The 71,708-nt window shown below is 51.5% G+C and overlaps 1 protein-coding gene across 1 annotated transcript; it reads right to left on the bottom strand.

The window, feature by feature from the left end:
- Positions 1-28,031: 28,031 nt before the first annotated feature.
- On the bottom strand, positions 28,032-47,818 carry LOC140406569 (leukocyte receptor cluster member 1 homolog). Its single transcript, XM_072494569.1, has 3 exons — positions 47,595-47,818; positions 45,647-45,829; positions 28,032-28,516 (listed from the first exon to the last, which is right to left on the bottom strand). The coding sequence occupies exons 1-3, from the start codon at positions 47,724-47,726 to the stop codon at positions 28,097-28,099; spliced, it is 735 nt and encodes a 244-aa protein (XP_072350670.1). The 5' UTR covers positions 47,727-47,818; the 3' UTR covers positions 28,032-28,096.
- Between the last annotated feature and the right edge of the window lie 23,890 nt (positions 47,819-71,708).

The raw sequence follows: 71,708 nt of genomic DNA, 5'->3' as shown, positions 1-71,708 counted from the left end.
GCAGGGTGAGGGTCACTCACTGTGTAACTGTACAGAGTCACTGTTTATTCAGGGTGAGGATCACTCACTGTGTAACTGTACAGAGTCACTGTTTATTCAGGGTGAGGATCACTCACTGTGTAACTGTACAGAGTCACTGTTTATTCAGCAGGGTGAGGATCACTCACTGTGTAACTGTACAGAGTCACTGTTTATTCAGCAGGGTGAGGATCACACACTGTGTAACTGTACAGAGTCACTGTTTATTCAGCAGGCTGAGGATCACTCACTGTGTAACTGTACAGAGTCACTGTTTATTCAGCAGGGTGAGGATCACTCACCGTGTAACTGTACAGAGTCACTGTTTATTCAGCAGGGCGAGGATCACTCACCGTGTAACTGTACAGAGTCACTGTTTATTCAGGGTGAGGGTCACTCACTGTGTAACTGTACAGAGTCACTGTCTATTCAGGGTGAGGGTCACTCACTGTGTAACTGTACAGAGTCACTGTTTATTCAGGGTGAGGATCACTCACTGTGTAACTGTACAGAGTCACTGTTTATTCAGCAGGGCGAGGATCACTCACTGTGTAACTGTACAGAGTCACTGTTTATTCAGGGTGAGGATCACTCACTGTGTAACTGTACAGAGTCACTGTTTATTCAGCAGGGCGAGGATCACTCACTGTGTAACTGTACAGAGTCACTGTTTATTCAGCAGGGCGAGGATCACTCACTGTGTAACTGTGCAGAGTCACTGTTTATTCAGCAGGGTGAGGATCACTCACTGTGTAACTGTACAGAGTCACTGTTTATTCATGGTGAGGATCACTCACTGTGTAACTGTACAGAGTCACTGTTTATTCATGGTGAGGATCACTCACTGTGTAACTGTACAGAGTCACTGTTTATTCAGCAGGGTGAGGATCACTCACTGTGTAACTGTACAGAGTCACTGTTTATTCAGCAGGGTGAGGATCACTCACTGTGTAACTGTACAGAGTCACTGTTTATGCAGCAGGGTGAGGATCACTCACTGTGTAACTGTACAGAGTCACTGTTTATTCAGGGTGAGGGTCATTCACTGTGTAACTGTACAGAGTCACTGTTTATTCAGGGTGAGGATCACTCACTGTGTAACTGTACAGAGTCACTGTTTATTCAGCAGGGTGAGGATCACTCACTGTGTAACTGTACAGAGTCACTGTTTATTCAGGGTGAGGATCACTCACTGTGTAACTGTACAGAGTCACTGTTTATTTAGGGTGAGGATCACTCACTGTGTAACTGTACAGAGTCACTGTTTATTCAGCAGGGTGAGGATCACTCACTGTGTAACTGTACAGAGTCACTGTGTATTCAGGGTGAGGATCACTCACTGTGTAACTGTACAGAGTCACTGTTTATTCAGCAGGGTGAGGGTCACTCACTGTGTAACTGTACAGAGTCACTGTTTATTCAGGGTGAGGATCACTCACTGTGTAACTGTACAGAGTCACTGTTTATTCAGGGTGAGGATCACTCACTGTGTAACTGTACAGAGTCACTGTTTATTCAGCAGGGTGAGGATCACTCACTGTGTAACTGTACAGAGTCACTGTTTATTCAGCAGGGTGAGGATCACACACTGTGTAACTGTACAGAGTCACTGTTTATTCAGCAGGCTGAGGATCACTCACTGTGTAACTGTACAGAGTCACTGTTTATTCAGCAGGGTGAGGATCACTCACCGTGTAACTGTACAGAGTCACTGTTTATTCAGCAGGGCGAGGATCACTCACCGTGTAACTGTACAGAGTCACTGTTTATTCAGGGTGAGGGTCACTCACTGTGTAACTGTACAGAGTCACTGTCTATTCAGGGTGAGGGTCACTCACTGTGTAACTGTACAGAGTCACTGTTTATTCAGGGTGAGGATCACTCACTGTGTAACTGTACAGAGTCACTGTTTATTCAGCAGGCTGAGGATCACTCACTGTGTAACTGTACAGAGTCACTGTTTATTCAGGGTGAGGATCACTCACTGTGTAACTGTACAGTCACTGTTTATTCAGCAGGGTGAGGATCACTCACTGTGTAACTGTACAGAGTCACTGTTTATTCAGGGTGAGGATCACTCACTGTGTAACTGTACAGAGTCACGGTTTATTCAGCAGGGTGAGGATCACACACTGTGTAACTGTACAGAGTCACTGTTTATTCAGCAGGCTGAGGAGCACTCACTGTGTAACTGTACAGAGTCACTGTTTATTCAGGGTGAGGATCACTCACTGTGTAACTGTACAGAGTCACTGTTTATTCAGCAGGGCGAGGATCACTCACCGTGTAACTGTACAGAGTCACTGTTTATTCAGCAGGGTGAGGGTCACTCACTGTGTAACTGTACAGAGTCACTGTGTATTCAGCAGGGTGAGGATCACTCACTGTGTAACTGTACAGAATCACTGTTTATTCAGCAGGGTGAGGATCACTCACTGTGTAACTGTACAGAGTCACTGTTTATTCAGGGTGAGGATCACTCACTGTGTAACTGTACAGAGTCACTGTTTATTCAGCAGGGCGAGGATCACTCACCGTGTAACTGTACAGAGTCACTGTTTATTCAGGGTGAGGATCACTCACTGTGTAACTGTACAGAGTCACTGTTTATTCAGGGTGAGGACCACTCACCGTGTAACTGTACAGAGTCACTGTTTATTCAGCAGGGCGAGGATCACTCACCGTGTAACTGTACAGAGCCACTGTTTATTCAGGGCGAGGATCACTCACTGTGTAACTGTACAGAGTCACTGTTTATTCAGCAGGGCGAGGATCACTCACTGTGTAACTGTACAGAGTCACTGTTTATTCAGGGTGAGGATCACTCACTGTGTAACTGTACAGAGTCACTGTTTATTCAGGGTGAGTATCACTCACTGTGTAACTGTACAGATTCACTGTTTATTCAGCAGGGTGAGGATCACTCACTGTGTAACTGTACAGAGTCACTGTTTATTCAGGGTGAGGATCACTCACTGTGTAACTGTACAGAGTCACTGTTTATTCAGGGTGAGGATCACTCACTGTGTAACTGTACAGAGTCACTGTTTATTCAGCAGGGTGAGGATCACTCACTGTGTAACTGTACAGAGTCACTGTTTATTCAGCAGGGTGAGGATCACACACTGTGTAACTGTACAGAGTCACTGTTTATTCAGCAGGCTGAGGATCACTCACTGTGTAACTGTACAGAGTCACTGTTTATTCAGCAGGGTGAGGATCACTCACCGTGTAACTGTACAGAGTCACTGTTTATTCAGGGTGAGGATCACTCACTGTGTAACTGTACAGAGTCACTGTTTATTCAGCAGGGCGAGGATCACTCACCGTGTAACTGTACAGAGTCACTGTTTATTCAGGGTGAGGATCACTCACTGTGTAACTGTACAGAGTCACTGTTTATTCAGCAGGGCGAGGATCACTCACTGTGTAACTGTACAGAGCCACTGTTTATTCAGCAGGGTGAGGATCACTCACTGTGTAACTGTACAGAGTCACTGTTTATTCAGCAGGGCGAGGATCACTCACCGTGTAACTGTACAGAGTCACTGTTTATTCAGCAGGGCGAGGATCACTCACCGTGTAACTGTACAGAGTCACTGTTTATTCAGGGTGAGGATCACTCACTGTGTAACTGTACAGAGTCACTGTTTATTCAGCAGGGCGAGGATCACTCACCGTGTAACTGTACAGAGTCACTGTTTATTCAGGGTGAGGATCACTCACTGTGTAACTGTACAGAGTCACTGTTTATTCAGGGTGAGGATCACTCACTGTGTAACTGTACAGAGACACTGTTTATTCAGGGTGAGGATCACTCACTGTGTAACTGTACAGAGTCACTGTTTATTCAGCAGGGTGAGGATCACTCACTGTGTAACTGTACAGAGTCACTGTTTATACAGCAGGGTGAGGATCACTCACTGTGTAACTGTACAGAGTCACTGTTTATTCAGGGTGAGGATCACTCACTGTGTAACTGTACAGAGTCACTGTTTATTCAGGGTGAGGATCACTCACTGTGTAACTGTACAGAGTCACTGTTTATTCAGCAGGGTGAGGATCACTCACTGTGTAACTGTACAGAGTCACTGTTTATTCAGGGTGAGGATCACTCACTGTGTAACTGTACAGAGTCACTGTTTATTCAGCAGGGCGAGGATCACTCACCGTGTAACTGTACAGAGTCACTGTTTATTCAGCAGGGCGAGGATCACTCACCGTGTAACTGTACAGAGTCACTGTTTATTCAGCAGGGCGAGGATCACTCACCGTGTAACTGTACAGAGTCACTGTTTATTCAGGGTGAGGATCACTCACTGTGTAACTGTACAGAGTCACTGTTTATTCAGGGTGAGGATCACTCACTGTGTAACTGTACAGAGTCACTGTTTATTCAGCAGGGTGAGGATCACTCACTGTGTAACTGTACAGAGCCACTGTTTATTCAGCAGGGTGAGGATCACTCACTGTGTAACTGTACAGAGTCACTGTTTATTCAGCAGGGTGAGGATCACTCACTGTGTAACTGTACAGAGTCACTGTTTATTCAGGGTGAGGATCACTCACTGTGTAACTGTACAGAGTCACTGTTTATTCAGGGTGAGTATCACTCACTGTGTAACTGTACAGATTCACTGTTTATTCAGCAGGGTGAGGATCACTCACTGTGTAACTGTACAGAGTCACTGTTTATTCAGGGTGAGGATCACTCACTGTGTAACTGTACAGAGTCACTGTTTATTCAGGGTGAGGATCACTCACTGTGTAACTGTACAGAGTCACTGTTTATTCAGCAGGCTGAGGATCACTCACTGTGTAACTGTACAGAGTCACTGTTTATTCAGCAGGGTGAGGATCACTCACCGTGTAACTGTACAGAGTCACTGTTTATTCAGGGTGAGGATCACTCACTGTGTAACTGTACAGAGTCACTGTTTATTCAGCAGGGCGAGGATCACTCACCGTGTAACTGTACAGAGTCACTGTTTATTCAGGGTGAGGATCACTCACTGTGTAACTGTACAGAGTCACTGTTTATTCAGCAGGGCGAGGATCACTCACTGTGTAACTGTACAGAGCCACTGTTTATTCAGCAGGGTGAGGATCACTCACTGTGTAACTGTACAGAGTCACTGTTTATTCAGCAGGGCGAGGATCACTCACCGTGTAACTGTACAGAGTCACTGTTTATTCAGGGTGAGGATCACTCACTGTGTAACTGTACAGAGTCACTGTTTATTCAGCAGGGCGAGGATCACTCACCGTGTAACTGTACAGAGTCACTGTTTATTCAGGGTGAGGATCACTCACTGTGTAACTGTACAGAGTCACTGTTTATTCAGGGTGAGGATCACTCAGTGTGTAACTGTACAGAGACACTGTTTATTCAGGGTGAGGATCACTCACTGTGTAACTGTACAGAGTCACTGTTTATTCAGCAGGGTGAGGATCACTCACTGTGTAACTGTACAGAGTCACTGTTTATTCAGCAGGGTGAGGATCACTCACTGTGTAACTGTACAGAGTCACTGTTTATTCAGGGTGAGGATCACTCACTGTGTAACTGTACAGAGTCACTGTTTATTCAGGGTGAGGATCACTCACTGTGTAACTGTACAGAGTCACTGTTTATTCAGCAGGGTGAGGATCACTCACTGTGTAACTGTACAGTCACTGTTTATTCAGGGTGAGGATCACTCACTGTGTAACTGTACAGAGTCACTGTTTATCAGGGTGAGGATCACTCACTGTAACTGTACAGAGTCACTGTTTATTCAGGGTGAGGATCACTCACTGTGTAACTGTACAGAGTCACTGTTTATTCAGCAGGGCGAGGATCACTCACCGTGTAACTGTACAGAGTCACTGTTTATTCAGCAGGGCGAGGATCACTCACCGTGTAACTGTACAGAGTCACTGTTTATTCAGCAGGGCGAGGATCACTCACCGTGTAACTGTACAGAGTCACTGTTTATTCAGGGTGAGGATCACTCACTGTGTAACTGTACAGAGTCACTGTTTATTCAGGGTGAGGATCACTCACTGTGTAACTGTACAGAGTCACTGTTTATTCAGCAGGGTGAGGATCACTCACTGTGTAACTGTACAGAGTCACTGTTTATTCAGCAGGGTGAGGATCACTCACTGTGTAACTGTACAGAGTCACTGTTTATTCAGCAGGGTGAGGATCACTCACTGTGTAACTGTACAGAGTCACTGTTTATTCAGGGTGAGGATCACTCACTGTGTAACTGTACAGAGTCACTGTTTATTCAGCAGGGTGAGGATCACTCACTGTGTAACTGTACAGTCACTGTTTATTCAGCAGGGTGAGGGTCACTCACTGTGTAACTGTACAGAGTCACTGTTTATTCAGCAGTGTGAGGATCACTCACTGTGTAACTGTACAGAGTCACTGTTTATTCAGGGTGAGGGTCACTCTCTGTGTAACTGTACAGAGTCACTGTTTATTCAGCAGGGTGAGGATCACTCACTGTGTAACTGTACAGAGTCACTGTTTATTCAGGGTGAGGATCACTCACTGTGTAACTGGACAGAGTCACTGTTTATTCAGGGTGAGGATCACTCACTGTGTAACTGTGCAGAGTCACTGTTTATTCAGCAGGGTGAGGATCACTCACTGTGTAACTGTACAGAGTCACTGTTTATTCAGGGTGAGGATTACTCACTGTGTAACTGTACAGAGTCACTGTTTATTCAGGGTGGGAATCACTCACTGTGTAACTGTACAGAGTCACTGTTTATTCAGCAGGGTGAGGGTCACTCACTGTGTAACTGTACAGAGTCACTGTTTATTCAGGGTGAGGGTCACTCACTGTGTACCTGTACAGAGTCACTGTTTATTCAGCAGGGTGAGGATCACTCACTGTGTAACTGTACAGAGTCACTGTTTATTCAGCAGGGTGAGGGTCACTCACTGTGTAACTGTACAGAGTCACTGTTTATTCAGGGTGAGGATCACTCACTGTGTAACTGTACAGAGTCACTGTTTATTCAGGGTGAGGATCACTCACTGTGTAACTGTACAGAGTCACTGTTTATTCAGCAGGGTGAGGATCACTCACTGTGTAACTGTACAGAGTCACTGTTTATTCAGCAGGGTGAGGATCACACACTGTGTAACTGTACAGAGTCACTGTTTATTCAGCAGGCTGAGGATCACTCACTGTGTAACTGTACAGAGTCACTGTTTATTCAGCAGGGTGAGGATCACTCACCGTGTAACTGTACAGAGTCACTGTTTATTCAGCAGGGCGAGGATCACTCACCGTGTAACTGTACAGAGTCACTGTTTATTCAGGGTGAGGGTCACTCACTGTGTAACTGTACAGAGTCACTGTCTATTCAGGGTGAGGGTCACTCACTGTGTAACTGTACAGAGTCACTGTTTATTCAGGGTGAGGATCACTCACTGTGTAACTGTACAGAGTCACTGTTTATTCAGCAGGGCGAGGATCACTCACTGTGTAACTGTACAGAGTCACTGTTTATTCAGGGTGAGGATCACTCACTGTGTAACTGTACAGAGTCACTGTTTATTCAGCAGGGCGAGGATCACTCACTGTGTAACTGTACAGAGTCACTGTTTATTCAGCAGGGCGAGGATCACTCACTGTGTAACTGTGCAGAGTCACTGTTTATTCAGCAGGGTGAGGATCACTCACTGTGTAACTGTACAGAGTCACTGTTTATTCATGGTGAGGATCACTCACTGTGTAACTGTACAGAGTCACTGTTTATTCATGGTGAGGATCACTCACTGTGTAACTGTACAGAGTCACTGTTTATTCAGCAGGGTGAGGATCACTCACTGTGTAACTGTACAGAGTCACTGTTTATTCAGCAGGGTGAGGATCACTCACTGTGTAACTGTACAGAGTCACTGTTTATGCAGCAGGGTGAGGATCACTCACTGTGTAACTGTACAGAGTCACTGTTTATTCAGGGTGAGGGTCATTCACTGTGTAACTGTACAGAGTCACTGTTTATTCAGGGTGAGGATCACTCACTGTGTAACTGTACAGAGTCACTGTTTATTCAGCAGGGTGAGGATCACTCACTGTGTAACTGTACAGAGTCACTGTTTATTCAGGGTGAGGATCACTCACTGTGTAACTGTACAGAGTCACTGTTTATTTAGGGTGAGGATCACTCACTGTGTAACTGTACAGAGTCACTGTTTATTCAGCAGGGTGAGGATCACTCACTGTGTAACTGTACAGAGTCACTGTGTATTCAGGGTGAGGGTCACTCACTGTGTAACTGTACAGAGTCACTGTTTATTCAGGGTGAGGATCACTCACTGTGTAACTGTACAGAGTCACTGTTTATTCAGGGTGAGGTTCACTCACTGTGTAACTGTACAGAGTCACTGTTTATTCAGGGTGAGGATCACTCACTGTGTAACTGTACAGAGTCACTGTTTATTCAGCAGGGTGAGGGTCACTCACTGTGTAACTGTACAGAGTCACTGTTTATTCAGGGTGAGGATCACTCACTGTGTAACTGTACAGAGTCACTGTTTATTCAGGGTGAGGATCACTCACTGTGTAACTGTACAGAGTCACTGTTTATTCAGCAGGGTGAGGATCACTCACTGTGTAACTGTACAGAGTCACTGTTTATTCAGCAGGGTGAGGATCACACACTGTGTAACTGTACAGAGTCACTGTTTATTCAGCAGGCTGAGGATCACTCACTGTGTAACTGTACAGAGTCACTGTTTATTCAGCAGGGTGAGGATCACTCACCGTGTAACTGTACAGAGTCACTGTTTATTCAGCAGGGCGAGGATCACTCACCGTGTAACTGTACAGAGTCACTGTTTATTCAGGGTGAGGGTCACTCACTGTGTAACTGTACAGAGTCACTGTCTATTCAGGGTGAGGGTCACTCACTGTGTAACTGTACAGAGTCACTGTTTATTCAGGGTGAGGATCACTCACTGTGTAACTGTACAGAGTCACTGTTTATTCAGCAGGCTGAGGATCACTCACTGTGTAACTGTACAGAGTCACTGTTTATTCAGGGTGAGGATCACTCACTGTGTAACTGTACAGTCACTGTTTATTCAGCAGGGTGAGGATCACTCACTGTGTAACTGTACAGAGTCACTGTTTATTCAGGGTGAGGATCACTCACTGTGTAACTGTACAGAGTCACGGTTTATTCAGCAGGGTGAGGATCACACACTGTGTAACTGTACAGAGTCACTGTTTATTCAGCAGGCTGAGGAGCACTCACTGTGTAACTGTACAGAGTCACTGTTTATTCAGGGTGAGGATCACTCACTGTGTAACTGTACAGAGTCACTGTTTATTCAGGGTGAGGATCACTCACTGTGTAACTGTACAGAGTCACTGTTTATTCAGCAGGGTGAGGATCACTCACTGTGTAACTGTACAGAGTCACTGTTTATTCAGCAGGGTGAGGGTCACTCACCGTGTAACTGTACAGAGTCACTGTTTATTCAGGGTGAGGATCACTCACTGTGTAACTGTACAGAGTCACTGTTTATTCAGGGTGAGGATCACTCACTGTGTAACTGTACAGAGTCACTGTTTATTCAGGGTGAGGATCACTCACTGTGTAACTGTACAGAGTCACTGTTTATTCAGGGTGAGGATCACTCACTGTGTAACTGTACTGAGTCACTGTTTATTCAGCAGGGTGAGGATCACTCACTGTGTAACTGTACAGAGTCACTGTTTATTCAGGGTGAGGGTCACTCACTGTGTAACTGTACAGAGTCACTGTTTATTCAGGGTGAGGATCACTCACTGTGTAACTGTACAGAGTCACTGTTTATTCAGGGTGAGGGTCACTCACTGTGTAACTGTACAGAGTCACTGTTTATTCAGCAGGGTGAGGATCACTCACTGTGTAACTGTACAGAGTCACTGTTTATTCAGCAGGGTGAGGATCACTCACTGTGTAACTGTACAGAGTCACTGTTTATTCAGGGTGTGGGTCACTCACTGTGTAACTGTACAGAGTCACTGTTTATTCAGGGTGAGGGTCACTCACTGTGTAACTGTACAGAGTCACTGTTTATTCAGGGTGAGGATCACTCACTGTGTAACTGTACAGAGTCACTGTTTATTCAGGGTGAGGGTCACTCACTGTGTAACTGTACAGAGTCACTGTTTATTCAGCAGGGTGAGGATCACTCACTGTGTAACTGTACAGAGTCACTGTTTATTCAGCAGGGTGAGGATCACTCACTGTGTAACTGTACAGAGTCACTGTTTATTCAGGATGAGGATCACTCACTGTGTAACTGTACAGAGTCACTGTTTATTCAGGGTGAGGATCACTCACTGTGTAACTGTACAGAGTCACTGTTTATTCAGGGTGAGGATCACTCACTGTGTAACTGTACAGAGTCACTGTTTATTCAGGGTGAGGATCACTCACTGTGTAACTGTACAGAGTCACTGTTTATTCAGGGTGAGGATCACTCACTGTGTAACTGTACAGAGTCACTGTTTATTCAGGGTGAGGATCACTCACTGTGTAACTGTACAGAGTCACTGTTTATTCAGGGTGAGGGTCACTCACTGTGTAACTGTACAGAGTCACTGTTTATTCAGCAGGCTGAGGATCACTCACTGTGTAACTGTACAGAGTCACTGTTTATTCAGGGTGAGGATCACTCACTGTGTAACTGTACAGTCACTGTTTATTCAGCAGGGTGAGGATCACTCACTGTGTAACTGTACAGAGTCACTGTTTATTCAGGGTGAGGATCACTCACTGTGTAACTGTACAGAGTCACTGTTTATTCAGCAGGCTGAGGATCACTCACTGTGTAACTGTACAGAGTCACTGTTTATTCAGGGTGAGGATCACTCACTGTGTAACTGTACAGTCACTGTTTATTCAGCAGGGTGAGGATCACTCACTGTGTAACTGTACAGAGTCACTGTTTATTCAGGGTGAGGATCACTCACTGTGTAACTGTACAGAGTCACTGTTTATTCAGGGTGAGGGTCACTCACTGTGTAACTGTACAGAGTCACTGTTTATTCAGGGTGAGGATCACTCACTGTGTAACTGTACAGAGTCACGGTTTATTCAGCAGGGTGAGGATCACACACTGTGTAACTGTACAGAGTCACTGTTTATTCAGCAGGCTGAGGATCACTCACTGTGTAACTGTACAGAGTCACTGTTTATTCAGCAGGGCGAGGATCACTCACTGTGTAACTGTACAGAGTCACTGTTTATTCAGGGTGAGGATCACTCACTGTGTACCTGTACAGAGTCACTGTTTATTCAGGGTGAGGATCACTCACTGTGTAACTGTACAGAGTCACTGTTTATTCAGCAGGGTGAGGATCACTCACTGTGTAACTGTACAGAGTCACTGTTTATTCAGGGTGAGGATCACTCACTGTGTAACTGTACAGAGTCACTGTTTATTCAGCAGGGTGAGGATCACTCACTGTGTAACTGTACAGAGTCACTGTTTATTCAGCAGGGTGAGGGTCACTCACTGTGTAACTGTACAGAGTGACTGTTTATTCAGGGTGAGGGTCACTCACTGTGTAACTGTACAGAGTCACTGTTTATTCAGGGTGAGGATCACTCACTGTGTAACTGTAAAGAGTCACTGTTTATTCAGGGTGAGGATCACTCACTGTGTAACTGTACAGAGTCACTGTTTATTCAGGGTGAGGATCGCTCACTGTGTAACTGTACAGAGTCACTGTTTATTCAGGGTGAGCGTCACTCACTGTGTAACTGTACAGAGTCACTGTTTATTCAGGGTGAGGATCACTCACTGTGTAACTGTACAGAGTCACTGTTTATTCAGGGTGAGGATCACTCACTGTGTAACTGTACAGAGTCACTGTTTATTCAGCAGGGTGAGGATCACTCACTGTGTAACTGTACAGAGTCACTGTTTATTCAGCAGGGTGAGGGTCACTCACTGTGTAATTGTACAGAGTCACTGTTTATTCAGGGTGAGGATGACTCACTGTGTAACTGTACAGAGTCACTGTTTATTCAGCAGGGTGAGGGTCACTCACTGTGTAACTGTACAGAGTCACTGTTTATTCAGGGTGAGGATCACTCACTGTGTAACTGTACAGAGTCACTGTTTATTCAGCAGGATAAGGATCACTCACTGTGTAACTGTACAGAGTCACTGTTTATTCAGGGTGAGGGTCACTCACTGTGTAATTGTACAGAGTCACTGTTTATTCAGGGTAAGGATCACTCACTGTGTAACTGTACAGAGTCACTGTTTATTCAGGGTGAGGTTCACTCACTGTGTAACTGTACAGAGTCACTGTTTATTCAGGGTGAGGATCACTCACTGTGTAACTGTACAGAGTCACTGTTTATTCAGGGTGAGGTTCACTCACTGTGTAACTGTAAAGTCACTGTTTATTCAGGGTGAGGATCACTCACTGTGTAACTGTACAGAGTCACTGTTTATTCAGGGTGAGGATCACTCACTGTGTAACTGTACAGAGTCACTGTTTATTCAGGGTGAGGATCACTCACTGTGTAACTGTACAGAGTCACTGTTTATTCAGGGTGAGGATCACTCACTGTGTAACTGTACAGAGTCACTGTTTATTCAGGGTGAGGATCACTCACTGTGTAACTGTACAGAGTCACTGTTTATTCAGGGTGAGGATCACTCACTGTGTAACTGTACAGAGTCACTGTTTATTCAGCAGGGTGAGGATCACACACTGTGTAACTGTACAGAGTCACTGTTTATTCAGGGTGAGGGTCACTCACTGTGTAACTGTACAGAGACACTGTTTATTCAGGGTGAGGATCACTCACTGTGTAACTGTACAGAGTCACTGTTTATTCAGCAGGGTGAGGATCACTCACTGTGTAACTGTACAGAGTCACTGTTTATTCAGCAGGGTGAGGATCACTCACTGTGTAACTGTACAGAGTCACTGTTTATTCAGCAGGGTGAGGATCTCTCACTGTGTAACTGTACAGAGTCACTGTTTATTCAGTGTGAGGATCACTCACTGTGTAACTGTACAGAGTCACTGTTTATTCAGGGTAAGGATCACTCACTGTGTAACTGTACAGAGTCACTGTTTATTCAGGGTGAGGATCACTCACTGTGTAACTGTACAGAGTCACTGTTTATTCAGGGTGAGGATCACTCACTGTGTAACTGTACAGAGTCACTGTTTATTCAGGGTGAGGATCACTCACTGTGTAACTGTACAGAATCACTGTTTATTCAGGGTGAGGATCACTCTCTGTGTAACTGTACAGAGTCACTGTTTATTCAGCAGGGTGAGGATCACTCACTGTGTAACTGTACAGAGTCACTGTTTATTCAGGGTGAGGATCACTCACTGTGTAACTGTACAGAGTAACTGTTTATTCAGGGTGAGGATCACTCACTGTGTAACTGTACAGAGTCACTGTTTATTCAGGGTGAGGATCACTCACTGTGTAACTGTACAGAGTCACTGTTTATTCAGGGTGAGGGTCACTCACTGTAACTGTACAGAGTCACTGTTTATTCAGCAGGGTGAGGATCACTCACTGTGTAACTGTACAGAGTCACTGTTTATTCAGCAGGGTGAGGATCACTCACTGTGTAACTGTACAGAATCACTGTTTATTCTGGCTGAGGATCACTCACTGTGTAACTGTACAGAGTCACTGTTTATTCAGGCTGAGGATCACTCACTGTGTAACTGTACAGAGTCACTGTTTATTCAGGCTGAGGATCACTCACTGTGTAACTGTACAGAGTCACTGTTTATTCAGGGTGAGGATCACTCACTGTGTAACTGTACAGAGTCACTGTGTATTCAGCAGGGTGAGGATCACTCACTGTGTAACTGTACAGAGTCACTGTTTATTCAGCAGGGTGAGGATCACACACTGTGTAAATGTACAGAGTCACTGTTTATTCAGTGTGAGGATCACTCACTGTGTAACTGTACAGAGTCACTGTTTATTCAGTGTGAGGATCACTCACTGTGTAACTGTACAGAGTCACTGTTTATTCAGCAGGGTGAGGGACACTCACTGTGTAACTGTACAGAGTCACTGTTTATTCAGGGTGAGGATCACTCACTGTGTTACTGTACAGAGTCACTGTTTATTCAGGGTGAGGGTCACTCACTGTGTAACTGTACAGAGTCACTGTTTATTCAGGGTGAGGATCACTCACTGTGTAACTGTACAGAGTCACTGTTTATTCAGGGTGAGGATCACTCACTGTGTAACTGTACAGAGTCACTGTTTATTCAGCAGGGTGAGGATCACTCACTGTGTAACTGTACAGAGTCACTGTTTATTCAGCAGGGTGAGGATCACTCACTGTGTAAGTGTACAGAGTCACTGTTTATTCAGCAGGGTGAGGATCACTCACTGTGTAACTGTACAGAGTCACTGTTTATTCAGGGTGAGGATCACTCACTGTGTAACTGTACAGAGTCACTGTTTATTCAGCAGGGTGAGGATCACTCACTGTGTAACTGTACAGAGTCACTGTTTATTCAGGGTGAGGATCACTCACTGTGTAACTGTACAGAGTCACTGTTTATTCAGGGTGAGGATCACTCACTGTGTAACTGTACAGAGTCACTGATTATTCAGGATGAGGATCACTCACTGTGTAACTGTACAGAGTCACTGTTTATTCATGGTGAGGATCACTCACTGTGTAACTGTACAGAGTCACTGTTTATTCAGCAGGGTGAGGATCACTCACTGTGTAACTGTACAGAGTCACTGTTTATTCAGGGTGAGGATCACTCACTGTGTAACTGTACAGAGTCACTGTTTATTCAGGGTGAGGATCACTCACTGTGTAACTGTACAGAGTCACTGTTTATTCAGGGTGAGGATCACTCACTGTGTAACTGTACAGAGTCACTGTTTATTCAGCAGGGTGAGGATCACTCACTGTAACTGTACAGAGTCACTGTTTATTCAGGGTGAGGATCACTCGCTGTGTAACTGTACAGAGTCACTGTTTATTCAGGATGAGGATCACTCACTGTGTAACTGTACAGAGTCACTGTTTATTCAGCAGGGTGAGGATCACTCACTGTAACTGTACAGAGTCACTGTTTATTCAGGGTGAGGATCACTCACTGTGTAACTGTACAGAGTCACTGTTTATTCAGGATGAGGATCACTCACTGTGTAACTGTACAGTCACTGTTTATTCAGCAGGGTGAGGATCACTCACTGTGTAACTGTACAGAGTCACTGTTTATTCAGGGTGAGGATCACTCACTGTGTAACTGTACAGAGTCACTGTTTATTCAGCAGGGCGAGGATCACTCACTGTGTAACTGTACAGAGTCACTGTTTATTCAGGATGAGGATCACTCACTGTGTAACTGTACAGAGTCACTGTTTATTCAGCAGGGTGAGGATCACTCACTGTAACTGTACAGAGTCACTGTTTATTCAGGGTGAGGATCACTCACTGTGTAACTGTACAGAGTCGCTGTTTATTCAGCAGGGTGAGGATCACTCACTGTGTAACTGTACAGAGTCACTGTTTATTCAGGGTGAGGATCACTCTCTGTGTAACTGTACAGAGTCACTGTTTATTCAGCAGGGTGAGGATCACTCACTGTGTAACTGTGCAGTCACTGTTTATTCGGGGTGAGGATCACTCACTGTGTAACTGTACAGTCACTGTTTATTCAGCAGGGTGAGGATCACTCACTGTGTAACTGTACAGAGTCACTGTTTATTCAGCAGCGTGAGGATCACTCACTGTGTAACTGTACAGAGTCACTGTTTATTCAGCAGGGTGAGGATCACTCACTGTGTAACTGTACAGAGTCACTGTTTATTCAGGGTGAGGATCACTCACTGTGTAACTGTACAGAGTCACTGTTTATTCAGGGTGAGGATCACTCACTGTGTAACTGTACAGAGTCACTGTTTATTCAGGGTGAGGATCACTCACTGTGTAACTGTACAGAGTCACTGTTTATTCAGCAGGGTGAGGATCACTCACTGTGTAACTGTACAGAGTCACTGTTTATTCAGAGTGAGGGTCACTCACTGTGTAACTGTACAGTGTCACTGTTTATTCAGGGTGAGGATCACTCACTGTGTAACTGTACAGAGTCACTGTTTATTCAGCAGGGTGAGGGTCATTCACTGTGTAACTGTACAGAGTCACTGTTTATTCAGCAGCGTGAGGATCACTCACTGTGTAACTGTACAGTGTCACTGTTTATTCAGGGTGAGGATCACTCACTGTGTAACTCTGCAGAGTTTTACTCTGTATCTAACCCCTTGCTGTACCTGTCCTGCGAGTGTTTGATGGGGACAGTGTCGAGGGAGCTTTACTCTGTATCTAACCCCGTGCTGTACCTGTCCTGCGAGTGTTTGATGGGGACAGTGTAGAGGGAGCTTTACTCTGTATCTAACCCCGTGCTGTACCTGTCCTGGGAGTGTTTGATGGGGACAGTGTCGAGGGAGCTTTACTCTGTATCTAACCCCGTGCTGTACCTGTCCTGGGAGTGTTTGATGGGGACAGTGTAGTGGGAGCTTTACTCTGTCTCTAACCCCGTGCTGTACCTGTCCTGGGAGTGATTGATGGGGACAGTGTAGAGGGAGCTTTACTCTGTCTTTAACTCCGTGCTGTACCTGTCCTGGGAGTGTTTGATGGGGACAGTGTAGAGGGCGCTTTACTCTGTATCTTACCCCGTGCTGTACCTGTCCTGGGAGTGTTTGATGGGGACTGTGTCGAGGGAGCTTTACTCTGTATCTAACCCCATGCTGTACCTGTCCTGGGAGTGTTTGATGGGGACAGTGTGGAGGGAGCTTTACTCTGTATCTAACCCCGTGCTGTACCTGTCCTGGGAGTGTTTGATGGAGGCAGTGTAGTGGGAGCTTTACTCTGTATCTAACCCCATGCTGTACCTGTCCTGGGAGTGTTTGATGGGGACAGTGTAGAGGGAGCTTTACTCTGTATCTAAACCCGTGCTGTACCTGTCCTGGGAGTGTTTGATGGGGACAGTGTAGAGGGAGCTTTACTCTGTATCTAACCCCGTGCTGTACCTGTCCTGGGAGTGTTTGATGGGGACAGTGTAGAGGGAGCTTTACTCTGTATCTAACCCCGTGCTGTAACTGTCCTGGGTGTGTTGGATGGGGACAGTGTAGAGGGAGCTTTACTCTGTATCTTACCCCGTGCTGTACCTGTCCTGGGAGTGTTTGATGGGGACAGTGTAGAGGGAGCTTTACTCTGTATCTAACCCCGTGCTGTACCTGTCCTGGGAGTGTTTGATGGGGACAGTGTAGAGGGTGCTTTACTCTGTATCTAACCCCGTGCTGTACCTGTCCTGGGAGTGTTTGATGGGGACAGTGTAGAGGGAGCTTTACTCTGTATCTATCCCCGTGCTGTACCTGTCCTGGGAGTGTTTGATGGGGACAGTGTCGAGGGAGCTTTACTCTGTATCTAACCCCGTGCTGTACCTGTCCTGGGAGTGTTTGATGGGGACAGTGTAGAGGGAGCTTTACTCTGTATCTAACCCCGTGCAGTACCTGTCCTGGGAGTGTTTGATGGGGACAGTGTAGAGGGAGCTTTACTCTGTATCTAACCCCGTGCTGTACCTGTCCTGGGAGTGTTTGATGGGGACAGTGTAGAGGGAGTTTTACACTGTATCTAACCCTGTGCTGTCCCTGTCCTGGGAGTGTTTGATGGGGACAGTGTAGAGGGAGCTTTACTGTGTATCTAACCCCGTGCTGTACCTGTCCTGTGAGTGTTTGATGGGGACAGTGTAGAGGGAGCTTTACTCTGTATCTAACCCTGTGCTGTCACTGTCCTGGGAGTGTTTGATGGGGACAGTGTAGAGGGAGCTTTACTGTGTATCTAACCCCGTGCTGTACCTGTGCTGGGAGTGTTTGATGGGGACAGTGTCGAGGGAGCTTTACTCTCTATCTCACCCCGTGCTGTACCTGTCCTGGGAGTGTTTGATGGGGACAGTGTAGAGCGAGCTTTACTGTGTATCTAACACCGTGCTGTACCTGTCCTGGGAGTGTTTGATGGGGACAGTGTAGAGGGAGCTTTACTCTGTATCTAACCCTGTGCTGTCCCTGTCCTGGGAGTGTGTGATGGGGACAGTGTAGAGGGAGCTTTACTCTGTCGCTAACCCCGTGCTGTACCTGTCCTGGGAGTGTTTGATGAGGACAGTGTAGAGGGAGCTTTACTCTGTATCTAACCCCGTGCTGTACCTGTCCTGGGAGTGTTTGATGGGGACAGTGTAGAGGGAGCTTTACTCTGTATCTAACCCCGTGCTGTACCTGTCCTGGGAGTGTTTGATGGGGACAGTGTAGAGCGAGCTTTACTGTGTATCTAACCCCGTGCTGTACCTGTCCTGGGAGTGTTTGATGGGGACAGTGTAGAGGGAGCTTTACTCTGTATCTAACCCTGTGCTGTCCCTGTCCTGGGAGTGTTTGATGGGGACAGTGTAGAGGGAGCTTTACTCTGTCGCTAACCCCGTGCTGTACCTGTCCTGGGAGTGTTTGATGGGGACAGTGTAGAGGGAGCTTTACTCTGTATCTAACCCCGTGCTGTACCTGTCCTGGGAGTGTTTGATGGGGACAGTATAGAGGGAGCTTTACTCTGTATCTAACCCCGTGCTGTACCTGTCCTGGGAGTGTTTGATGGGGACAGTGTGGAGGGAGCTTTACTCTGTATCTAACCCCGTGCTGTACCAGTCCTGGGAGTGTTTGATGGGGACAGTGTGGAGGGAGCTTTACTCTGTATCTAACCCCGTGCTGTACCTGTGCTGGTAGTGTTTGATGGGGACAGTGTAGAGGGAGCTTTACTCTGTATCTAACCCCGTGCTGTACCTGTGCTGGTAGTGTTTGATGGGGACAGTGTAGAGGGAGCTTTATTCTGTATCTGACCCCGTGCTGTACCTGTCCTGGGAGTGTCTGATGGGGACAGTGTAGAGGGAGCTTTACTCTGTATCTAACCCCGTGCTGTACTTGTCCTGGGAGTGTGTGATGGGGACAGTGTAGAGGGAGCTTTACTCTGTATCTAACCCCGTGCTGTACCTGTCATGGGAGTGTTTGATGGGGACAGTGTAGAGGGAGCTTTACTCTGTATCTAACCCCGTGCTGTACCTGTCCTGGGAGTGTTTGATGGGGACCGTGTAGAGAGAGCTTTACTCTGTATCTAACCCCGTGCTGTACCTGTCCTGGGAGTGTTTGATGGGGACAGTGTAGAGAGAGCTTTACTCTGTATCTAACCCCGTGCTGTACCTGTCCTGGGAGTGTTTGATGGGGACAGTGTAGAGGGAGCTTTACTCTGTATCTAACCCCGTGCTGTACCTGTCCTGGGAGTGTTTGATGGGGATAGTGTAGAGGGAGCTTTACTCTGTATCTAACCCCGTGCTGTACCTGTCCAGGGAGTGTTTGATGGGGACAGTGTAGAGGGAGCTTTACTCTGTATCTAACCCCGTGCTGTACCTGTCCAGGGAGTGTTTGATGGGGACAGTGTAGAGGGAGCTTTACTCTGTATCTAACCCCGTGCTGTACCTGTCCTGGGAGTGTTTGATGGGGACAGCGTGGAGGGAGCTTTACTCTGTATCTAACCCCGTGCTGTACCTGTCCTGGGAGTGTTTGATGGGGACAGTGTAGAGGGAGCTTTACTCTGTATCTAACCCAGTGCTGTACCTGTCCTGGGAGTGTTTGATGGGGACAGTGTAGAGGGAGCTTTACTCTGTATCTAACCCCGTGCTGTACCTGTCCTGGGAGTGTTTGATGGGGACAGTGTAGAGGGAGCTTTACTCTGTATCTAACCCCGTGCTGTACCTGTCCTGGGAGTGTTTGATGGGGTCAGTGTAGAGGGAGCTTTACTCTGTATCTAACCCCGTGCTGTACCTGTCCTGGGAGTGTTTGATGGGGACAGTGTAGAGGGAGCTTTACTCTGTAACTAACCCCGGGCTGTACCTGTCCTGGGAGAGTTTGATGGGGACAGTGTAGAGGGAGCTTTACTCTGTATCTAACCCCATGCTGTACCTGTCCTGGGAGTGTTTGATGGGGACAGTGTAGAGGGAGCTTTACTCTGTATCTAACCCCGTGCTGTACCTGTCCTGGGAGTGTTTGATGGGGGACAGTGTAGAGGGAGCTTTACTCTGTATCTAACCCCGTGCTGTACCTGTCCTGGGAGTGTTTGATGGGGACAGTGTAGAGGGAGCTTTACTCTGTATCTAACCCCGTGCTGTACCTGTCCTGGGAGTGTTTGATGGGGACAGTGTCGAGGGAGCTTTACTCTGTATCTAACCCCGTGCTGTACCTGTCCTGGGAGTGTTTGATGGGGACAGTGTAGTGGGAGCTTTACTCTGTCTCTAACCCCGTGCTGTACCTGTCCTGGGAGTGATTGATGGGGACAGTGTAGAGGGAGCTTTACTCTGTCTTTAACTCCGTGCTGTACCTGTCCTGGGAGTGTTTGATGGGGACAGTGTAGAGGGCGCTTTACTCTGTATCTTACCCCGTGCTGTACCTGTCCTGGGAGTGTTTGATGGGGACTGTGTCGAGGCAGCTTTACTCTGTATCTAACCCCATGCTGTACCTGTCCTGGGAGTGTTTGATGGGGACAGTGTGGAGGGAGCTTTACTCTGTATCTAACCCCGTGCTGTACCTGTCCTGGGAGTGTTTGATGGAGGCAGTGTAGTGGGAGCTTTACTCTGTATCTAACCCCGTGCTGTACCTGTCCTGGGAGTGTTTGATGGAGGCAGTGTAGTGGGAGCTTTACTCTGTATCTAACCCCATGCTGTACCTGTCCTGGGAGTGTTTGATAGGGACAGTGTAGAGAGAGCTTTACTCTGTATCTAACCCCGTGCTGTACCTGTCCTGGGAGTGTTTGATGGGGACAGTGTAGAGGGAGCTTTACTCTGTATCTAACCCCGTGCTGTACCTGTCCTGGGAGTGTTTGATGGGGACAGTGTAGAGGGAGCTTTACTCTGTATCTAACCCCGTGCTGTAACTGTCCTGGGTGTGTTGGATGGGGACAGTGTAGAGGGAGCTTTACTCTGTATCTCACCCCGTGCTGTACCTGTCCTGGGAGTGTTTGATGGGGACAGTGTAGAGGGTGCTTTACTCTGTATCTAACCCCGTGCTGTACCTGTCCTGGGAGTGTTTGATGGGGACAGTGTAGAGGGAGCTTTACTCTGTATCTATCCCCGTGCTGTACCTGTCCTGGGAGTGTTTGATGGGGACAGTGTAGAGGGAGCTTTACTCTGTCGCTAACCCCGTGCTGTACCTGTCCTGGGAGTGTTTGATGGGGACAGTGTAGAGGGAGCTTTACTCTGTATCTAACCCCGTGCTGTACCTGTCCTGGGAGTGTTTGATGGGGACAGTGTAGAGGGAGCTTTACTCTGTATCTAACCCCGTGCTGTACCTGTCCTGGGAGTGTTTGATGGGGACAGTGTAGAGGGTGCTTTACTCTGTATCTAACCCCGTGCTGTACCTGTCCTGGGAGTGTTTGATGGGGACAGTGTAGAGGGAGCTTTACTCTGTATCTATCCCCGTGCTGTACCTGTCCTGGGAGTGTTTGATGGGGACAGTGTAGAGGGAGCTTTACTCTGTCGCTAACCCCGTGCTGTACCTGTCCTGGGAGTGTTTGATGGGGACAGTGTAGAGGGAGCTTTACTCTGTATCTAACCCCGTGCTGTACCTGTCCTGGGAGTGTTTGATGGGGACAGTATAGAGGGAGCTTTACTCTGTATCTAACCCCGTGCTGTACCTGTGCTGGTAGTGTTTGATGGGGACAGTGTAGAGGGAGCTTTACTCTGTATCTAACCCCGTGCTGTACCTGTGCTGGTAGTGTTTGATGGGGACAGTGTAGAGGGAGCTTTATTCTGTATCTGACCCCGTGCTGTACCTGTCCTGGGAGTGTCTGATGGGGACAGTGTAGAGGGAGCTTTACTCTGTATCTAACCCCGTGCTGTACTTGTCCTGGGAGTGTGTGATGGGGACAGTGTAGAGGGAGCTTTACTCTGTATCTAACCCCGTGCTGTACCTGTCATGGGAGTGTTTGATGGGGACAGTGTAGAGGGAGCTTTACTCTGTATCTAACCCCGTGCTGTACCTGTCCTGGGAGTGTTTGATGGGGACCGTGTAGAGAGAGCTTTACTCTGTATCTAACCCCGTGCTGTACCTGTCCTGGGAGTGTTTGATGGGGACAGTGTAGAGAGAGCTTTACTCTGTATCTAACCCCGTGCTGTACCTGTCCTGGGAGTGTTTGATGGGGACAGTGTAGAGGGAGCTTTACTCTGTATCTAACCCCGTGCTGTACCTGTCCTGGGAGTGTTTGATGGGGATAGTGTAGAGGGAGCTTTACTCTGTATCTAACCCCGTGCTGTACCTGTCCAGGGAGTGTTTGATGGGGACAGTGTAGAGGGAGCTTTACTCTGTATCTAACCCCGTGCTGTACCTGTCCAGGGAGTGTTTGATGGGGACAGTGTAGAGGGAGCTTTACTCTGTATCTAACCCCGTGCTGTACCTGTCCTGGGAGTGTTTGATGGGGACAGCGTGGAGGGAGCTTTACTCTGTATCTAACCCCGTGCTGTACCTGTCCTGGGAGTGTTTGATGGGGACAGTGTAGAGGGAGCTTTACTCTGTATCTAACCCAGTGCTGTACCTGTCCTGGGAGTGTTTGATGGGGACAGTGTAGAGGGAGCTTTACTCTGTATCTAACCCCGTGCTGTACCTGTCCTGGGAGTGTTTGATGGGGACAGTGTAGAGGGAGCTTTACTCTGTATCTAACCCCGTGCTGTACCTGTCCTGGGAGTGTTTGATGGGGTCAGTGTAGAGGGAGCTTTACTCTGTATCTAACCCCGTGCTGTACCTGTCCTGGGAGTGTTTGATGGGGACAGTGTAGAGGGAGCTTTACTCTGTAACTAACCCCGGGCTGTACCTGTCCTGGGAGAGTTTGATGGGGACAGTGTAGAGGGAGCTTTACTCTGTATCTAACCCCATGCTGTACCTGTCCTGGGAGTGTTTGATGGGGACAGTGTAGAGGGAGCTTTACTCTGTATCTAACCCCGTGCTGTACCTGTCCTGGGAGTGTTTGATGGGGGACAGTGTAGAGGGAGCTTTACTCTGTATCTAACCCCGTGCTGTACCTGTCCTGGGAGTGTTTGATGGGGACAGTGTAGAGGGAGCTTTACTCTGTATCTAACCCCGTGCTGTACCTGTCCTGGGAGTGTTTGATGGGGACAGTGTCGAGGGAGCTTTACTCTGTATCTAACCCCGTGCTGTACCTGTCCTGGGAGTGTTTGATGGGGACAGTGTAGTGGGAGCTTTACTCTGTCTCTAACCCCGTGCTGTACCTGTCCTGGGAGTGATTGATGGGGACAGTGTAGAGGGAGCTTTACTCTGTCTTTAACTCCGTGCTGTACCTGTCCTGGGAGTGTTTGATGGGGACAGTGTAGAGGGCGCTTTACTCTGTATCTTACCCCGTGCTGTACCTGTCCTGGGAGTGTTTGATGGGGACTGTGTCGAGGCAGCTTTACTCTGTATCTAACCCCATGCTGTACCTGTCCTGGGAGTGTTTGATGGGGACAGTGTGGAGGGAGCTTTACTCTGTATCTAACCCCGTGCTGTACCTGTCCTGGGAGTGTTTGATGGAGGCAGTGTAGTGGGAGCTTTACTCTGTATCTAACCCCGTGCTGTACCTGTCCTGGGAGTGTTTGATGGAGGCAGTGTAGTGGGAGCTTTACTCTGTATCTAACCCCATGCTGTACCTGTCCTGGGAGTGTTTGATAGGGACAGTGTAGAGAGAGCTTTACTCTGTATCTAACCCCGTGCTGTACCTGTCCTGGGAGTGTTTGATGGGGACAGTGTAGAGGGAGCTTTACTCTGTATCTAACCCCGTGCTGTACCTGTCCTGGGAGTGTTTGATGGGGACAGTGTAGAGGGAGCTTTACTCTGTATCTAACCCCGTGCTGTAACTGTCCTGGGTGTGTTGGATGGGGACAGTGTAGAGGGAGCTTTACTCTGTATCTCACCCCGTGCTGTACCTGTCCTGGGAGTGTTTGATGGGGACAGTGTAGAGGGAGCTTTACTCTGTATCTAACCCCGTGCTGTACCTGTCCTGGGAGTGTTTGATGGGGACAGTGTAGAGGGTGCTTTACTCTGTATCTAACCCCGTGCTGTACCTGTCCTGGGAGTGTTTGATGGGGACAGTGTAGAGGGAGCTTTACTCTGTATCTATCCCCGTGCTGTACCTGTCCTGGGAGTGTTTGATGGGGACAGTGTAGAGGGAGCTTTACTCTGTATCTAACCCCGTGCTGTACCTGTCCTGGGAGTGTTTGATGGGGACAGTGTAGAGGGAGCTTTACTCTGTATCTAACCCCGTGCTGTACCTGTCCTGGGAGTGTATGATGGGGACAGTGTAGAGGGAGCTTTACTCTGTATCTAACCCTGTGCTGTCCCTGTCCTGGGAGTGTTTGATGGGGACAGTGTAGAGGGAGCTTTACTGTGTATCTAACCCCGTGCTGTACCTGTCCTGGGAGTGTTTGATGGGGACAGTGTCGAGGAAGCTTTACTCTGTATCTAACCCTGTGCTGTCCCTGTCCTGGGAGTGTTTGATGGGGACAGTGTAGAGGGAGCTTTACTCTGTATCTAACCCCGTGCTGTACCTGTCCTGGGAGTGTTTGATGGGGACAGTGTAGTGGGAGCTTTACTCTGTCTCTAACCCCGTGCTGTACCTGTCCTGGGAGTGATTGATGGGGACAGTGTAGAGGGAGCTTTACTCTGTCTTTAACTCCGTGCTGTACCTGTCCTGGGAGTGTTTGATGGGGACAGTGTAGAGGGCGCTTTACTCTGTATCTTACCCCGTGCTGTACCTGTCCTGGGAGTGTTTGATGGGGACAGTGTAGAGGGAGCTTTACTCTGTATCTAACCCCGTTCTGTACCTGTCCTGGGAGTGTTTGATGGGGACAGTGTAGAGGGAGCTTTACTCTGTATCTAACCCCATGCTGTACCTGTCCTGGGAGTGTTTGATGGGGACAGTGTGGAGGGAGCTTTACTCTGTATCTAACCCCGTGCTGTACCTGTCCTGGGAGTGTTTGATGGAGGCAGTGTAGTGGGAGCTTTACTCTGTATCTAACCCCGTGCTGTACCTGTCCTGGGAGTGTTTGATGGAGGCAGTGTAGTGGGAGCTTTACTCTGTATCTAACCCCATGCTGTACCTGTCCTGGGAGTGTTTGATGGGGACAGGGTGGAGGGAGCTTTACTCTGTATCTAACCCCGTGCTGTACCTGTCCTGGGAGTGTTTGATGGGGACAGTGTAGAGGGAGCTTTACTCTGTATCTAACCCTGTGCTGTCCCTGTCCTGGGAGTGTTTGATGGGGACAGTGTAGAGGGAGCTTTACTCTGTCGCTAACCCCGTGCTGTACCTGTCCTGGGAGTGTTTGATGAGGACAGTGTAGAGGGAGCTTTACTCTGTATCTAACCCCGTGCTGTACCTGTCCTGGGAGTGTTTGATGGGGACAGTGTAGAGGGAGCTTTACTCTGTATCTAACCCCGTGCTGTACCTGTCCTGGGAGTGTTTGATGTGGACAGTGTAGAGCGAGCTTTACTGTGTATCTAACCCCGTGCTGTACCTGTCCTGGGAGTGTTTGATGGGGACAGTGTAGAGGGAGCTTTACTCTGTATCTAACCCTGTGCTGTCCCTGTCCTGGGAGTGTTTGATGGGGACAGTGTAGAGGGAGCTTTACTCTGTCGCTAACCCCGTGCTGTACCTGTCCTGGGAGTGTTTGATGGGGACAGTGTAGAGGGAGCTTTACTCTGTATCTAACCCCGTGCTGTACCTGTCCTGGGAGTGTTTGATGGGGACAGTGTAGAGGGAGCTTTACTCTGTATCTAACCCCGTGCTGTACCTGTGCTGGTAGTGTTTGATGGGGACAGTGTAGAGGGAGCTTTACTCTGTATCTAACCCCGTGCTGTACCTGTGCTGGTAGTGTTTGATGGGGACAGTGTAGAGGGAGCTTTATTCTGTATCTGACCCCGTGCTGTACCTGTCCTGGGAGTGTCTGATGGGGACAGTGTAGAGGGAGCTTTACTCTGTATCTAACCCCGTGCTGTACTTGTCCTGGGAGTGTGTGATGGGGACAGTGTAGAGGGAGCTTTACTCTGTATCTAACCCCGTGCTGTACCTGTCCTGGGAGTGTTTGATGGGGACAGTGTAGAGGGAGCTTTACTCTGTATCTAACCCCGTGCTGTACCTGTCCTGGGAGTGTTTGATGGGGACCGTGTAGAGAGAGCTTTACTCTGTATCTAACCCCGTGCTGTACCTGTCCTGGGAGTGTTTGATGGGGACAGTGTAGAGAGAGCTTTACTCTGTATCTAACCCCGTGCTGTACCTGTCCTGGGAGTGTTTGATGGGGACAGTGTAGAGGGAGCTTTACTCTGTATCTAACCCCGTGCTGTACCTGTCCTGGGAGTGTTTGATGGGGATAGTGTAGAGGGAGCTTTACTCTGTATCTAACCCCGTGCTGTACCTGTCCAGGGAGTGTTTGATGGGGACAGTGTAGAGGGAGCTTTACTCTGTATCTAACCCCGTGCTGTACCTGTCCTGGGAGTGTTTGATGGGGACAGTGTAGAGGGAGCTTTACTCTGTATCTAACCCCGTGCTGTACCTGTCCTGGGAGTGTTTGATGGGGACAGTGTAGAGGGAGCTTTACTCTGTATCTAACCCCGTGCTGTACCTGTCCTGGGAGTGTTTGATGGGGACAGTGTAGAGGGAGCTTTACTCTGTATCTAACCCCGTGCTGTACCTGTCCTGGGAGTGTTTGATGGGGTCAGTGTAGAGGGAGCTTTACTCTGTATCTAACCCCGTGCTGTACCTGTCCTGGGAGTGTTTGATGGGGTCAGTGTAGAGGGAGCTTTACTCTGTATCTAACCCCGTGCTGTACCTGTCCTGGGAGTGTTTGATGGGGACAGTGTAGAGGGAGCTTTACTCTGTAACTAACCCCGGGCTGTACCTGTCCTGGGAGAGTTTGATGGGGACAGTGTAGAGGGAGCTTTACTCTGTATCTAACCCCATGCTGTACCTGTCCTGGGAGTGTTTGATGGGGACAGTGTAGAGGGAGCTTTACTCTGTATCTATCCCCGTGCTGTACCTGTCCTGGGAGTGTTTGATGGGGGACAGTGTAGAGGGAGCTTTACTCTGTATCTAACCCCGTGCTGTACCTGTCCTGGGAGTGTTTGATGGGGACAGTGTAGAGGGAGCTTTACTCTGTATCTAACCCCGTGCTGTACCTGTCCTGGGAGTGTTTGATGGGGACAGTGTAGAGGAAGCTTTACTCTGTATCTAACCCTGTGCTGTACCTGTCCAGGGAGTGTTTGATGGGGACAGTGTAGAGGGAGCTTTACTCTGTATCTAACCCCGTGCTGTACCTGTCCTGGGAGTGTTTGATGGGGACAGTGTAGATGGAGTTTTACTCTGTATCTAACCCCGTGCTGTACCTGTCCTGGGAGTGTTTAATGGGGACAGTGTAGAGGGAGCTTTACTCTGTATCTAACCCTGTGCTGTACCTGTCCAGGGAGTGTTTGATGGGGACAGTGTAGAGGGAGCTTTACTCTGTATCTAACCCCGTGCTGTACCTGTCCTGGGAGTGTTTGATGGGGACAGTGTAGATGGAGTTTTACTCTGTATCTAACCCCGTGCTGTACCTGTCCTGGGAGTGTTTAATGGGGACAGTGTAGAGGGAGCTTTACTCTGTATCTAACCCCGTGCTGTCCCTGTCCTGGGAGTGTTTCATGGGGACAGTGTAGACGGAGCTTTACTCTGTATCTAACCCCGTGCTGTACCTGTCCTGGGAGTGTTTGATGGGGACAGTGTAGAGGGAGCTTTACTCTGTATCTAACCCCGTGCTGTCCCTGTCCTGGGAGTGTTTAATGGGGACAGTGTAGACGGAGCTTTACTCTCTATCTAACCCCGTGCTGTACCTGTCCTGGGAGTGTGGGAGAGAGTGTGGGAGAGAGTCAAATCATTCTGTTAGCACTAGATTTATTGAAGAGGAACATTAATGCATCCCCTCGCGCCTCCTCGCTGTGTTCACCTCCTCCTCTGACGTTTATTGCTGAGGGAGGGGTGAAACTGGGAATTGTAAGCTCGCTTGCGATCGTCCATCTCCGGCTCGGGCAGGACACGGCCGCCGCCTCGCAGCAGGAGCAAGGCCCTCGCCCTCTCGGTCTCCTCTCGGAGCAGCCTCTCGGCCTGCAGCCCCTGGGCCCCCCTGGCCCTGCCCATCGCGGGGGAACTCCTCTCGCTGGACGGCAGCTTCCCAGCTTTGCGAAGGTGCTGCCTCATCAGCAGGAGCGGGTCCATCTGCCTCTTCAGCCGGCTGTCCGTTTCCTCGCTGGCCCTCTCTGCCCGCTGCCCCGGACAGTCTTGGTACCAGGGCTTGTTGGTCTGCGCCTCCGATGAGCTCTGTCCCAGGTAGGTCAGCAATCCCAGCGCTCGCTCCTGTTTCTCCTGGTCGTGTGGGGAGGAGAGAGAGAGTGAAACGGAGGAGAGGGAGACAGAGAGACGGGAGGAGAGAGAGAGACGGAGGAGAGGGCGACAGAGAGAAAGATGGAGGAGAAAGAGAGACGGAGTAGAGGGAGACGGGAGGAGAGAGAGACGGGAGGAGAGAGAGAGAGATGGAGGAGAGGGAGACAGAGAGAAAGATGGAGGAGAGAGACAGGCGGAGGAGAGAGAGAGAGATGGAGGAGGAGGAGGAGAGGGAGACGGAGAGAGAGAGAGAGAGACGGAGGAGAGGGAGACGGAGGAGAGAAGAGAACAAGACAGGGGGACCGAGGCGGGAGGCGAGAGAGAGACAGATACGGAAGGAGAGGGAGAGACAAAGAGAGATGGTTAACAAATTATTCCACAATCACATTATCAAAACGCAATGGGACAGCAATCAGCAGCAGAAACCCTGGCTGATTTCCCCTCTCTCTCTCTAACCCAGGGATCACTGGACAGTGATCAGGAGCAGGAACCCTGGCTGATTTCCTCTCTCTCTCTAACCCAGGGATCACTGGACAGTGATCAGGAGCAGGAACCCTGGCTGATTTCCCCTCTCTCTCTCTAACCCAGGGATCAGTGGACAGTGATCAGGAGCAGGAACCCTGGCTGATTTCCCCTCTCTCTCTGTCTCTAACGCAGGGATCACTGGACAGTGATCAGGAGCAGGAACCCTGGCTGATTTCCCCTCTCTCTAACCCAGGGATCACCGGGCAGTGATCAGGAGCAGGAACCCTGGCTGATTTCCTCTCTCTCTCTCTAACCCAGGGATCACTGGACAGTGATCAGGAGCAGGAACCCTGGCTGATTTCCCCTCTATCTCTAACCCAGGGAGCACTGGACAGTGATCAGGAGCAGAAACCCTGGCTGATTTCCCCTCTCTCTCTCTAACCCAGGGATCACTGGACAGTGATCAGGAGCAGGAACCCTGGCTGATTTCCCCTCCCTCTCTAACCCAGGGATCACTGGACAGTGATCAGGAGCAGGAACCCTGGCTGATTTCCCCTCTCTCTCTAACCCAGGGATCACTGGACAGTGATCAGGAGCAGGAACCCTGGCTGATTTCCCCTCTCTCTCTCTAACCCAGGGATCACTGGACAGTGATCAGGAGCTGGAACCCTGGCTGATTTCCCCTCTCTCTCTCTCTAACCCAGGGATCACTGGACAGTGATCAGGAGCAGGAACCCTGGCTGATTTCCCCCCTCTCTCTAACCCAGGGATCACTGGACAGTGATCAGGAGCAGGAACCCTGGCTGATTTCCCCTCTCTCTCTCTAACCCAGGGATCACTGGACAGTGATCAGGAGCAGGAACCCTGGCTGATTTCCCCTCTCTCTCTCTAACCCAGGGATCACTGGACAGTGATCAGGAGCAGGAACCCTGGCTGATTTCCCCTCTCTCTCTCTAACCCAGGGATCACTGGACAGTGATCAGGAGCAGGAACCCTGGCTGATTTCCCCTCTCTCTCTCTAACCCAGAGATCACTGGACAGTGATCAGGAGCAGGAACCCTGGCTGATTTCCCCTCTCTCTCTCTAACCCAGGGATCACTGGACAGTGATCAGGAGCAGGAACCCTGGCTGATTTCCCCTCTCTCTAACCCAGGGATCACTGGACAGTGATCAGGAGCAGGAACCCTGGCTGATTTTCCCTCTCTCTCTAACCCAGGGATCACTGGACAGTGATCAGGAGCAGGAACCCTGGCTGATTTCCCCCCTCTCTCTAACCCAGTGATCACTGGACAGTGATCAGGAGCAGGAACCCTGGCTGATTTCCCCTCTCTCTCACTAACCCAGGGATCACTGGACAGTGATCAGGAGCAGGAACCCTGGCTGATTTTCCCTCTCTCTCTCTAACCCAGGGATCACTGGACAGTGATCAGGAGCAGGAACCCTGGCTGATTTCCCCTCTCTCTCTAACCCAGGGATCACTGGACAGTGATCAGGAGCAGGAACCCTGGCTGATTTCCCCTCTCTCTCTCTAACCAAGGGATCACTGGACAGTGATCAGGAGCAGGAACCCTGGCTGATTTCCCCTCTCTCTCTAACCCAGGGATCACTGGACAGTGATCAGGAGCAGGAACCCTGGCTGATTTCCCCCCTCTCTCTAATCCAGGGATCACTGGACAGTGATCAGGAGCAGGAACCCTGGCTGATTTCCCCTCTCTCTCTCTAACCAAGGGATCACTGGACAGTGATCAGGAGCAGGAACCCTGGCTGATTTCCCCCCTCTCTCTAATCCAGGGATCACTGGACAGTGATCAGGAGCAGGAACCCTGGCTGATTTCCCCTCTCTCTCTAACCCAGGGATCACTGGACAGTGATCAGGAGCAGGAACCCTGGCTGATTTCTCCTCTATCTCTCTAACCCAGGGATCACTGGACAGTGATCAGGAGCAGGAGCCCTGGCTGATTTCCCCTCTCTCTCTAACCCAGGGATCACTGGACTGTGATCAGGAGCAGGAACCCTGGCTGATTTCCCCTCTCTCTCTAACCCAGGGATCACTGGACAGTGATCAGGAGCAGGAACCCTGGCTGATTTCCCCTCTCTCTCTAACGCAGGGATCACTGGACAGTGATCAGGAGCAGGAACCCTGGCTGATTTACCCTCTCTCTCTCTAACGCAGGGATCACTGGACAGTGATCAGGAGCAGGAACCCTGGCTGATTTCCCCTCTCTCTCACCCAGGGATCACTGGACAGTGATCAGGAGCAGGAACCCTGGCTGATTTCCCCTCTCTCTCTAACCCAGGGATCACTGGACAGTGATCAGGAGCAGGAACCCTGGCTGATTTCCCCTCTCTCTCTCTAACCCAGGGATCACTGGACAGTGATCAGGAGCAGGAACCCTGGCTGATTTCCCCTCTCTCTAACCCAGGGATCACTGGACAGTGATCAGGAGCAGGAACCCTGGCTGATTTCCCCTCTCTCTCTCTAACCCAGGGATCACTGGACAGTGATCAGGAGCAGGAACCCTGGCTGATTTCCCCTCTCTCTCTAACCCAGGGATCACTGGACAGTGATCAGGAGCAGGAACCCTGGCTGATTTCCCCTCTCTCTCTCTAACCCAGGGATCACTGGACAGTGATCAGGAGCAGGAACCCTGGCTGATTTCCCCTCTCTCTCTAACCCAGGGATCACTGGACAGTGACCAGGAGCAGGAACCCTGGCTGATTTCCTCTCTCTCTCTAACCCAGGGATCACTGGACAGTGATCAGGAGCAGGAACCCTGGCTGATTTCCCCCCCCTCTCTCTCTAACCCAGGGATCACTGGACAGTGATCAGGAGCAGGAACCCTGGCTGATTTCCCCTCTCTCTCTAACCCAGGGATCACGGGACAGTGATCAGGAGCAGGAACCCTGGCTGATTTCCTCTCTCTCTCTCTAACCCAGGGATCACTGGACAGTGATCAGGAGCAGGGACCCTGGCTGATTTCCCCTCTCTCTCTCTCACCCAGGGATCACTGGACAGTGATCAGGAGCAGGAACCCTGGCTGATTTCCCCCCTCTCTCTCTAACCCAGGGATCACTGGACAGTGATCAGGAGCAGGAACCCTGGCTGATTTCCCCTCTCTCTCTAACCCAAGGATCACTGGACAGTGATCAGGAGCAGGAACCCTGGCTGATTTCCTCTCTCTCTCTAACCCAGGGATCACTGGACAGTGATCAGGAGCAGGAACCCTGGCTGATTTCCCCCCTCTCGCTCTAACCCAGGGATCACTGGACAGTGATCAGGAGCAGGGACCCTGGCTGATTTCCCCTCTCTCTCTAACCCAGGGATCACTGGACAGTGATCAGGAGCAGGAACCCTGGCTGATTTCCCCTCTCTCTCTAACCCAGGGATCACTGGACAGTGATCAGGAGCAGGAACCCTGGCTGATTTCCCCTCTCTCTCTCTCTAACGCAGGGATCACTGGACAGTGATCAGGAGCAGGAACCCTGGCTGATTTCCTCTCTCTCTAACCCAGGGATCACTGGACAGTGATCAGGAGCAGGAACCCTGGCTGATTTCCCCTCTCTCTCTAACCCAGGGATCACTGGACAGTGATCAGGAGCAGGAACCCTGGCTGATTTCCCCTCTCTCTCTCTGTCTCTAACGCAGGGATCACTGGACAGTGATCAGGAGCAGGAACCCTGGCTGATTTCCCCTCTCTCTCTAACACAGGGATCACTGGACAGTGATCAGGAGCAGGAACCCTGGCTGATTTCCTCTCTCTCTCTAACCCAGGGATCACTGGACAGTGATCAGGAGCAGGAACCCTGGCTGATTTCCTCTCTCTCTCTCTAACCCAGGGATCACTGGACAGTGATCAGGAGCAGGAACCCTGGCTGATTTCCCCTCTCTCTAACCCAGGGATCACTGGACAGTGATCAGGAGCAGGAACCCTAGCTGATTTCCTCTCTCTCTCTCTAACCCAGGGATCACTGGACAGCGATCAGGAGCAGGAACCCTGTCTGATTTCCCCTCTCGCTCTAACCCAGGGATCACTGGACAGTGATCAGGAGCAGGAACCCTGGCTGATTTCCCCTCTCTCTCTAACCCAGGGATCACTGGACAGTGATCAGGAGCAGGAACCCTGGCTGATTTCCCCTCTCTCTCTCTAACCCAGGGATCACTGGACAGTGATCAGGAGCAGGAACCCTGGCTGATTTCCTCTCTCTCTCTCTAACCCAGGGATCACTGGACAGTGATCAGGAGCGGGAACCCTGGCTGATTTCCCCTCTCTCTCTAACCCAGGGATCACTGGACAGTGATCAGGAGCAGGAACCCTGGCTGATTTCCCCTCTCTCTCTAACCCAGGGATCACTGGACAGTGATCAGGAGCAGGAACCCAGGCTGATTTCCCCTCTCTCTCTAACCCAGGGATCACTGGACAGTGATCAGGAGCAGGAACCCTGGCTGATTTCCCCTCTCTCTAACCCAGGGATCACTGGACAGTGATCAGGAGCAGGAACCCAGGCTGATTTCCCCTCTCTCTCTAACCCAGGGATCACTGGACAGTGATCAGGAGCAGGAACCCTGGCTGATTTCCCCTCTCTCTCTAACCCAGGGATCACTGGACAGAGATCAGGAGCAGGAACCCTGGCTGATTTCCCCTCTCTCTCTCTAACCCAGGGCTCTCTGGACAGTGATCAGGAGCAGGAACCCTGGCTGATTTCCCCTCTCTCTAACCCAGGGCTCTCTGGACAGTGATCAGGAGCAGGAACCCTGGCTGATTTCCCCTCTCTCTCTCTAACACAGGGATCACTGGACAGTGATCAGGAGCAGGAACCCTGGCTGATTTCCCCTCTCTCTCTCTCTAACCCAGGGATCACTGGACAGTGATCAGGAGCAGGAACCCTGGCTGATTTCCCCCCTCTCTCTCTCTCTAACCCAGGGATCACTGGACAGTGATCAGGAGCAGGAACCCTGGCTGATTTCCCCTCTCTCTCTAACCCAGGGATCACTGGACAGTGATCAGGAGCAGGAACCCTGGCTGATTTCCTCTCTCCCTCTCTCTAACCCAGGGGTCACTGGACAGTGATCAGGAGCAGGAACCCTGGCTGATTTCCCCTCTCTCTCTAACCCAGGGATCACTGGACAGTGATCAGGAGCAGGAACCCTGGCTGATTTCCCCTCTCTCTCTAACCCAGGAATCACGGGACAGTGATCAGGAGCAGGAACCCTGTCTGATTTCCCCCCTCTCTCTCTAACCCAGGGATCACTGGACAGTGATCAGGAGCAGGAACCCTGTCTGATTTCCCCCCTCTCTCTCTAACCCAGGGATCACGGGACAGTGATCAGGAGCAGGAACCCTGTCTGATTTCCCCCCTCTCTCTCTAACCCAGGGATCACTGGACAGTGATCAGGAGCAGGAACCCTGGCTGATTTCCCCTCTCTCTCTAACCCAGGGATCACTGGACAGTGATCAGGAGCAGGAACCCTGGCTAATTTCCCCTCTCTCTCTCTAACCCAGGGATCACTGGACAGTGATCAGGAGAAGGAACCCTGTCTGATTTCCCCCCTCTCTCTCTAACCCAGGGATCACGGGACAGTGATCAGGAGCAGGAACCCTGTCTGATTTCCCCCCTCTCTCTCTAACCCAGGGATCACTGGACAGTGATCAGGAGCAGGAACCCTGGCTGATTTCCTCTCTCTCTAACCCAGGGATCACTGGACAGTGATCAGGAGCAGTAACCCTGCCTGATTTCCCCTCTCTCTCTCTAACCCAGGGATCACTGGACAGTGATCAGGAGCAGGAACCCTGTCTGATTTCCCCCCTCTCTCTCTAACCCAGGGATCACGGGACAGTGATCAGCAGCAGGAGCCCTGGCTGATTTCCCCTCTCTCTCTCTAACCCAGGGATCACTGGACAGTGATCAGGAGCAGGAACCCTGTCTGATTTCCCTCCTCTCTCTCTAACGCAGGGTTCACTGGACAGTGATCAGGAGCAGGAACCCTGGCTGATTTCCCCTCTCTCTCTCTAACCCAGGGATCACTGGACAGTGATCAGGAGCAGGAACCCTGGCTGCTTTCCCCTCTCTCTCTCTAACCCAGGGATCACTGGACAGTGATCAGGAGCAGGAACCCTGTCTGATTTCCCCCCTCTCTCTCTAACCCAGGGATCACGGGACAGTGATCAGGAGCAGGAACCCTGGCTGATTTCCCCTCTCTCTCTCTAACCCAGGGATCACTGGACAGTGATCACGAGCAGGAACCCTGGCTGATTTCCCCTCTCTCTCTCTAACCCAGGGATCACTGGACAGTGATCAGGAGCAGGAACCCTGGCTGATTTCCCCTCTCTCTCTAATCCAGGGATCACTGGACAGTGATCAGGAGCAGGAACCCTGGCTGATTTCTCCCCTCTCTCTAACCCAGGGATCACGGGACAGTGATCAGGAGCAGGAACCCTGGCTGATTCCCCCTCTCTCTCTCTAACCCAGGGATCACTGGACTGTGATCAGGAGCAGGAACCCTGTCTGATTTCCCCTCTCTCTCTAACCCAGGGATCACAGGACTGTGATCAGGAGCAGGAACCCTGTCTGATTTCCCCTCTCTCTCTCTAACCCAGGGATCACTGGGCAGTGATCAGGAGCAGGAACCCTGGCTGATTTCCCCTCTCTCTCTAACCCAGGGATCACTGGACTGTGATCAGGAGCAGGAACCCTGTCTGATTTCCCCTCTCTCTCTAACCCAGGGATCACTGGACAGTGATCAGGAGCAGGAACCCTGGCTGATTTCCCCTCTCTCTCTAACCCAGGGATCACTGGACAGTGATCAGGAGCAGGAACCCTGGCTGATTTCCCCTCTCTCTCTCTAACCCAGGGATCACTGGACAGTGATCAGGAGCAGGAACCCTGGCTGATTTCCCCTCTCTCTCTAACCCAGGGATCACTGGACAGTGATCAGGAGCAGGAACACTGGCTGATTTCCCCTCTCTCTCTAACCCAGGGATCACTGGACAGTGATCAGGAGCAGGAACCCTGTCTGATTTCCCCTCTCTCTCTAACCCAGGGATCACTGGACAGTGATCAGGAGCAGGAACCCTGTCTGATTTCCCCTCTCTCTCTAACCCAGGTATCACTGGACAGTGATCAGGAGCAGGAACCCTGGCTGATTTCCCCTCTCTCTCTAACCCAGGGATCACTGGACAGTGATCAGGAGCAGGAGCCCTGGCTGATTTCCCCTCTCTCTCTCTAACCCAGGGATCACTGGACAGTGATCAGGAGCAGGAACCCTGGCTGATTTCCCCTCTGTCTCTAACCCAGGGATCACTGGACAGTGATCAGGAGCAGGAACCCTGGCTGATTTCCCCTCTCTCTCTAACCCAGGGATCACTGGACAGTGATCAGGAGCAGGAACCCAGGCTGATTTCCCCTCTCTCTCTAACCCAGGGATCACTGGACAGTGATCAGGAGCAGGAACCCAGGCTGATTTCCCCTCTCTCTCTAACCCAGGGATCACTGGACAGTGATCAGGAGCAGGAACCCTGGCTGATTTCCCCTCTCTCTCTAACCCAGGGATCACTGGACAGAGATCAGGAGCAGGAACCCTGGCTGATTTCCCCTCTCTCTCTCTAACCCAGGGCTCTCTGGACAGTGATCAGGAGCAGGAACCCTGGCTGATTTCCCCTCTCTCTAACCCAGGGCTCTCTGGACAGTGATCAGGAGCAGGAACCCTGGCTGATTTCCCCTCTCTCTCTCTAACACAGGGATCACTGGACAGTGATCAGGAGCAGGAACCCTGGCTGATTTCCCCTCTCTCTCTCTCTAACCCAGGGATCACTGGACAGTGATCAGGAGCAGGAACCCTGGCTGATTTCCCCCCTCTCTCTCTCTCTAACCCAGGGATCACTGGACAGTGATCAGGAGCAGGAACCCTGGCTGATTTCCCCTCTCTCTCTAACCCAGGGATCACTGGACAGTGATCAGGAGCAGGAACCCTGGCTGATTTCCCCTCTCTCTCTCTAACCCAGGGATCACTGGACAGTGATCAGGAGCAGGAACCCTGGCTGATTTCCTCTCTCCCTCTCTCTAACCCAGGGGTCACTGGACAGTGATCAGGAGCAGGAACCCTGGCTGATTTCCCCTCTCTCTCTAACCCAGGGATCACTGGACAGTGATCAGGAGCAGGAACCCTGGCTGATTTCCCCTCTCTCTCTAACCCAGGAATCACGGGACAGTGATCAGGAGCAGGAACCCTGTCTGATTTCCCCCCTCTCTCTCTAACCCAGGGATCACTGGACAGTGATCAGGAGCAGGAACCCTGTCTGATTTCCCCCCTCTCTCTCTAACCCAGGGATCACGGGACAGTGATCAGGAGCAGGAACCCTGTCTGATTTCCCCCCTCTCTCTCTAACCCAGGGATCACTGGACAGTGATCAGGAGCAGGAACCCTGGCTGATTTCCCCTCTCTCTCTAACCCAGGGATCACTGGACAGTGATCAGGAGCAGGAACCCTGGCTAATTTCCCCTCTCTCTCTCTAACCCAGGGATCACTGGACAGTGATCAGGAGCAGGAACCCTGTCTGATTTCCCCCCTCTCTCTCTAACCCAGGGATCACGGGACAGTGATCAGGAGCAGGAACCCTGTCTGATTTCCCCCCTCTCTCTCTAACCCAGGGATCACTGGACAGTGATCAGGAGCAGGAACCCTGGCTGATTTCCTCTCTCTCTAACCCAGGGATCACTGGACAGTGATCAGGAGCAGTAACCCTGCCTGATTTCCCCTCTCTCTCTCTAACCCAGGGATCACTGGACAGTGATCAGGAGCAGGAACCCTGTCTGATTTCCCCCCTCTCTCTCTAACCCAGGGATCACGGGACAGTGATCAGCAGCAGGAGCCCTGGCTGATTTCCCCTCTCTCTCTCTAACCCAGGGATCACTGGACAGTGATCAGGAGCAGGAACCCTGTCTGATTTCCCTCCTCTCTCTCTAACGCAGGGTTCACTGGACAGTGATCAGGAGCAGGAACCCTGGCTGATTTCCCCTCTCTCTCTCTAACCCAGGGATCACTGGACAGTGATCAGGAGCAGGAACCCTGGCTGATTTCCCCTCTCTCTAACCCAGGGATCACTGGACAGTGATCAGGAGCAGGAACCCTGGCTGATTTCCCCTCTCTCTAACCCAGGTATCACTGGACAGTGATCAGGAGCAGGAACCCTGGCTGATTTCCCCCCTCTCTCTAACCCAGGGATCACTGGACAGTGATCATGAGCAGGAACCCTGGCTGATTTCCCCTCTCTCTCTCTGACCCAGGGATCACTGGACAGTGATCAGGAGCAGGAACCCTGGCTGATTTCCCCTCTCTCTCTCTAACCCAGGGATCACTGGACAGTGATCAGGAGCAGGAACCCTGTCTGATTTCCCCCCTCTCTCTCTAACCCAGGGATCACGGGTCAGTGATCAGGAGCAGGAACCCTGGCTGATTTCCCCTCTCTCTCTCTAACCCAGGGATCACTGGACAGTGATCAGGAGCAGGAACCCTGGCTGATTTCCCCTCTCTCTCTCTAATCCAGGGATCACTGGACAGTGATCAGGAGCAGGAACCCTGGCTGATTTCTCCCCTCTCTCTAACCCAGGGATCACGGGACAGTGATCAGGAGCAGGAACCCTGGCTGATTCCCCCTCTCTCTCTCTAACCCAGGGATCACTGGACTGTGATCAGGAGCAGGAACCCTGTCTGATTTCCCCTCTCTCTCTAACCCAGGGATCACAGGACTGTGATCAGGAGCAGGAACCCTGTCTGATTTCCCCTCTCTCTCTCTAACCCAGGGATCACTGGGCAGTGATCAGGAGCAGGAACCCTGGCTGATTTCCCCTCTCTCTCTAACCCAGGGATCACTGGACTGTGATCAGGAGCAGGAACCCTGTCTGATTTCCCCTCTCTCTCTAACCCAGGGATCACTGGACAGTGATCAGGAGCAGGAACCCTGGCTGATTTCCCCTCTCTCTCTAACCCAGGGATCACTGGACAGTGATCAGGAGCAGGAACCCTGGCTGATTTCCCCTCTCTCTCTCTAACCCAGGGATCACTGGACAGTGATCAGGAGCAGGAACCCTGCCTGATTTCCCCTCTCTCTCTAACCCAGGGATCACTGGACAGTGATCAGGAGCAGGAACACTGGCTGATTTCCCCTCTCTCTCTAACCCAGGGATCACTGGACAGTGATCAGGAGCAGGAACACTGGCTGATTTCCCCTCTCTCTCTCTAACCCAGGGATCACTGGACAGGGATCAGGAGCAGGAACCCTGGCTGATTTCCCCTCTCTCTCTCTAACCCAGGGATCACTGGACAGTGATCAGGAGCAGGAACCCTGGCTGATTTCCCCTCTCTCTCTAACCCAGGGATCACTGGACAGTGATCAGGAGCAGGAACCCTGCCTGATTTCCCCTCTCTCTCTAACCCAGGGATCACTGGACAGTGATCAGGAGCAGGAACCCTGTCTGATTTCCCCTCTCTCTCTAACCCAGGGATCACTGGACAGTGATCAGGAGCAGGAACCCTGTCTGATTTCCCCTCTCTCTCTAACCCAGGTATCACTGGACAGTGATCAGGAGCAGGAACCCTGGCTGATTTCCCCTCTCTCTCTAACCCAGGGATCACTGGACAGTGATCAGGAGCAGGAGCCCTGGCTGATTTCCCCTCTCTCTCTCTAACCCAGGGATCACTGGACAGTGATCAGGAGCAGGAGCCCTGGCTGCTTTCCCCCCTCTCTCTCTCTCTAACCCAGGGATCACTGGGCAGTGATCAGGAGCAGGAACCCTGGCTGATTTCCCTCTCTCTCTCTCTAACCCAGGGATCACTGGGCAGTGATCAGGAGCAGGAACCCTGGCTGATTTCCCCTCTCTCTCTCTAACCCAGGGATCACTGGACAGTGATCAGGAGCAGGAACCCTGGCTGATTTCCCCTCTCTCTCTAACCCAGGGATCACTGGACAGTGATCAGGAGCAGGAACCCTGCCTGATTTCCCCTCTCTCTCTAACCCAGGGATCACTGGACAGTGATCAGGAGCAGGAACCCTGTCTGATTTCCCCTCTCTCTCTAACCCAGGGATCACTGGACAGTGATCAGGAGCAGGAACCCTGGCGGATCTCCCCTCTCTCTCTAACCCAGGGATCACTGGACAGTGATCAGGAGCAGGAACCCTGTCTGATTTCCCCTCTCTCTCTAACCCAGGGATCACTGGACAGTGATCAGGAGCAGGAACCCTGGCGGATCTCCCCTCTCTCTCTAACCCAGGGATCACTGGACAGTGATCAGGAGCAGGAACCCTGGCTGATTTCCCCTCTCTCTCTAACCCAGGGATCACTGGACAGTGATCAGGAGCAGGAACCCTGGCTGATTTCCTCTCTCTCTCTCTAACCCAGGGATCACTGGACAGTGATCAGGAGCAGGAACCCTGGCTGCTTTCCCCCCTCTCTCTCTCTCTAACCCAGGGATCACTGGACAGTGATCAGGAGCAGGAACCCTGGCTGATTTCCTCTCTCTCTCTAACCCAGGGATCTCTGGACAGTGATCAGGAGCAGGAACCCTGGCTGATTTCCCCTCTCTCTCTAACCCAGGGATCACTGGACAGTGATCAGGAGCAGGAACCCTGGCTGATTTCCCCCCTCTCTCTCTCTAACCCAGGGATCACTGGACAGTGATCAGGAGCAGTAACCCTGGCTGATTTCCCCTCTCTCTCTCTAACCCTGGGATCACTGGACAGTGATCAGGAGCAGGAACCCTGGCTGATTTCCCCTCTCTCTCTCTAACCCAGGGATCACTGGACAGTGATCAGGAGCAGGAACCCTGCCTGATTTCCCCTCTCTCTCTCTCTAACCCAGGGATCACTGGGCAGTGATCAGGAGCAGGAACCCTGGCTGATTTCCCCTCTCTCTCTCTCTCTAACCCAGGGATCACTGGACAGTGATCAGGAGCAGGAACCCTGGCTGATTTCCCCTCTCTCTCTCTCTAACCCAGGGATCACTGGACAGTGATCAGGAGCAGGAACCCTGGCTGATTTCCCAGCTCTCTCTAACCCAGGGATCACTGGACAGTGATCAGGAGCAGGAACCCTGGCTGATTTCCCCTCTCTCTCTCTAACCCAGGGATAACTGGACAGTGATCAGGAGCAGGAACCCTGGCTGATTTCCCCTCTCTCTCTCTAACCCAGGGATCACTGGACAGTGATCAGGAGCAGGAACCCTGGCTGATTTCCCCTCTCTCTCTCTAACCCAGGGATCACTGGACAGTGATCAGGAGCAGGAACCCTGGCTGATTTCCCCCCTCTCTCTCTCTAACCCAGGGATCACTGGACAGTGATCAGGAGCAGGAACCCTGGCTGATTTCCCCCCTCTCTCTCTCTAACCCAGGGATCACTGGACAGTGATCAGGAGCAGGAACCCTGGCTGATTTCCCCTCTCTCTCTAACCCAGGGATCACTGGACAGTGATCAGGAGCAGGAACCCTGGCTGATTTCCCCTCTCTCTCTCTAACCCAGGGATCACTGGACAGTGATCAGGAGCAGGAACCCTGGCTGATTTCCCCCCTCTCTCTCTAACCCAGGGATCACTGGACAGTGATCAGGAGCAGGAACCCTGGCTGATTTCCCCTCTCTCTCTCTAACCCAGGGATCAGTGGACAGTGATCAGGAGCAGGAACCCTGGCTGATTTCCCCCCTCTCTCTCTAACCCAGGGATCACTGGACAGTGATCAGGAGCAGGAACCCTGGCTGATTTCCCCTCTCTCTCTAACCCGGGGATCACTGGACAGTGATCAGGAGCAGGAACCCTGGCTGATTTCCCCTCTCTCTCTCTAACCCAGGGATCACTGGACAGTGATCAGGAGCAGGAACCCTGGCTGATTTCCCCTCTCTCTCTCTCTAACCCAGGGATCACTGGACAGTGATCAGGAGCAGGAACCCTGGCTGATTTCCCCTCTCTCTCTCTAACCCAGGGATCACTGGACAGTGATCAGGAGCAGGAACCCTGGCTGATTTCCCCTCTCTCTCTCTCTCTAACCCAGGGATCACTGGACAGTGATCAGGAGCAGGAACCCTGGCTGATTTCCTCTCTCTCTCTAACCCAGGGATCACTGGACAGTGATCAGGAGCAGGAACCCTGGCTGATTTCTTCTCTCTCTAACCCAGGGATCACTGGACAGTGATCAGGAGCAGGAACCCTGGCTGATTTCCTCTCTCTCTCTAACCCAGGGATCACTGGACAGTGATCAGGAGCAGGAACCCTGGCTGATTTCCCCTCTCTCTCTAACCCAGGGATCACTGGACAGTGATCAGGAGCAGGGACCCTGGCTGATTTCCCCTCTCTCTCTCTAACCCAGGGATCACTGGACAGTGATCAGGAGCAGGAACCCTGGCTGATTTCCCCTCTCTCTCTAACCCAGGGATCACTGGACAGTGATCAGGAGCAGGAACCCTGGCTGATTTCCCCTCTCTCTCTAACCCAGGGATCACTGGACAGTGATCAGGAGCAGGAGCCCTGGCTGATTTCCCCTCTCTCTCTCTAACCCAGGGATCACTGGACAGTGATCAGGAGCAGGAGCCCTGGCTGCTTTCCCCCCTCTCTCTCTCTCTAACCCAGGGATCACTGGGCAGTGATCAGGAGCAGGAACCCTGGCTGATTTCCCTCTCTCTCTCTCTAACCCAGGGATCACTGGGCAGTGATCAGGAGCAGGAACCCTGGCTGATTTCCCCTCTCTCTCTCTAACCCAGGGATCACTGGACAGTGATCAGGAGCAGGAACCCTGGCTGATTTCCCCTCTCTCTCTAACCCAGGGATCACTGGACAGTGATCAGGAGCAGGAACCCTGCCTGATTTCCCCTCTCTCTCTAACCCAGGGATCACTGGACAGTGATCAGGAGCAGGAACCCTGTCTGATTTCCCCTCTCTCTCTAACCCAGGGATCACTGGACAGTGATCAGGAGCAGGAACCCTGGCGGATCTCCCCTCTCTCTCTAACCCAGGGATCACTGGACAGTGATCAGGAGCAGGAACCCTGTCTGATTTCCCCTCTCTCTCTAACCCAGGGATCACTGGACAGTGATCAGGAGCAGGAACCCTGGCGGATCTCCCCTCTCTCTCTAACCCAGGGATCACTGGACAGTGATCAGGAGCAGGAACCCTGGCTGATTTCCCCTCTCTCTCTAACCCAGGGATCACTGGACAGTGATCAGGAGCAGGAACCCTGGCTGATTTCCTCTCTCTCTCTCTAACCCAGGGATCACTGGACAGTGATCAGGAGCAGGAACCCTGGCTGCTTTCCCCCCTCTCTCTCTCTCTAACCCAGGGATCACTGGACAGTGATCAGGAGCAGGAACCCTGGCTGATTTCCTCTCTCTCTCTAACCCAGGGATCTCTGGACAGTGATCAGGAGCAGGAACCCTGGCTGATTTCCCCTCTCTCTCTAACCCAGGGATCACTGGACAGTGATCAGGAGCAGGAACCCTGGCTGATTTCCCCCCTCTCTCTCTCTAACCCAGGGATCACTGGACAGTGATCAGGAGCAGTAACCCTGGCTGATTTCCCCTCTCTCTCTCTAACCCTGGGATCACTGGACAGTGATCAGGAGCAGGAACCCTGGCTGATTTCCCCTCTCTCTCTCTAACCCAGGGATCACTGGACAGTGATCAGGAGCAGGAACCCTGCCTGATTTCCCCTCTCTCTCTCTCTAACCCAGGGATCACTGGGCAGTGATCAGGAGCAGGAACCCTGGCTGATTTCCCCTCTCTCTCTCTCTCTAACCCAGGGATCACTGGACAGTGATCAGGAGCAGGAACCCTGGCTGATTTCCCCTCTCTCTCTCTCTAACCCAGGGATCACTGGACAGTGATCAGGAGCAGGAACCCTGGCTGATTTCCCAGCTCTCTCTAACCCAGGGATCACTGGACAGTGATCAGGAGCAGGAACCCTGGCTGATTTCCCCTCTCTCTCTCTAACCCAGGGATAACTGGACAGTGATCAGGAGCAGGAACCCTGGCTGATTTCCCCTCTCTCTCTCTAACCCAGGGATCACTGGACAGTGATCAGGAGCAGGAACCCTGGCTGATTTCCCCTCTCTCTCTCTAACCCAGGGATCACTGGACAGTGATCAGGAGCAGGAACCCTGGCTGATTTCCCCCCTCTCTCTCTCTAACCCAGGGATCACTGGACAGTGATCAGGAGCAGGAACCCTGGCTGATTTCCCCCCTCTCTCTCTCTAACCCAGGGATCACTGGACAGTGATCAGGAGCAGGAACCCTGGCTGATTTCCCCTCTCTCTCTAACCCAGGGATCACTGGACAGTGATCAGGAGCAGGAACCCTGGCTGATTTCCCCTCTCTCTCTCTAACCCAGGGATCACTGGACAGTGATCAGGAGCAGGAACCCTGGCTGATTTCCCCCCTCTCTCTCTAACCCAGGGATCACTGGACAGTGATCAGGAGCAGGAACCCTGGCTGATTTCCCCTCTCTCTCTCTAACCCAGGGATCAGTGGACAGTGATCAGGAGCAGGAACCCTGGCTGATTTCCCCCCTCTCTCTCTAACCCAGGGATCACTGGACAGTGATCAGGAGCAGGAACCCTGGCTGATTTCCCCTCTCTCTCTAACCCGGGGATCACTGGACAGTGATCAGGAGCAGGAACCCTGGCTGATTTCCCCTCTCTCTCTCTAACCCAGGGATCACTGGACAGTGATCAGGAGCAGGAACCCTGGCTGATTTCCCCTCTCTCTCTCTAACCCAGGGATCACTGGACAGTGATCAGGAGCAGGAACCCTGCCTGATTTCCCCTCTCTCTCTCTCACCCAGGGATCACTGGACAGTGATCAGGAGCAGGAACCCTGGCTGATTTCCCCTCTCTCTAACCCAGGGATCACTGGACAGTGATCAGGAGCAGGAACCCTGGCTGATTTCCTCTCTCTCTCTAACCCAGGGATCACTGGACAGTGATCAGGAGCAGGAACCCTGGCTGATTTCCCCTCTCTCTCTCTCTAACCCAGGGATCACCGGACAGTGATCAGGAGCAGGAACCCTGGCTGATTTCCCCTCTCTCTCTAACCCAGGGGTCACCGGACAGTGATCAGGAGCAGGAACCCTGGCTGATTTCCCCTCTCTCTCTAACCCAGGGATCACTGGACAGTGCTCAGGAGCAGGAACCCTGGCTGATTTCCCCCCTCTCTCTCTCTAACCCAGGGATCACTGGACAGTGATCAGGAGCAGGAACCCTGGCTGATTTCCCCTCTCTCTCTCTAACCCAGGGATCACTGGACAGTGATCAGGAGCAGGAACCCTGGCTGATTTCCCCTCTCTCTCTCTCTAACCCAGGGATCACTGGACAGTGATCAGGAGCAGGAACCCTGGCTGATTTCCCCCCTCTCTCTAACCCAGGGATCACTGGACAGTGATCAGGAGCAGGAACCCTGGCTGATTTCCCCTCTCTCTCTCTAACCCAGGGATCACTGGACAGTGATCAGGAGCAGGAACCCTGGCTGATTTCCCCTCTCTCTAACACAGGGATCACTGGACAGTGATCAGGAGCAGGAACCCTGGCTGATTTCCCCTCTCTCTCTAACCCAGGGATCACTGGACAGTGATCAGGAGCAGGAACCCTGGCTGATTTCCCCTCTCTCTCCGCGGTCTCACCTTCTCCTGTCGTTTTTCCGCTTCGTGCTCCTTGCTGCCGATCTTTCTCCGACTGTCGCCCTCCAGCTCGTCGAAGAGATTGAGGCTCCTTGGAGCTGCCTCGGACGCCTTGAGGGCGAGGGTCTGGCCCTGGGACGCTGGCAGAGACCTTCGTGCCCTGCTACGGAGAAGGTCGGTCCGTGCCTGCAATTAGAAAGAGGTTTCATCAACGTCTGATCACCGAGTCCTCCCAGTTACTCCTCCTGGCCACTGGAGGCGCTGTGGGTCTGATTCAGTGAGTCCTCCCAGTTTCTCCTCCTGTCCACTGGAGGCGCTGTGGGTCAGATTCAGTGAGTCCTCCCAGTTACTCCTCCGGTCCACTGGAGGTGCTGTGGGTCAGATTCAGTGAGTCCTCCCAGTTACTCCTCTGGGCCACTGGAGGCGCTGTGGGTCGGATTCAGTGAGTCCTCCCAGTTACTCCTCCTGGCCACTGGAGGTGCTGTGGGTCGGATTCAGTGAGTCCTCCCAGTTACTCCTCCTGGCCACTGGAGGCGCTGTGGGTTAGAGTCAGTGAGTCCTCCCAGTTTCTCCTCCTGGCCACTGAAGGCGCTGTGGGTCGGATTCAGTGAGTCCTCCCAGTTACTCCTCCTGGCCACTGGAGGCGCTGTGGGTTAGAGTCAGTGAGTCCTCCCAGTTTCTCCTCCTGGCCACTGGAGGCGCTGTGGGTCAGATTCAGTGAGTCCTCCCAGTTACTCCTCCGGTCCACGGGAGGCGCTGTGGGTCAGATTCAGTGAGTCCTCCCAGTCTCTCCTCCGGGCCAGTGGAGGCGCTGTGGGTCAGTGAGTCCTCCCAGTTACTCCTCCTGGTCACTGGAGGCGCTGTGGGTCAGATACAGTGAGTCCTCCCAGTTACTCCTCCTGGCCAGTGGAGGCGCTGTGGGTCAGATTCAGTGAGTCCTCCCAGTCTCTCCTCCTGGCCAGTGGAGGCGCTGTGGGTGAGATTCAATGAGTCCTCCCAGTTTCTCCTCCTGGCCACTGGAGGCGCTGTGGGTCAGATTCAGTGAGTCCTCCCAGTCTCTCCTCCAGGCCACTGGAGGCGCTGTTGGTCAGTGAGTCCTCCGTCTCTCCTCCTGGCCAGTGGAGGCGCTGTGGGTCGGATACAGTGAGTCCTCCCAGTCTCTCCTCCTGGCCAGTGGAGGCGCTGTGGGTCAGTGAGTCCTCCCAGTCTCTCCTCCTGGCCAGTGGAGGCGCTGTGGGTCAGTGAGTCCTCCCAGTCTCTCCTCCTGGCCAGTGGAGGCGCTGTGGGTCAGTGAGTCCTCCCAGTCTCTCCTCCTGGCCACTGGAGGCGCTGTGGGTCGGATACAGTGAGTCCTCCCAGTCTCTCCTCCTGGCCAGTGGAGGCGCTGTGGGTCAGTGAGTCCTCCCAGTCTCTCCTCCTGGCCACTGGAGGCGCTGTGGGTCGGATACAGTGAGTCCTCCCAGTCTCTCCTCCTGGCCAGTGGAGGCGCTGTGGGTCAGTGAGTCCTCCCAGTCTCTCCTCCTGGCCAGTGGAGGCGCTGTGGGTCAGTGAGTCCTCCCAGTCTCTCCTCCTGGCCACTGGAGGCGCTGTGGGTCGGATACAGTGAGTCCTCCCAGTCTCTCCTCCTGGCCAGTGGAGGCGCTGTGGGTCAGTGAGTCCTCCCAGTCTCTCCTCCTGGCCAGTGGAGGCGCTGTGGGTCAGTGAGTCCTCCCAGTCTCTCCTCCTGGCCACTGGAGGCGCTGTGGGTCGGATTCAGTCATAGCTCCGTGAGTCCTCCAGACCGGCAGTGGCGCTGTGGCTCTCATCGTTTCTCATCAGGCGACTGTGACGAACTGAGCATGCGCCGCGCCGCCGTGTCCCCCCCGGCAGCCGGCGGCCCCCACCCGCGCATGCGCGGCGCTGGTCCTCCCAGCAGGTCCTCCCAGGCCGCCGCCATTTTCCCGGGCCTCACCTCCCGCTCGGCCATCTCCGCCCTCTGCCGGCGCTCCCGCTGGTCGGCCGCCGCCCGCTCCTCGTCTCGCCGCACCCGCTCCACGTTGTCCTTGTTGCGGACGTGCCAGCTCTTCTTGGGGAGGATATTCATGGCGGCTTTTCGTTCCCGCCGCCGCCGCCGCCCGGCCGCCTCCTTCGCTCAGCGGAGACCAAGATGGCGGCCGCGGGGCTGGGCGTCCTCGCTGCTGATTTGCTGAGGGGGCGAGGGCGGCCCCGCCCACTTCCAGCCGAACTCGCTTCCCGAATGGTCCAGCGGCCTGCCACTCAGGGGACCCGGAGACGTCATCGACTGGGAGGGCTCAGCGCAGCGCCACCCCAGCCTTGGAGGACCCACTGGGAGGACTCAGCACAGCGCCACCCCAGCCTTGGAGGACCCACTGGGAGGACTCAGCGCAGCGCCACCCCAGCCTTGGAGGACCGACTGGGAGGGCTCAGCGCAGCGCCACTCCAGCTGTGGAGGACCGACTGGGAGGACTCAGCACAGCGCCACCCCAGCCTTGGAGGACCCACTGGGAGGACTCAGCGCAGCGCCACCCCAGCCTTGGAGGACCCACTGGGAGGACTCAGCGCAGCGCCACCCCAGCCCTGGAGGACCAACCCAGCCCTGGAGAGCCAACTGGGAGGGCTCAGCACAGCGCCACCCCAGCCCTGGAGGACCAACCCAGCCCTGGAGGACCAACTGGGAGGACTCAATCCCAGCCCTGGAGGACCAACTGGGAGGACTCAGCGCAGCGCCACCCCAGCCCTGGAGGACCAACCCAGCCCTGGAGGGCCAACTGGGAGGGCTCAGCACAGCGCCACCCCAGCCCTGGAGGACCAACTGGGGGGACTCAATCCCAGCCCTGGAGGACCAACTGGGAGGACTCAATCCCAGCCCTGGAGGACCAACTGGGAGGACTCAATCCCAGCCCTGGAGGACCAACTGGGAGGACTCAATCCCAGCCCTGGAGGACCAACTGGGAGGACTCAATCCCAGCCCTGGAGGACCAACTGGGAGGACTCAATCCCAGCCCTGGAGGACCAACTTGGAGGACTCAATCCCAGCCCTGGAGGACCAACTGGGAGGACTCAGCCCACAGCGCCCCCCCAGCCCTGGAGGACCAACCCAGCCCTGGAGGACCAACTGGGAGGACTCAATCCCAGCCCTGGAGGACCAACTGGGAGGACTCAGCACAGCGCCACTCCTGCTGTGGAGGGCCAACTGGGAGGACTCAGCCCACAGCGCCCCCCCAGCCCTGGAGGACCAACTGGGAGGACTCAGCACAGCGCCACTCCTGCTGTGGAGGGCCAACTGGGAGGACTCAGCCCACAGCGCCCCCCCAGCCCTGGAGGAACAGCACAGCTGGGGAGGGCCAACTGGGAGGACTCAGCCCACAGCGCCGCCCCAGCCCTGGAGGACCAACCAGGAGGACTCAATCCCACCCCAGCCCTGGGCGACCCCAGTGTCCCACCCAGTGGACATTCCTCACAGGTCCTTGTGGCCAAGGCCGACCCTTTCTCTGATACGAAACCCGGTGATTCTGTGACCAAGGTGAATGAGATGGGGGTCCCGAGTATGAAACCTCAGACCGGGCCAGACCGAGCAAACAGAGGATTCAAAATAAAACAAAATACAATCATGTCATCAAATAAAACATTTATTTAAAATTCAATCTGGACAGAGGAGCTCGGAGTGCGGGGTGTGGGGTATATCAGTGTTACAGTGAGGGGTGTGGGGTATATCAGTGTCACAGTGAGGGGTGTGGGATATATCAGTGTTACAGTGAGGGATGTGGGATATATCAGTGTTACAGTGAGGGGTGTGGGGTATATCAGTGTTACAGTGAGGGGTGTGGGGTATATCAGTGTTACAGTGAGGGGTGTGGAGTATATCAGTGTTACAGTGAGGGGTGTGGGGTATATCAGTGTTACAGTGAGGGGTGTGGGGTATGTCAGTGTTACGGTGAGGGGTGTGGGGTATATCAGTGTTACAGTGAGGGGTGTGGGATATATCAGTGTTACAGTGAGGGGTGTGGGGTATATCAGTGTTACAGTGAGGGGTGTGGGGTATATCAGTGTTACAGTGAGGGGTGTGGGGTATATCAGTGTTACAGTGAGGGGTGTGGGGTATATCAGTGTTACAGTGAGGGGTGTGGGGTATATCAGTGTTACAGTGAGGGGTGTGGGATATATCAGTGTTACAGTGAGGGGTGTGGGGTATATCAGTGTTACAGTGAGGGGTGTGGGGTATATCAGTGTTACAGTGAGGGGTGTGGGGTATATCAGAGTGTTACAGTGAGGGGTGTGGGATATATCAGTGTTACAGTGAGGGGTGTGGGGTATATCAGTGTTACAGTGAGGGGTGTGGGATATATCAGTGTTACAGTGAGGGGTGTGGGGTATATCAGAGTTACAGTGAGGGGTGTGGGGTATATCAGTGTTACAGTGAGGGGTGTGGGGTATATCAGTGTTACAGTGAGGGGTGTGGGGTATTTCAGTGTTACAGTGAGGGGTGTGGGGTTTATCAGTGTTACAGTGAGGGGTGTGTGGTATATCAGTGTTACAGTGAGGGGTGTGGGATATATCAGTGTTACAGTGAGGGGTGTGGAGTATATCAGAGTGTTACAGTGAGGGGTGTGGGGAATATCAGTGTTACAGTGAGGGGTGTGGGGATATATCAGTGTTACAGTGAGGGGTGTGGGATATATCAGTGTTACAGTGAGGGGTGTGGGATATATCAGTGTTACAGTGAGGGGTGTGGGGTATATCAGTGTTACAGAGAGGGGTGTGGGGTATATCAGTGTTACAGTGAGGGGTGTGGGATATATCAGTGTTACAGTGAGGGGTGTGGGTATATCAGTGTTACAGTGAGGGGTGTGGGGTATATCAGTGTTACAGTGAGGGTTGTGGGATATATCAGTGTTACAGTGAGGGGTGTGGGGTATATCAGAGTGTTACAGTGAGGGGTGTGGGATATATCAGTGTTACAGTGAGGGGTGTGGGTATATCAGTGTTACAGTGAGGGGTGTGGGGTATATCAGTGTTACAGTGAGGGTTGTGGGATATATCAGTGTTACAGTGAGGGGTGTGGGGTATATCAGAGTGTTACAGTGAGGGGTGTGGGATATATCAGTGTTACAGTGAGGGGTGTGGGGTATATCAGTGTTACAGTGAGGGGTGTGGGGTATATCAGTGTTACAGTGAGGGGTGTGGGATATATCAGTGTTACAGTGAGGGGTGTGGGGTATATCAGTGTTACAGTGAGGGGTGTGGGATATATCAGTGTTACAGTGAGGGGTGTGGGATATATCAGTGTTACAGTGAGGGGTGTGGGATATATCAGTGTTACAGTGAGGGGTGTGGGTATATCAGTGTTACAGTGAGGGGTGTGGGGTATATCAGTGTTACAGTGAGGGTTGTGGGATATATCAGTGTTACAGTGAGGGGTGTGGGGTATATCAGTGTTACAGTGAGGGGTGTGGGGTATATCAGAGTGTTACAGTGAGGGGTGTGTGGTATATCAGTGTTACAGTGAGTGGTGTGGGGTATATCAGTGTTACAGTGAGGGGTGTGTGGTATATCAGTGTTACAGTGAGTGGTGTGGGGTATATCAGTGTTACAGTGAGGGGTGTGGGGTATATCAGTGTTACAGTGAGGGGTGTGGGGTATATCAGAGTGTTACAGTGAGGGGTGTGGGGTATATCACTGTTACAGTGAGGGGTGTGGGGTATATCAGTGTTACAGTGAGGGGTGTGGGGTATATCAGAGTGTTACAGTGAGGGGTGTGGGATATATCAGTGTTACAGTGAGGGGTGTGGGATATATCAGTGTTACAGTGAGGGGTGTGGGGTATATCACTGTTACAGTGAGGGGTGTGGGGTATATCAGTGTTACAGTGAGGGGTGTGGGGTATATCAGAGTGTTACAGTGAGGGGTGTGGGATATATCAGTGTTACAGTGAGGGGTGTGGGATATATCAGTGTTACAGTGAGGGGTGTGGGGTATATCAGTGTTACAGTGAGGTGTGTGGGATATATCAGTGTTACAGTGAGGGGTGTGGGGTATATCAGTGTTACAGTGAGGGGTGTGGGATATATCAGTGTTACAGTGAGGGGTGTGGGGTATATCAGTGTTACAGTGAGGGGTGTGGGATATATCAGTGTTACAGTGAGGGGTGTGGGGTATATCAGTGTTACAGTGAGGTGTGTGGGATATATCAGTGTTACAGTGAGGGGTGTGGGGTATATCAGTGTTACAGTGAGGGGTGTGGGATATATCAGTGTTACAGTGAGGGGTGTGGGGTATATCAGTGTTACAGTGAGGGGTGTGGGATATATCAGTGTTACAGTGAGGGGTGTGGGGTATATCAGTGTTACAGTGAGGGGTGTGGGATATATCAGTGTTACAGTGAGGGGTGTGGGGTATATCAGTGTTACAGTGAGGGGTGTGGGATATATCAGTGTTACAGTGAGGGGTGTGGGGTATATCAGTGTTACAGTGAGGGGTGTGGGATATATCAGTGTTACAGTGAGGGGTGTGGGGTATATCAGTGTTACAGTGAGGGGTGTGGGGTATATCAGTGTTACAGTGAGGGGTGTGGGGTATATCAGTGTTACAGTGAGGGGTGTGGGGTATATCAGTGTTACAGTGAGGGGTGTGGGGTATATCAGTGTTACAGTGAGGGGTGTGGGGTATATCAGTGTTACAGTGAGGGGTGTGGGGTATATCAGTGTTACAGTGAGGGGTGTGGGGTATATCAGTGTTACAGTGAGGGGTGTGGGGTATATCAGAGTGTTACAGTGAGGGGTGGGGGGTATATCAGAGTGTTACAGTGAGGGGTGTGGGGTATATCAGTGTTACAGTGAGGGGTGTGGGATATATCAGTGTTACAGTGAGGGGTGTGGGGTATATCAGTGTTACAGTGAGGGGTGTGGGGTATATCAGTGTTACAGTGAGGGGTGGGGGGTATATCAGTGTTACAGTGAGGGGTGGGGGGTATATCAGTGTTACAGTGAGGGGTGTGGGGTATATCAGAGTGTTACAGTGAGGGGTGTGGGGTATATCAGTGTTACAGTGAGGGGTGGGGGGTATATCAGTGTTACAGTGAGGGGTGGGGGGTATATCAGTGTTACAGTGAGGGGTGTGGGATATATCAGTGTTACAGTGAGGGGTGTGGGATATATCAGTGTTACAGTGAGGGGTGTGGGGTATATCAGTGTTACAGTGAGGGGTGTGGGGTATATCAGTGTTACAGTGAGGGGTGTGGGGTATATCAGTGTTACAGTGAGGGGTGTGGGGTATATCAGTGTTACAGTGAGGGGTGTGGGATATATCAGTGTTACAGTGAGGTGTGTGGGGTATATCAGTGTTACAGTGAGGGGTGTGGGGTATATCAGTGTTACAGTGAGGGGTGTGGGGTATATCAGTGTTACAGTGAGGGGTGTGGGGTATATCAGTGTTACAGTGAGGGGTGTGGGGTATATCAGTGTTACAGTGAGGGGTGTGGGGTATATCAGTGTTACAGTGAGGGGTGTGGGGTATATCAGTGTTACAGTGAGGGGTGTGGGGTATATCAGAGTGTTACAGTGAGGGGTGGGGGGTATATCAGAGTGTTACAGTGAGGGGTGTGGGGTATATCAGTGTTACAGTGAGGGGTGTGGGATATATCAGTGTTACAGTGAGGGGTGTGGGGTATATCAGTGTTACAGTGAGGGGTGTGGGGTATATCAGTGTTACAGTGAGGGGTGGGGGGCATATCAGTGTTACAGTGAGGGGTGGGGGGTATATCAGTGTTACAGTGAGGGGTGTGGGGTATATCAGAGTGTTACAGTGAGGGGTGTGGGGTATATCAGTGTTACAGTGAGGGGTGGGGGGTATATCAGTGTTACAGTGAGGGGTGGGGGATATATCAGTGTTACAGTGAGGGGTGTGGGGTATATCAGTGTTACAGTGAGGGGTGTGGGATATATCAGTGTTACAGTGAGGGGTGTGGGGTATATCAGTGTTACAGTGAGGTGTGTGGGGTATATCAGTGTTACAGTGAGGATTGTGGGGTATATCAGTGTTACAGTGAGGGGTGTGGGGTATATCAGTGTTACAGTGAGGGGTGTGGGGTATATCAGAGTGTTACAGTGAGGGGTGTGGGGTATATCAGTGTTACAGTGAGGGGTGGGGGGTATATCAGTGTTACAGTGAGGGGTGTGGGGTATATCAGTGTTACAGTGAGGGGTGTGGGATATATCAGTGTTACAGTGAGGGGTGTGGGGTATATCAGTGTTACAGTGAGGGGTGTGGGGTATATCAGTGTTACAGTGAGGGGTGTGGGATATATCAGTGTTACAGTGAGGGGTGTGGGGTATATCAGAGTGTTACAGTGAGGGGTGTGGGGTATATCAGAGTTACAGTGAGGGGTGTGGGATATATCAGTGTTACTGTGAGGGGTGTGGGATATATCAGTGTTACAGTGAGGGGTGTGGGATATATCAGTGTTACAGTGAGGGGTGTGGGGTATATCAGTGTTACAGTGAGGGGTGTGGGGTATATCAGAGTGTTACAGTGAGGGGTGTGGGGTATATCAGTGTTACAGTGAGGGGTGTGGGATATATCAGTGTTACAGTGAGGGGTGTGGGATATATCAGTGTTACAGTGAGGGGTGTGGGGTATTTCAGTGTTACAGTGAGGGGTGTGGGGTATATCAGTGTTACAGTGAGGGGTGTGGGGTATATCAGTGTTACAGTGAGGGGTGTGGGATATATCAGTGTTACAGTGAGGGGTGTGGGGTATATCAGTGTTACAGTGAGGGGTGTGGGGTATATCAGTGTTACAGTGAGGGGTGGGGTATATCAGTGTTACAGTGAGGGGTGTGGGGTATATCAGTGTTACAGTGAGGGGTGTGGGGTATATCAGTGTTACAGTGAGGGGTGTGGGGTATATCAGTGTTACAGTGAGGGGTGTGGGGTATATCAGAGTGTTACAGTGAGGGGTGTGGGATATATCAGTGTTACAGTGAGGGGTGTGGGGTATATCAGTGTTACAGTGAGGGGTGTGGGGTATATCAGTGTTACTGTGAGGGGTGTGGGATATATCAGTGTTACAGTGAGGGGTGTGGGTATATCAGTGTTACAGTGAGGGGTGTGGGGTATATCAGTGTTACAGTGAGGGGTGTGGGGTATATCAGTGTTACAGTGAGGGGTGTGGGGTATATCAGTGTTACAGTGAGGGGTGTGGGGTATATCAGTGTTACAGTGAGGGGTGTGGGGTATATCAGAGTGTTACAGTGAGGGGTGTGTGGTATATCAGTGTTACAGTGAGGGGTGTGGGGTATATCAGTGTGTTACAGTGAGGGGTGTGGGGTATATCAGTGTTACAGTGAGCGGTGTGGGTATATCAGTGTTACAGTGAGGGGTGTGGGGTATATCAGTGTTACAGTGAGGGGTGTGGGGTATATCAGTGTTACTGTGAGGGGTGTGGGATATATCAGTGTTACAGTGAGGGGTGTGGGTATATCAGTGTTACAGTGAGGGGTGTGGGATATATCAGTGTTACAGTGAGGGGTGTGGGATATATCAGTGTTACAGTGAGGGGTGTGGGATATATCAGTGTTACAGTGAGGGGTGTGGGGTATATCAGTGTTACAGTGAGGGGTGTGGGGTATATCAGTGTTACAGTGAGGGGTGTGGGGTATATCAGTGTTACAGTGAGGGGTGTGGGATATATCAGTGTTACAGTGAGGGGTGTGGGGTATATCAGTGTTACAGTGAGGGGTGTGGGGTATATCAGTGTTACAGTGAGGGGTGGGGTATATCAGTGTTACAGTGAGGGGTGTGGGGTATATCAGTGTTACAGTGAGGGGTGTGGGGTATATCAGAGTGTTACAGTGAGGGGTGTGGGGTATATCAGTGTTACAGTGAGGGGTGTGGGGTATATCAGAGTGTTACAGTGAGGGGTGTGGGGTATATCAGTGTTACAGTGAGGGGTGTGGGGTATATCAGAGTGTTGCAGTGAGGGGTGTGGGATATATCAGTGTTACAGTGAGGGGTGTGGGGTATATCAGTGTTACAGTGAGGGGTGTGGGGTATATCAGTGTTACTGTGAGGGGTGTGGGATATATCAGTGTTACAGTGAGGGGTGTGGGTATATCAGTGTTACAGTGAGGGGTGTGGGGTATATCAGTGTTACAGTGAGGGGTGTGGGGTATATCAGTGTTACAGTGAGGGGTGTGGGATATATCAGTGTTACAGTGAGGGGTGTGGGATATATCAGTGTTACAGTGAGGGGTGTGGGGTATATCAGTGTTACAGTGAGGGGTGTGGGATATATCAGTGTTACAGTGAGGGGTGTGGGGTATATCAGTGTTACAGTGAGGGGTGTGGGATATATCAGTGTTACAGTGAGGGGTGTGGGGTATATCAGTGTTACAGTGAGGGGTGTGGGATATATCAGTGTTACAGTGAGGGGTGTGGGGTATATCAGTGTTACAGTGAGGGTTGTGGGATATATCAGTGTTACAGTGAGGGGTGTGGGGTATATCAGTGTTACAGTGAGGGGTGTGGGATATATCAGTGTTACAGTGAGGGGTGTGGGGTATATCAGTGTTACAGTGAGGGGTGTGGGGTATATCAGTGTTACAGTGAGGGGTGTGGGGTATATCAGTGTTACAGTGAGGTGTGTGGGGTATATCAGTGTTACAGTGAGGATTGTGGGGTATATCAGTGTTACAGTGAGGGGTGTGGGGTATATCAGTGTTACAGTGAGGGGTGTGGGGTATATCAGAGTGTTACAGTGAGGGGTGTGGGGTATATCAGTGTTACAGTGAGGGGTGGGGGGTATATCAGTGTTACAGTGAGGGGTGTGGGGTATATCAGTGTTACAGTGAGGGGTGTGGGATATATCAGTGTTACAGTGAGGGGTGTGGGGTATATCAGTGTTACAGTGAGGGGTGTGGGGTATATCAGTGTTACAGTGAGGGGTGTGGGATATATCAGTGTTACAGTGAGGGGTGTGGGGTATATCAGAGTGTTACAGTGAGGGGTGTGGGGTATATCAGAGTTACAGTGAGGGGTGTGGGATATATCAGTGTTACTGTGAGGGGTGTGGGATATATCAGTGTTACAGTGAGGGGTGTGGGGTATATCAGTGTTACAGTGAGGGGTGTGGGGTATATCAGTGTTACAGTGAGGGGTGTGGGATATATCAGTGTTACAGTGAGGGGTGTGGGGTATATCAGTGTTACAGTGAGGGGTGTGGGATATATCAGTGTTACAGTGAGGGGTGTGAGGTATATCAGTGTTACAGTGAGGGGTGTGGGATATATCAGTGTTACAGTGAGGGGTGTGGGGTATATCAGTGTTACAGTGAGGGGTGTGGGTATATCAGTGTTACAGTGAGGGGTGTGAGGTATATCAGTGTTACAGTGAGGGGTGTGGGATATATCAGTGTTACAGTGAGGGGTGTGGGGTATATCAGTGTTACAGTGAGGGGTGTGGGGTATATCAGAGTGTTACAGTGAGGGGTGTGGGGTATATCAGTGTTACAGTGAGGGGTGTGGGGTATATCAGTGTTACAGTGAGGGGTGTGGGGTATATCAGTGTTACAGTGAGGGGTGGGGTATATCAGTGTTACAGTGAGGGGTGTGGGGTATATCAGTGTTACAGTGAGGGGTGTGGGGTATATCAGTGTTACAGTGAGGGGTGTGGGGTATATCAGTGTTACAGTGAGGGGTGTGGGGGATATCAGAGTGTTACAGTGAGGGGTGTGGGATATATCAGTGTTACAGTGAGGGGTGTGGGGTATATCAGTGTTACAGTGAGGGGTGTGGGGTATATCAGTGTTACTGTGAGGGGTGTGGGATATATCAGTGTTACAGTGAGGGGTGTGGGGTATATCAGTGTTACAGTGAGGGGTGTGGGGTATATCAGTGTTACAGTGAGGGGTGTGGGGTATATCAGTGTTACAGTGAGGGGTGTGGGGTATATCAGTGTTACAGTGAGGGGTGTGGGGTATATCAGAGTGTTACAGTGAGGGGTGTGTGGTATATCAGTGTTACAGTGAGGGGTGTGGGGTATATCAGTGTGTTACAGTGAGGGGTGTGGGGTATATCAGTGTTACAGTGAGCGGTGTGGGTATATCAGTGTTACAGTGAGGGGTGTGGGGTATATCAGTGTTACAGTGAGGGGTGTGGGGTATATCAGTGTTACTGTGAGGGGTGTGGGATATATCAGTGTTACAGTGAGGGGTGTGGGGTATATCAGTGTTACAGTGAGGGGTGTGGGATATATCAGTGTTACAGTGAGGTGTGTGGGATATATCAGTGTTACAGTGAGGGGTGTGGGATATATCAGTGTTACAGTGAGGGGTGTGGGATATATCAGTGTTACAGTGAGGGGTGTGGGATATATCAGTGTTACAATGAGGGGTGTGGGGTATATCAGAGTGTTACAGTGAGGTGTGGGGTGTATATCAGAGTGTTACAGTGAGGGGTGTGGGATATATCAGTGTTACAGTGAGGGGTGTGGGGTATATCAGAGTTACAGTGAGGGGTGTGGGGTATATCAGTGTTACAGTGAGGGGTGTGGGGTATATCAGTGTTACAGTGAGGGGTGTGGGATATATCAGTGTTACAGTGAGGGGTGTGGGATATATCAGTGTTACAGTGAGGGGTGTGGGATATATCAGTGTTACAGTGAGGGGTGTGGGGTATATCAGTGTTACAGTGAGGGGTGTGGGGTATATCAGTGTTACAGTGAGGGGTGTGGGGTATATCAGTGTTACAGTGAGGGGTGTGGGGTATATCAGTGTTACAGTGAGGGGTGTGGGGTATATCAGTGTTACAGTGAGGGGTGGGGTATATCAGTGTTACAGTGAGGGGTGTGGGGTATATCAGTGTTACAGTGAGGGGTGTGGGGTATATCAGAGTGTTACAGTGAGGGGTGTGGGGTATATCAGTGTTACAGTGAGGGGTGTGGGGTATATCAGAGTGTTACAGTGAGGGGTGTGGGGTATATCAGTGTTACAGTGAGGGGTGTGGGGTATATCAGAGTGTTGCAGTGAGGGGTGTGGGATATATCAGTGTTACAGTGAGGGGTGTGGGGTATATCAGTGTTACAGTGAGGGGTGTGGGGTATATCAGTGTTACTGTGAGGGGTGTGGGATATATCAGTGTTACAGTGAGGGGTGTGGGTATATCAGTGTTACAGTGAGGGGTGTGGGGTATATCAGTGTTACAGTGAGGGGTGTGGGGTATATCAGTGTTACAGTGAGGGGTGTGGGATATATCAGTGTTACAGTGAGGGGTGTGGGATATATCAGTGTTACAGTGAGGGGTGTGGGGTATATCAGTGTTACAGTGAGGGGTGTGGGATATATCAGTGTTACAGTGAGGGGTGTGGGGTATATCAGTGTTACAGTGAGGGGTGTGGGATATATCAGTGTTACAGTGAGGGGTGTGGGATATATCAGTGTTACAGTGAGGGGTGTGGGGTATATCAGTGTTACAGTGAGGGGTGTGGGATATATCAGTGTTCCAGTGAAGGGTGTGGGGTATATCAGTGTTACAGTGAGGGTTGTGGGATATATCAGTGTTACAGTGAGGGGTGTGGGGTATATCAGTGTTACAGTGAGGGGTGTGGGATATATCAGTGTTACAGTGAGGGGTGTGGGATATATCAGTGTTACAGTGAGGGGTGTGGGGTATATCAGTGTTACAGTGAGGGGTGTGGGGTATATCAGTGTTACAGTGAGGGGTGTGGGGTATATCAGTGTTACAGTGAGGGTTGTGGGGTATATCAGTGTTACAGTGAGGGGTGTGGGGTATATCAGTGTTACAGTGAGGGGTGTGGGGTATATCAGTGTTACAGTGAGGGGTGTGGGGTATATCAGTGTTACAGTGAGGGGTGTGGGGTATATCAGTGTTACAGTGAGGGGTGTGAGGTATATAAGTGTTACAGTGAGGGGTGTGGGGTATATCAGTGTTACAGTGAGGGGTGTGGGGTATATCAGTGTTACAGTGAGGGGTGTGGGGTATATCAGTGTTACAGTGAGGGTTGTGGGGTATATCAGTGTTACAGTGAGGGGTGTGGGGTATATCAGTGTTACAGTGAGGGGTGTGGGATATATCAGTGTTACAGTGAGGGGTGTGGGGTATATCAGAGTGTTACAGTGAGGGGTGTGGGATATATCAGTATTACAGTGAGGGGTGTGGGGTATATCAGTGTTACAGTGAGGGGTGTGGGGAATATCAGTGTTACAGTGAGGGGTGTGGGGTATATCTGTGTTACAGTGAGGGGTGTGGGGTATATCAGAGTGTTACAGTGAGGGGTGTGGGATATATCAGTGTTACAGTGAGGGGTGTGGGATATATCAGTGTTACAGTGAGGGGTGTGGGGTATATCAGTGTTACAGTGAGGGGTGTGGGATATATCAGAGTGTTACAGTGAGGGGTGTGGGGTATATCAGTGTTACAGTGAGGGGTGTGGGGTATATCAGTGTTACAGTGAGGGGTGTGGGGTATATTAGTGTTACAGTGAGGGGTGTGGGGTATATCAGTGTTACAGTGAGGGGTGTGGGATATATCAGAGTGTTACAGTGAGGGGTGTGGGGTATATCAGTGTTACAGTGAGGGGTGTGGGATATATCAGTGTTACAGTGAGGGGTGTGGGGTATATCAGTGTTACAGTGAGGGGTGTGGGGTATATCAGTGTTACAGTGAGGGGTGTGGGGTATATCAGTGTTACAGTGAGGGGTGTGGGGTATATCAGTGTTACAGTGAGGGGTGTGGGGTATATCAGAGTGTTACAGTGAGGGGTGTGGGGTATATCAGTGTTACAGTGAGGGGTGTGGGGTATATCAGTGTTACAGTGAGGGGTGTGGGGTATATCAGTGTTACAGTGAGGGGTGTGGGATATATCAGTGTTACAGTGAGGGGTGTGGGGTATATCAGTGTTACAGTGAGAGGTGTGGGATATATCAGTGTTACAGTGAGGGGTGTCGGGTATATCAGAGTGTTACAGTGAGGGGTGTGGGGTATATCAGTGTTACAGTGAGGGGTGTGGGATATATCAGTGTTACAGTGAGGGGTGTGGGATATATCAGTGTTACAGTGAGGGGTGTGGGATATATCAGTGTTACAGTGAGGGGTGTGGGGTATATCAGTGTTACAGTGAGGGGTGTGGGATATATCAGTGTTACAGTGAGGGGTGTGGGATATATCAGTGTTACAGTGAGGGGTGTGGGATATATCAGTGTTACAGTGAGGGGTGTGGGGTATATCAGTGTTACAGTGAGGGGTGTGGGGTATATCAGTGTTACAGTGAGTGGTGTGGGGTATATCAGTGTTACAGTGAGGGGTGTGGCGTATATCAGTGTTACAGTGAGGGGTGTGGGGTATATCAGTGTTACAGTGAGGGGTGTGGGGTATATCAGTGTTACAGTGAGGGGTGTGGGGTATATCAGTGTTACAGTGAGTGGTGTGGGGTATATCAGTGTTACAGTGAGGGGTGTGGCGTATATCAGTGTTACAGTGTGAGGTGTGGGGTATATCAGTGTTACAGTGAGGGGTGTGGGGTATATCAGTGTTACAGTGAGGGGTGTGGGGTATATCAGTGTTACAGTGAGGGGTGTGGGTTATATCAGTGTTACAGTGAGGGGTGTGGGATATATCAGAGTGTTACAGTGAGGGGTGTGGGGTATATCAGTGTTACAGTGAGGGGTGTGGGGTATATCAGTGTTACAGTGAGGGGTGTGGGATATATCAGTGTTACAGTGAGGGGTGTGGGGTATATCAGTGTTACAGTGATGGGTGTGGGATATATCAGTGTTACAGTGAGGGGTGTGGGGTATATCAGTGTAACAGTGAGGGGTGTGGGGTATATCAGTGTTACAGTGAGGGGTGTGGGGTATATCAGTGTTACAGTGAGGGGTGTGGGGTATATCAGAGTGTTACAGTGAGGGGTGTGGGGTATATCAGTGTTACAGTGAGGGGTGTGGGGTATATCAGTGTTACATTGAGGGGTCTGGGATATATCAGTGTTACAGTGAGGGGTGTGGGATATATCAGTGTTACAGTGAGGGGTGTGGGGTATATCAGTGTTACAGTGAGGGGTGTGGGATATATCAGTGTTACAGTGAGGGGTGTGGGGTATATCAGTGTTACAGTGAGGGGTGTGGGATATATCAGTGTTACAGTGAGGGGTGTGGGGTATATCAGTGTTACAGTGAGGGGTGTGGGATATATCAGTGTTACAGTGAGGGGTGTGGGGTATATCAGTGTTACAGTGAGGGGTGTGGGGTATATCAGTGTTACAATGAGGGGTGTGGGGTATATCAGTGTTACAGTGAGGGGTGTGGGGTATATCAGTGTTACAGTGAGGGGTGTGGGGTATATCAGTGTTACAGTGAGGGGTGTGGGGTATATCAGTGTTACAATGAGGGGTGTGGGGTATATCAGTGTTACAATGAGGGGTGTGGGGTATATCAGTGTTACAGTGAGGGGTGTGGGGTATATCAGTGTTACAGTGAGGGGTGTGGGGTATATCAGAGTGTTACAGTGAGGGGTGTGGGGTATATCAGTGTTACAGTGAGGGGTGTGGGGTGTATCAGTGTTACAGTGAGGGGTGTGGGATATATCTGTGTTACAGTGAGGGGTGTGGGGTATATCAGTGTTACAGTGAGGGGTGGGGGGTATATCAGTGTTACAGTGAGGGGTGGGGGGTATATCAGTGTTACAGTGAGGGGTGTGGGGTATATCAGTGTTACAGTGAGGGGTGTGGGATATATCAGTGTTACAGTGAGGGGTGTGGGATATATCAGTGTTACAGTGAGGGGAGTGGGGTATATCAGTGTTACAGTGAGGGGTGTAGGATATATCAGTGTTACAGTGAGGGGTGTGGGGTATATCAGTGTTACAGTGAGGGGTGTGGGATATATCAGTGTTACAGTGAGGGGTGTGGGGTATATCAGTGTTACAGTGAGGGGTGTGGGGTATATCAGTGTTACAGTGAGGGGTGTGGGGTATATCAGTGTTACAGTGAGGGGTGTGGATATATCAGTGTTACAGTGAGGGGTGTGGGATATATCAGTGTTACAGTGAGGGGTGTGGGGGTATATCAGTGTTACAGTGAGGGGTGTGGGATATATCAGTGTTACAGTGAGGTGTGTGGGATATATCAGTGTTACTGTGAGGGGTGTGGGATATATCAGTGTTACAGTGAGGGGTGTGGGGTATATCAGTGTTACAGTGAGGGGTGTGGGGTATATCAGTGTTACAGTGAGGGGTGTGGGGTATATCAGTGTTACAGTGAGGGGTGTGGGGTATATCAGTGTTACAGTGAGGGGTGTGGGATATATCAGTGTTACAGTGAGGGGTGTGGGGTATATCAGTGTTACAGTGAGGGGTGTGGGGTATATCAGTGTTACAGTGAGGGGTGTGGGGTATATCAGAGTGTTACAGTGAGGGGTGTGGGGTATATCAGTGTTACAGTGAGGGGTGTGGGGTGTATCAGTGTTACAGTGAGGGGTGTGGGGTATATCAGTGTTACAGTGAGGGGTGTGGGGTATATCAGAGTGTTACAGTGAGGGGTGTGGGTATATCAGTGTTACAGTGAGGGGTGTTTGGTATATCAGTGTCACAGTGAGGGGTGTGGGGTATATCAGTGTTACAGTGAGGGGTGTGGGGTATATCAGTGTTACAGTGAGGCGTGTGGGGTATATCAGAGTGTTACAGTGAGGGGTGTGGGGTATATCAGTGTTACAGTGAGGGGTGTGGGGTATATCAGAGTGTTACAGTGAGGGGTGTGGGATATATCAGTGTTACAGTGAGGGGTGTGGGATATATCAGTGTTACAGTGAGGGGTGTGGGGTATATCAGTGTCACAGTGAGGGGTGTGGGATATATCAGTGTTACAGTGAGGGGTGTGGGATATATCAGTGTTACAGTGAGGGGTGTGGGATATATCAGTGTTACAGTGAGGGGTGTGGGGTATATCAGTGTTACAGTGAGGGGTGTGGGATATATCAGTGTTACAGTGAGGGGTGTGGGATATATCAGTGTTACAGTGAGGGGTGTGGGATATATCAGTGTTACAGTGAGGGGTGTGGGATATATCAGTGTTACAGTGAGGGGTGTGGGGTATATCAGTGTTACAGTGAGGGGTGTGGGATATATCAGTGTTACAGTGAGGGGTGTGGGGTATATCTGTGTTACAGTGAGGGGTGTGGAGTATATCAGTGTTACAGTGAGGGGTGTGGGATATATCAGTGTTACAGTGAGGGGTGTGGGATATATCAGTGTTACAGTGAGGGGTGTGGGATATATCAGTGTTACAGTGAGGGGTGTGGGGTATATCAGAGTGTTACAGTGAGGGGTGTGGGGTATATCAGTGTTACAGTGAGGGGTGTGGGATATATCAGTGTTACAGTGAGGGGTGTGGGATATATCAGTGTTACAGTGAGGGGTGTGGGATATATCAGTGTTACAGTGAGGGGTGTGGGGTATATCAGTGTTACAGTGAGGGGTGTGGGATATATCAGTGTTACAGTGAGGGGTGTGGGGTATATCAGTGTTACAGTGAGGGGTGTGGGGTATATCAGTGTTACAGTGAGGGGTGTGGGGTATATCAGTGTTACAGTGAGGGGTGTGGGATATATCAGTGTTACAGTGAGGGGTGTGGGGTATATCAGTGTTACAGTGAGGGGTGTGGGGTATATCAGTGTTACAGTGAGGGGTGTGGGGTATATCAGTGTTACAGTGAGGGGTGTGGGGTATATCAGTGTTACAGTGAGGGGTGTGGGGTATATCAGTGTTACAGTGAGGCGTGTGGTGTATATCAGAGTGTTACAGTGAGGGGTGTGGGGTATATCAGTGTTACAGTGAGGGGTGTGGGATATATCAGTGTTACAGTGAGGGGTGTGGGGTATATCAGTGTTACAGTGAGGGGTGTGGGATATATCAGTGTTACAGTGAGGGGTGTGGGATATATCAGTGTTACAGTGATGGGTGTGGGGTATATCAGTGTTACAGTGAGGCGTGTGGGATATATCAGTGTTACAGTGAGGGGTGTGGGGTATATCAGTGTTACAGTGAGGGGTGTGGGATATATCAGTGTTACAGTGAGGGGTGTGGGGTATATCAGTGTTACAGTGAGGGGTGTGGGATATATCAGTGTTACAGTGAGGGGTGTGGGGTATATCAGTGTTACAGTGAGGGGTGTGGGATATATCAGTGTTACAGTGAGGGGTGTGGGGTATATCAGTGTTACGGTGAGGGGTGTGGGGTATATCAGTGTTACAGTGAGGGGTGTGGGGTATATCAGTGTTACAGTGAGGGGTGTGGGATATATCAGTGTTACAGTGAGGGGTGTGGGGTATATCAGTGTTACAGTGAGGGGTGTGGGGTATATCAGTGTTACAGTGAGGGGTGTGGGATATATCAGTGTTACAGTGAGGGGTGTGGGGTATATCAGTGTTACAGTGAGGGGTGTGGGGTATATCAGTGTTACAGTGAGGGGTGTGGGATATATCAGAGTGTTACAGTGAGGGGTGTGGGGTATATCAGTGTTACAGTGAGGGGTGTGGGGTATATCAGTGTTACAGTGAGGGGTGTGGGATATATCAGTGTTACAGTGAGGGGTGTGGGGTATATCAGTGTTACAGTGAGGGGTGTGGGATATATCAGTGTTACAGTGAGGGGTATGGGGTATATCAGTGTTACAGTGAGGGGTGTGGGATATATCAGTGTTACAGTGAGGGGTGTGGGGTATATCAGTGTTACAGTGAGGGGTGTGGGATATATCAGAGTGTTACAGTGAGGGGTGTGGGATATATCAGTGTTACAGTGAGGGGTGTGGGATATATCAGTGTTACAGTGAGGGGTGTGGGGTATATCAGTGTTACAGTGAGGGGTGTGGGGTATATCAGAGTGTTACAGTGAGGGGTGTGGGGTATATCAGTGTTACAGTGAGGGGTGTGGGGTATATCAGAGTGTTACAGTGAGGGGTGTGGGGTATATCAGTGTTACAGTGAGGGGTGTGGGATATATCAGAGTGTTACAGCGAGGGGTGTGGGATATATCACTGTTACAGTGAGGGGTGTGGGGTATATCAGTGTTACAGTGAGGGGTGTGGGGTATATCAGAGTGTTACAGTGAGGGGTGTGGGATATATCAGTGTTACAGTGAGGGGTGTGGGATATATCAGTGTTACAGTGAGGGGTGTGGGGTATATCAGTGTTACAGTGAGGGGTGTGGGGTATATCAGTGTTACAGTGAGGGGTGTGGGATATATCAGTGTTACAGTGAGGGGTGTGGGGTATATCAGTGTTACAGTGAGGGGTGGGGGGATATATCAGTGTTACAGTGAGGGGTGTGGGGTATATCAGTGTTACAGTGAGGGGTGTGGGGTATATCAGTGTTACAGTGAGGGGTGTGGGATATATCAGTGTTACAGTGAGGGGTGTGGGGTATATCAGTGTTACAGTGAGGGGTGTGGGGTATATCAGTGTTACAGTGAGGGGTGTGGGATATATCAGTGTTACAGTGAGGGGTGTGGGTTATGTCAGTGTTACAGTGAGGGGTGTGGGATATATCAGTGTTACAGTGAGGGGTGTGGGGTATATCAGTGTTACAGTGAGGGGTGTGGGGTATATAAGTGTTACAGTGAGGGGTGTGGGATATATCAGTGTTACAGTGAGGGGTGTGGGATATATCAGTGTTACAGTGAGGGGTGTGGGGTATATCAGTGTTACAGTGAGGGGTGTGGGGTATATCAGTGTTACAGTGAGGGGTGTGGGGTATATCAGTGTTACAGTGAGGGGTGTGGGATATATCAGAGTGTTACAGTGAGGGGTGTGGGGTATATCAGTGTTACAGTGAGGGGTGTGGGGTATATCAGTGTTACAGTGAGGGGTGTGGGATATATCAGAGTGTTACAGTGAGGGGTGTGGGGTGTATCAGTGTTACAGTGAGGGGTGTGGGGTATATCAGTGTTACAGTGAGGGGTGTGGGATATATCAGAGTGTTACAGTGAGGGGTGTGGGGTGTATCAGTGTTACAGTGAGGGGTGTGGGATATATCAGTGTTACAGTGAGGGGTGTGGGGTATATCAGAGTGTTACAGTGAGGGGTGTGGGGTATATCAGTGTTACAGTGAGGGGTGTGGGGTATATCAGTGTTACAGTGAGGGGTGTGGGGTATATCAGTGTTACAGTGAGGGGTGTGGGGTATATCAGTGTTACAGTGAGGGGTGTGGGGTATATCAGTGTTACAGTGAGGGGTGGGGGGATATATCAGTGTTACAGTGAGGGGTGTGGGATATATCAGTGTTACAGTGAGGGGTGTGGGGTATATCAGTGTTACAGTGAGGGGTGTGGGGTATATCAGTGTTACAGTGAGGGGTGTGGGGTATATCAGAGTGTTACAGTGAGGGGTGTGGGGTATATCAGTGTTACAGTGAGGGGTGTGGGGTATATCAGAGTGTTACAGTGAGGGGTGTGAGGTATATCAGTGTTACAGTGAGGGGTGGGGGGATATATCAGTGTTACAGTGAGGGGTGTGGGATATATCAGTGTCACAGTGAGGGGTGTGGGGTATATCAGTGTTACAGTGAGGGGTGTGGGGTATATCAGTGTTACAGTGAGGGGTGGGGGGGTATATCAGTGTTACAGTGAGGGGTGTGGGGTATATCAGTGTTACAGTGAGGGGTGTGGGGTATATCAGTGTTACAGTGAGGGGTGTGGGGTATATCAGAGTTACAGTGAGGGGTGTGGGATATATCAGTGTTACAGTGAGGGGTGTGGGGTATATCAGTGTTACAGTGAGGGGTGTTGGTATATCAGTGTTACAGTGAGGGGTGTTGGTATATCAGTGTTACAGTGAGGGGTGTGGGATATATCAGTGTTACAGTGAGGGGTGTGGGATATATCAGTGTTACAGTGAGGGGTGTGGGATATATCAGTGTTACAGTGAGGGGTGGGGGATATATCAGTGTTACAGTGAGGGGTGTGGGATATATCAGTGTTACAGTGAGGGGTGTGGGATATATCAGTGTTACAGTGAGGGGTGTGGGGTATATCAGTGTTACAGTGAGGGGTGGGGGATATATCAGTGTTACAGTGAGGGGTGTGGGGTATATCAGTGTTACAGTGAGGGGTGTGGGATATATCAGAGAGTTACAGTGAGCGATGTGGGGTATATCAGTGTTACAGTGAGGGGTGGGGGATATATCAGTGTTACAGTGAGGGGTGTGGGGTATATCAGTGTGTTACAGTGAGGGGTGTGGGATATATCAGTGTTACAGTGAGGGGTGTGGAGTATATCAGTGTTACAGTGAGGGGTGTGGGGTATTTCAGTGTTACAGTGAGGGGTGTGGGGTATATCAGTGTGTTACAGTGAGGGGTGTGGGGTATATCAGAGTGTTACAGTGAGGGGTGTGGGGTATATCAGTGTTACAGTGAGGGGTGTGGGATATATCAGAGTGTTACAGTGAGGGGTGTGGGGTATATCAGTGTTACAGTGAGGGGTGTGGGGTATATCAGTGTTACAGTGAGGGATGTGGGGTATATCAGTGTTACAGTGAGGGGTGGGGGATATATCAGTGTTACAGTGAGGGGTGTGGGGTATATCAGTGTTACAGTGAGGGGTGTGGGGTATATCAGTGTTACAGTGAGGGGTGTGGGATATATCAGTGTTACAGTGAGGGGTGTGGGATATATCAGTGTTACAGTGAGGGGTGGGGGGATATTATTCTGCAGAGATGTTGATTGCTGTCATTTTCTTCACAAGAAATTGTTTATCTCGCCCTGCCTTTGGAAATAAAGAGGAGAATTATTCCAAACATGTTCTCGTCTCCCTCAATCCCCACCTGCCCACCCCCTCCCCGTATCCCTCACTTCCCCACCTACCCACCTTCTCCCCGTATCCCTCAATCCCCCACCTGCCCACCCCCTCCCCGTATCCCTCAATCCCCACCTACCCACCTTCTCCCCGTATCCCTCAATCCCCACCTACCCACCTTCTCCCCATATCCCTCAATCCCCCACCTACCCACCTTCTCCCCGTATCCCTCAATCCCCCACCTACCCACCTTCTCCCCGTATCCCTCAATCCCCCACCTACCCACCTTCTCCCGTATCCCTCAATCCCCCACCTTCTCCCCGTATCCCTCAATCCCCCACCTTCTCCCCGTATCCCTCAATCCCCACCTACCCACCTTCTCCCCGTGTCCCTCAATCCCCCACCTTCTCCCCGTATCCCTCAATCCCCACCTACCCACCTTCTCCCCGTATCCCTCAATCCCCCACCTACCCACCTTCTCCCCGTATCCCTCAATCCCCCACCTACCCACCTTCTCCCCGTATCCCTCAATCCCCCACCGACCCACCTTGTCCCCGTGTCCCTCAATCCCCCACCTACCCACCTTCTCCCCGTATCTCTCAATCCCCCACCTACCCACCTTCTCCCTGTATCCCTCAATCCCCACCTACCCACCTTCTCCCCATATCCCTCAATCCCCATCTACCCACCTTCTCCCCGTGTCCCTCAATCCCCCACCTACCCACCTTCTCCCCGTGTCCCTCAATCCCCCACCTACCCACCTTCTCCCCGTATCCCTCAATCCCCACCTACCCACCTTCTCCCCGTATCCCTCAATCCCCCACCTACCCACCTTCTCCCCGTATCCCTCAATCCCCACCTACGCACCTTCTCCCCGTATCCCTCAATACCCCACCTACCCACCTTCTCCCCGTGTCCCTCAATCCCCCACCTACCCACCTTCTCCCCGTGTCCCTCAATCCCTACCTACCCACCTTCTCCCCGTATCCCTCAATCCCCACCTACGCACCTTCTCCCCGTATCCCTCAATCCCCCACCTACCCACCTTCTCCCCGTGTCCCTCAATCCCCCACCTACCCACCTTCTCCCCGTATCCCTCAATCCCCCACCTACCCACCTTCTCCCCGTGTCCCTCAATCCCCCACCTACCCACCTTCTCCCCGTGTCCCTCAATCCCCCACCTACCCACCTTCTCCCCGTATCCCTCAATCCCCACCTACGCACCTTCTCCCCGTATCCCTCAATCCCCCACCTACCCACCTTCTCCCTGTGTCCCTCAATCCCCCACCTACCCACCTTCTCCCCGTGTCCCTCAATCCCCACCTACCCACCTTCTCCCCGTATCCTCAATCCCCCACCTACCCACCTTCTCCCCGTATCGCTCAATCCCCCACCTGCCCACCTTCTCCCCTTATCCCTCAATCCCCCACCTACCCACCTTCTCCCCGTATCCCTCAATCCCCCACCTACCCACCTTCTCCCCGTATCCCTCAAACCCCCACCTACCCACCTTCTCCCCGTATCCCTCAATCCCCCACCGACCCACCTTGTCCCCGTGTCCCTCAATCCCCCACCTACCCACCTTCTCCCCGTATCCCTCAATCCACCTACCCACCTTCTCCCCGTATCCCTCAATCCCCCACCTACCCAGCTCCTCCCCGTATCCCTCAATCCACCTACCCACCTTCTCCCCGTATCCCTCAATCCTCCACCTACCCACCTTCTCCCCGTATCCCTCAATCCCCACCTACCCACCTTCTCCCCGTATCCCTCAATCCCCCACCTACCCACCTTCTTCCAGTATCCCTCACTTCCCCACCTACCCACCTTCTCCCCGTATCCCTCAATCCCCACCTACCCACCTTCTCCCCGTATCCCTCAATCCCCCACCTGCCCACCTTCTCTCCGTATCCCTCAATCCCCCACCTCCCCACCTTCTCCCCGTATCCCTCAATCCCCACCTACCCACCTTCTCTCCGTATCCCTCAATCCCCCACCTGCCCACCTTCTCCCCGTATCCCTCAATCCCCCACCTGCCCACCTTCTCCCCGTATCCCTCAATCCCCCACCTACCCACCTTCTTCCCGTATCCCTCACTTCCCCACCTACCCACCTTCTCCCCGTATCCCTCAATCCCCCACCTACCCACCTTCTCCCCGTGTCCCTCAATCCCCACCTACCCACCTTCTCCCCGTGTCCCTCAATCCCCACCTACCCACCTTCTCCCCGTATCCCTCAATCCCCACCTACCCACCTTCTCCCCGTATCCCTCAATCCCCCACCTACCCACCTTCTCCCCGTGTCCCTCAATCCCCACCTACCCACCTTCTCCCCGTATCCCTCAATCCCCCACCTACCCACCTTCTCCCCGTATCGCTCAATCCCCCACCTACCCACCTTCTCCCCATATCCCTCAATCCCCACCTGCCCACCTTCTCCCCGTATCCCTCAATCCCCACCTACCCACCTTCTCCCCTTATCCCTCAATCCCCCACCTACCCACCTTGTCCCCGTATCCCTCAATCCCCCACCTACCCACCTTCTCCCCGTGTCCCTCAATCCCCACCTTCTCCCCGTATCCCTCAATCCCCCACCTACCCACCTTCTCCCCGTGTCCCTCAATCCCCCACCTACCCACCTTCTCCCCGTATCCCTCAATCCCCACCTACCCACCTTCTCCCCGTATCCCTCAAACCCCCACCTACCCACCTTCTCCCCGTATCCCTCAATCCCCCACCTACCCACCTTCTCCCCGTATCCCTCAATCCCCCACCTACCCACCCCCTCCCCGTATCCCTCAGTCCCACACCTACCCACCTTCTCCCCGTATCCCTCAATCCCCCACCGACCCACCTTGTCCCCGTGTCCCTCAATCCCCCACCTACCCACCTTCTCCCCGTATCCCTCAATCCCCCACCTACCCACCTCCTCCCCGTATCCCTCAATCCCCACCTACCCACCTTCTCCCCGTATCCCTCAATCCCCCACCTACCCACCTTCTCCCCGTATCCCTCAATCCCCCACCGACCCACCTTCTCCCGTATCCCTCAATCCCCCACCTACCCACCTTCTCCCCGTATCCCTCAATCCCCCACCGACCCACCTTCTCCCGTATCCCTCAATCCCCCACCTACCCACCTTCTCCCCGTATCCCTCAATCCCCCACCTACCCACCATCTCCCCGTATCCCTCAATCCCCACCTACCCACCTTCTCCCCGTATCCCTCAATCCCCCACCTACCCACCTTCTCCCCGTATCCCTCAATCCCCACCT

Source organism: Scyliorhinus torazame, unplaced genomic scaffold (assembly GCF_047496885.1).
Source record: "Scyliorhinus torazame isolate Kashiwa2021f unplaced genomic scaffold, sScyTor2.1 scaffold_638, whole genome shotgun sequence".
In the NCBI taxonomy this organism is placed as follows: Eukaryota; Metazoa; Chordata; class Chondrichthyes; order Carcharhiniformes; family Scyliorhinidae; genus Scyliorhinus; species Scyliorhinus torazame.
The sequence above is the reverse complement of the archived record's forward strand: the minus strand, read 5'-3'. Positions and strand labels throughout refer to the sequence as shown.

Bases quoted from the DNA above. Each gene is read 5' to 3' on its own strand.
- LOC140406569 (XM_072494569.1), bottom strand. From the start codon at position 47,726: ATGAATATCCTCCCCAAGAAGAGCTGGCACGTCCGCAACAAGGACAAC. The intron at 45,830-47,594 runs GTGAGGCCCGGG...TTCTAATTGCAG, and splicing joins CGGAGATGGCCGAGCGGGAG to GCACGGACCGACCTTCTCCG. The intron at 28,517-45,646 runs GTGAGACCGCGG...CCACACGACCAG, and splicing joins CGGAAAAACGACAGGAGAAG to GAGAAACAGGAGCGAGCGCT.